The 72,089-nt window shown below is 39.8% G+C and overlaps 3 protein-coding genes and 1 long non-coding RNA gene across 8 annotated transcripts in view; 3 read left to right on the top strand and 1 right to left on the bottom strand.

Annotated features, from left to right (window-relative positions):
* Positions 1–7,229: 7,229 nt before the first annotated feature.
* Positions 7,230–10,331, top strand: LOC308687952 (B-cell receptor CD22-like; the record flags this gene model as incomplete). Its single annotated transcript, XM_081360770.1, has 10 exons — positions 7,230–7,272; positions 7,377–7,730; positions 7,820–8,068; positions 8,157–8,411; positions 8,515–8,763; positions 8,846–8,927; positions 9,398–9,443; positions 9,584–9,664; positions 9,824–9,883; positions 10,012–10,331. 10 exons carry the CDS (start codon positions 7,230–7,232, stop codon positions 10,030–10,032), a joined length of 1,440 nt encoding a protein of 479 aa, XP_081216896.1. The 3' UTR covers positions 10,033–10,331.
* Positions 10,332–13,185: 2,854 nt separating this feature from the next.
* Positions 13,186–33,953, top strand: LOC308688268 (B-cell receptor CD22-like). 4 transcript variants are annotated; one of them, XM_081361229.1, is made up of 11 exons: positions 13,186–13,491; positions 16,711–16,779; positions 16,983–17,220; positions 17,319–17,567; positions 17,655–17,909; positions 18,023–18,271; positions 18,361–18,430; positions 31,987–32,032; positions 32,191–32,271; positions 33,184–33,243; positions 33,373–33,953. In XM_081361229.1, exons 3-11 carry the CDS (start codon positions 16,986–16,988, stop codon positions 33,391–33,393), a joined length of 1,266 nt encoding a protein of 421 aa, XP_081217355.1. In that variant the 5' UTR covers positions 13,186–13,491; positions 16,711–16,779; positions 16,983–16,985; the 3' UTR covers positions 33,394–33,953. The 4 variants fall into 4 exon arrangements, with proteins under 4 accessions (XP_081217355.1, XP_081217352.1, XP_081217353.1 ...); XM_081361226.1 differs by having other exon boundaries at positions 16,873–17,220; XM_081361227.1 differs by having other exon boundaries at positions 13,217–13,413; positions 16,873–17,220.
* Positions 33,954–49,101: 15,148 nt separating this feature from the next.
* LOC308687432 lies at positions 49,102–50,186 on the bottom strand. Its single transcript, XR_014029746.1, has 3 exons — positions 50,116–50,186; positions 49,392–49,447; positions 49,102–49,234 (listed from the first exon to the last, which is right to left on the bottom strand). It is a non-coding gene; the product is annotated as an uncharacterized lncRNA (long non-coding RNA).
* A 6,087-nt stretch (positions 50,187–56,273) lies between these two features.
* The window catches only part of LOC308688172 (B-cell receptor CD22-like), a 23,088-nt gene continuing 7,272 nt past the window's right edge, over positions 56,274–72,089 (top strand). Inside the window, exons 1-11 of one of the 2 annotated variants that reach the window (XM_081361093.1) lie at positions 56,274–56,461; positions 59,795–59,863; positions 59,957–60,304; positions 60,403–60,651; positions 60,739–60,993; positions 61,107–61,355; positions 61,445–61,514; positions 64,931–64,976; positions 65,118–65,207; positions 71,077–71,136; positions 71,266–71,299. In XM_081361093.1, coding sequence (XP_081217219.1) covers positions 59,803–59,863; positions 59,957–60,304; positions 60,403–60,651; positions 60,739–60,993; positions 61,107–61,355; positions 61,445–61,514; positions 64,931–64,976; positions 65,118–65,207; positions 71,077–71,136; positions 71,266–71,286 — 1,449 coding nt within the window. In that variant the 5' untranslated portion in view covers positions 56,274–56,461; positions 59,795–59,802 and the 3' untranslated portion in view covers positions 71,287–71,299. Of the gene's footprint in view, positions 56,540–59,794; positions 59,864–59,956; positions 60,305–60,402; positions 60,652–60,738; positions 60,994–61,106; positions 61,356–61,444; positions 61,515–64,930; positions 64,977–65,117; positions 65,208–71,076; positions 71,137–71,265; positions 71,300–72,089 lie in introns of both variants that reach the window. The other variant, XM_081361092.1, reaches the window with a different exon arrangement.

Raw genomic sequence — 72,089 nt, 5'->3', positions numbered from 1 at the left:
TCAAGTATTTTACACCTCTGGTGCCGACTTTAGTTACTGGACCTTCACCTTTTGGTGATACAACATAATCAAAGTCCCTTTCAAGGAAAGTTAGTTTATTTGCAACCCTTTCAGGCAGGAGCCCTTTGTTGCTTATGCAAGACCAACTCCTATGTGCTTGAAGGGCAAAATATCCTGAAAAACTGTTGGCCAAAGTCACATTTTAATAACATATTTCAATTTCACATGATCCATAAAGATCCATGTTGTTTCTGATGCTCAAAAAAAGTGTTTATTTCAGGTTTGTCCAGAAAATTCCCAATTTGGATCTTTTATTTAGAAGCCAGGACTTCCATTACTAGAGCTGAAATATTTGGTATGTGAAAAGGCCTCAAGCGTTACTCTGACAGGATTTCCTGACTGATTTCCTCTTCCTCTTCCTCTTAAGTGTGACGTCCCTCAACATCTCTCCATCGCTTAATGAAGGTCACGTGATCAACACTGTGATGCTGATGTCAAAGGTTGATGCATTTGGTTTTCTCACCTACAAAAGAGGAAACAGTATTTTTGACCATGTTTAGAGACATGCGTTTCATTTAAGAAGGACAAGGCAACTGACAAAAAATGTAATAGTTATCATGATAAAAAACATTCAGATGAATCAATTCTGCTTCATCAGCGTGTTTAAAGTTCTTTATTTAACTTCCAGACTGCTATTAATCAGTAAATTGGAGGTTTATCAAGTGCCCATTTGGCAATGCTAGCGATGAAATGTGTGTTTTGACGTCACTGCTACTGCAATACCTTCCAGTGTTTTACAAGCTAGGATAGTTGGTCTGCATAATTAAAGAAAAGTTGTTAAAGCAATTATTTTCTCTGTTTCTTAAGAACAGGTTCCTTGTCATTACTATCTATATGCAACTTATTGAAAATAGATGTTCCCAAGTTTGAAAACATTATTACATGAGCATCTTTATTGACCGACGTAAAGTTTCTCTCGGCTTAACTTTTATGCCTTTAGTCTAATGTTGTTAAAATGTAAAACTCTTCCTCTGCTCGATCTGCACTAGTTGAGGTGTCATAAGTCTTAATCACGTGTCATTCAGAGTGTGAAAACGCCTAAACTGGTTTCATCCTGATCATTTGTAGTGCTGTCACTGGTCACTGGTGTTGGTGAAACGGGTAAGAGCATGATTTTATAACTGTTCTGTTAAATATCTTAAGTGTGGGTGATTTATGGGAGACTGGTTGGGGCTAGTTGTCACAGGGCTGTGTCTCAGTAACTATATGGTTTAAATTTCAAAAGTCTAATTGCACAAATATGTTTTCTCTAGCAGTTTTTTGTATGTTGGTGACAAACACCTTGATAGAAATCAACTTTAATCTTTTAACAACAGATAACTGTATAATACAGGCTGACTATATAATGAAAGCTGCTGTCAATCAAAAGGTGGCAGGGACAGACGCTGGACAGTCCGTACTCACGCAGTGCGAAAATGACTGTTGCGCAGCTATAGTCAAGATACTGGGGGTTTATGTTGAGCTAGTGTCTTCATCTGTGTTCTCTGCGCTTCCATATATTTCTCAGTTGATCAAAATATTTTTAATATTTTGGGTGCTGGGTCATATCACTATACACCATGATACGATACAACTATACAGTTTGCAGAAGAGAAAGCTGAAAACCATCAGAAGAGCAAAAACAAAAAGAATGATTAGATGGAGATGGATGAGATGTATAGCAGCATGTGGTAAATAACATTCTTCTGTTTATGATATATCCTACAGCTAGACCTATAATAACGACAATACATTTCCAAGCAATCGCCTATTGACATCATATCCGGGAGATAAGTCAGTAAATTCAAGTAAAATCACAGGCTTCGCTTATCCCGTGCGAATGCGCCACACAAAATTAATCAGCGCACGAGTCCTCAGTCCGCTCTCTCTCAGAATCTCCCAGTTTCCCAGTGGCTTTTATCCGGTCTCTCCATGCCAATTACTGCAACAAGACACAGGTGTTTGTAGTTTTGCACTTGACCTGCTTACTCACCGCTCATCTCCAGTCTCTCTATCCCGCTGCAGACTTCACTGAACCACACCGCCCTCGCCACAGACATATATACTGTATTATATATTTGATGAAACATCTAATGCAATGAGAATATGAAAAACTTAATGTGTAACAATGAGACAGAAACGACAAGACTCGCATAAGTCAAGTCAAGTCAAGTCAAGTCAAGTTTATTTATATAGCGCTTTTCACAACACAGGTTGTATCAAAGCAGCTTCACAGTAATAAATTAGAACAATACATCAATGTTTGTTTCTAGTGGAATGTCTACGTTTGGTAATGCTGATCAATAGTATCGTTGATTGATTAATTCAATTAAATATCCCCAAATATCCCCAACTGAGCAAGCCAAAGGCAACAGTGGCAAGGAACCGAAAAACTCCATCAGGTGATCTAATGGAGAAAAAAAAAAAAAAAAAAAAAAAAAACCTTGGGAGAACCCGGGCTCAGTCGGGGGCCAGTTCTCCTCTGGCGTTTATGAACTAGAGGTCGGATTTAACTGTAGGATTAAAAGTATTATATGAATGCCTGGCTGAAGAGATGCGTCTTTAATCTAGTTTTAAACTGGGAGAGCGAGTCTGAGCAACGAACAGTATCCGGAAGAATATTCCAGAGTTTTGGTGCTAAATGTGAAAATGCTCTCCCTCCTTTGGTGGACCTAGATATCCTAGGTATGACCAAAAGCCTCGAATTTAGTGATCTTAAAGAGCGCGATGGATTATAGGGCGAAAGAAGATCCGTTAAATAGACTGGAGCAAAGCCGTTTAGGGCTTTATAAGTCAGTAGCAATACCTTGTAATTAATACGGGACTTTATAGGTAACCAATGTAGAGATGATAAAATCGGTGTTATATGATCATATTTTCTTGATCTAGTTAGAACTCTAGCGGCGGCATTTTGGACTAACTGTAGCTTGTTTATTGAGGATGCAGGACAACCGGCTAATAACGCATTACAGTAATATAGTCTCGAGGTCATGAATGCATGAACTAACTTTTCTGCATCAGAAACAGATAGCATATTACGTAGCTTAGCAATGTTTCTAAGGTGGAAAAAGGCTGTTCTTGTAACATATGAAATATGATTTTCAAAAGACAGGTTGCAATCTAATATAACACCCAGGTCTTTTACTGTAGAGGATGAAGTAACAGGACATCCTACTATGTTAAAGTTGTATTGTGAGAGGTTTTGTGGGTGTTTTTTTGAACCGATAAGTAGTACCTCTGTCTTGTCTGGATTTAATAAAAGAAAATTATGCGTCATCCAATCTTTTATATCTTTAACACACTCTGTCAATTTGGATAATTTAGCGTTTTCATCTGGCCGTGATGAAATATAGATTTGAGTGTCATCAGCATAACAATGGAAACTAATTCCATGTTTCCTTATAATATTTCCAAGTGGCAGCATATATATTGAGAATAATAGAGGGCCTAAGACAGATCCCTGCGGCACTCCATAGTTTACTGGAGTTATGAGGGCCTAACACAGATCCCTGCGGCACTCCATAGTTTACTGGAGTTATGATAGATTTTTCTCCATTTAAATAAACAAAATGGTAGCGGTCAGATAAATACGATCTAAACCAGCTTAATGCTTGTCCTTGAACACCAGTATAATTTTGTAGTCAATCTAAGAGTATTGTATGATCTATAGTATCGAACGCAGCATTAAGATCAAGTAAAACTAATATTGAGATACAGCCTTGGTCAGAAGCTAAGAGTAAATCATTTGTGATTTTAACGAGCGCAGTTTCAGTGCTATGATGCGGCCTGAACCCAGACTGAAACTTTTCATAGGTGTCATTTTCTTGTAAGAAAGAGCCCAGTTGAGCGGACACAACTTTTTCTAGTATTTTAGACATAAAAGGTAGATTTGAAATGGGTCTATAATTTACTAGATTATTCGGATCTAATTGTGGTTTCTTAATGAGAGGTTTTATAACTGCCAGTTTAAATGTTTTTGGAACATAACCTAAAGATAAAGACGAGCTAATAATATTGAGGAGAGGCTCTTCCACTACATGTAACACTTCTTTCAATAGTTTAGTTGGTATAGGATCTAGTAAACATGTTGTTGTTTTAGATGAAGTAAAAAGTTTATTTAACTCTTTTTGTTCTATAGTTGTAAAGCACTGTAATTGTTCTTGCGGGGTGATAATTGAGGCTGAATTATAAGGGGCGATTGAGGATTGAACGTTTACAATTGTGGTTCTGATGTTTTCTATTTTCTCAGTGAAGAACTTCATGAAATCATTACTACTAAACTGTAATGGAATATTTTGTTCAGGAGACATCTGTTTATTTGTTAGTCTCGCCACGGTGTTAAATAAGAACTTAGGATTGTTATGGTTGTTTTCTATTAGTTTGCGTAGATGCTCAGCCCTGGCCGCTTTTAGGGCCTTTTTATAACGTGACATACTGTCTTTCCATGCGATTCTAAAGACCTCTAAGTTGGTTTGTTTCCATTTACGCTCTAAATTACGGGTTTCTCTCTTTAGAACACGCGTAGTATTGTTGTACCATGGTGCTTTACTTTTCTCTCTGACCTTTTTTAATCTAATGGGCGCAACAATATCCAATGATCCAGAGAGAATGGTGCTCATAGTGCTAGTTAATTCCTCAAGTTCATCTGTTTGTTTGGGTTCACTGAGCAGCTGAGACAGATCCGATAAGCTGTTTGAAAAATTATCTATGGTGGATGGAAGGATTGTTCTGCCTAATCGATAACGCGGCGCAGCATGATATATTACAGGAGTACGTAATATGCAAGTTACCATGTAATGGTCAGTGACATCGTCACTTTGTGGAATGATATCTATATCGGTTGGATCGGTTCCATGTGATATAATTAAATCGAGTGTATGATTAAATCGATGAGTCGGTCCGGTAATGTTTTGCTTGACCCCAAAGGAGTTTAATAAATCAGTAAACGCAGCCCCTAACGCATCATTTTGATTATCTACATGGATATTAAAGTCTCCAACAATTAATGCTTTATCGAAGTTAACTAATAGGTCTGAGAGAAAATCTGCAAACTCTTTTAGGAAATCAGCGTAAGGCCCAGGCGGTCTATATACGGTAGCCAAGGCTAGAGATAATAGGGATGTTTTTCAAACATCTAAGAGCGTAACATTTAGTACAAGTACTTCAAATGAAATAAACTTATAACCCGTTTTCTGAGTAACATTGAGAAAATCTCTATAGATTGTTGCAACACCGCCGCCACGACCATTCAGACGGGGCTCGTGCTTATAGGAGTATCCTGCTGGAGTAGACTCATTTAGACCGAAATAATCATTTGGTTTAAGCCAGGTTTCAGTAAGGCAAAGTACATCGAAGCTATTATCTGTGACTATTTCATTTACAATAACTGCCTTAGGTGTGAGAGATCTAATGTTTAGAAGACCTAGCTTTAAAAATTGTTTTTGATTACCAATAGCAACATTTTCTGGTTTAATAACAATTAGATTTTTTCTAGATCCTGCAGTAGATTTATGATTTGATCTCACTAAACGAGGAATAGACACAGTTTCTATGCAATGTTCTACACTATTTATATCAGTTAAATTGGTGCAGCAGAGACTATGATTTGGACTTTTGGTTACTAGTCAAAAGGTATTTAACATTTTGGAGATGTTATCTGACAGAAGATCCGATCCGAATCTGCTTGGGTGTAAGCCATCAGCACGGTAAAGCCTAGGACGCTCCCAAAACAGATTCCAATTATTTACAAAGAGAAGTTTCTGCTCATTGCACCATGACATTAACCATTCATTAAGCGCAAATAATCTACTAAACTTTTCATGACCTAGTCGGTACGTGGGAAGCGGTCCTGACACAATAATCGTTATATCAGGCGATGTGCTGCGTACCGTATCGATCAGATTCCTGAAGTCTTTCTTCAGAACCTCCGTCTGGCGCAGTCTGATGTCGGCCCCTCCCGCGTGCAGGACCACAGTTCCGACGCGCTCGTTCAGAATCTCGGGAACGTGAGCAGCGATTTCAGAAACACGAGCACCAGGAAAGCAGTGACTATGCACCTTACTTTTATTTAACGTAACGTGTACGTGTCGAATGATGGAATCGCGGATGATCACAGCATCGCGTTCTGTTTCGCGAAGAGGGGAGAAGCGGTTTTGTGTGGATATCTCGAAAACCGGGAGGGACGGAGAGAGTTTTCTTGGTCTAGACCTGACTCGCGACTTCCGCTGCGGAAAAATCCAGGCTTCGTGATGGCATGTTGGAGCCGGAGTGAACGAGACCATGGCTGATCGCGACCTCGACGCTCGGGATCGATGTTGAGGAACGCACGGAGTAGACGAGGTCGGAGTCAGCGGGTTAGTAACGTTAATCTCTGATTTGTGTGCCTCGGCACGTGATGTTTCAAGAGCTAACCGCCGGTCTATCAGCTCGGCTTTTCTTACTAAAAGGTCGTGGATCTGTTTCTCAACAGCTTCCAGCTCAGACTGTACCGCGTGCAGCTCAAATGTGTCCTCACCTGCACCAAAAGGTAGACTACTTAACGTTACATTTGATATATTCGCCATTTTAACAGATGGACAGTAAGTTAAGTTAGCAACGACGCTACCAGTGGTGCTATCAATATTAATACTAATTTATGGCTTAAGTCTTGGAAATAATCCGTCTTTTTAGTGGTACGGGTGTAGAGTAGACGCACGATAGGCGAAAAAATGTTTGTTTGTAAATGAGTGCGGAGAAGACGCGTTCAGCCGTGATCCACGGACGTAACCTATAAGAGTATCCAGCGTTGGATCACTAGGCTTGAGACGCGTCGGCTCAACAATCCGCGTTATAACTATGAGGTGAGGAAAAGTAGAAAATGTTCGTTGTAAGTGAGTTTAAAGAGAAATCAAGAATTATAAATCAATCGATGGAGCTCCAAAGACAACAACGCGCTCAGACGCCTGGACTAGTCTTACAAGTTAGTCATCACGTTTTCTTCTTTAAAACTGTTCATAACTTTACATCAGTTACATAAAAACATACATTGGACTAATCTGATACCGAAAAGTAAGACTGACTGATCTGATCTATCATACTAGATCTTAAGACACTGTCTTATCATAATGGCTATATTTATGTAACTGGCCTTTAAAGCTGAAAAATAAGCCACTGTACATTTGTTGTAGGTGTTGAGAGTGACATCACTCAGAATGGCTCCTCCTCTTCCTCTGATCGTTCTTCTCATGATTCATGGTTAGTCAATGCAACACTTCAGAAACACTCAAGATAAATTTGATACTGCAATTTTTTATGCACAAGCTGCTGCTAAATTGTTCGAGATTAATTCTGTGTTTCAGGGGTTTCTAGTGATGATTGGGGTGTGAGTTACAGTCCTTCACACATCTGTGCACTAAAGGACTCAACAGTGATAATGAGCTGCACTTATAAATACCCTACTGGACATCAGATCATGAAAGTGTTCTGGACAAAAGAGTCTATACAGGGTGTCGAGCCTCCAGATCTGTCTAATGACCCTGAATACAGTCAGAGGCTTCAGTATCTGGGAGATAAACAGCAGAACTGCACCGTCAGACTGAGTCATGTGACACTGAAGGATTCACACATGTACTATTTCAGATTCATCACTGATAAACCTGATGGAAAATATACTGGTGATCCTGGTGTAACTCTTAATGTCACAGATTACTTTGGTGAGGTTCATCTCTTCTTCTGTGCATTATGTTGAATAATAATCAGTGTATGACAGCAGCACTAGATATAATGTGTGTGTTGTGTTCAGATCTTCAGGTGGAGTCTCCTGAGAGAGTGACAGAGGGAGATTCAGTCACTCTGAGATGTAAAAGCAGCTGCGCTCTGACTGACAGAGCAACATTCATCTGGTCCAGAAACTCACAGCCATTAACTGAGAGAAGAGACAGAAACAATGAACTCCTGCTGCAGTCAGTCAGAAGAGAGGATTCAGGCAGATATAGCTGTGCTGTAGACGGACACACTCACATCTCTCCTGAGGTTCAGCTCAATGTCACGTGTGAGTACAGATTCATGTGTATTTTTTGAAATTAGGAGATTGTGTTTGAATTAGAAGATTTAAGGTTTTATTTTTTGTCCTGTGTTAGATCCTCCAAAGATTGTCTCAGTGTCCATCAGTCCATCTGGTGTAATAGTGGAGGGAGATTCAGTGACTCTGAACTGCATCAGTGACTCAAACCCTCCTGCAGAAATTAACTGGTTTAAAGGAAGAACGTTTGTAAGATCAGGAAGAATCTACAACATCTCAAAGATCAGCTCTGATGACAGTGGAGAATACAAGTGCAAGTCCAGAAATGAACATGGAGAGAAATACTCTAATGCCGTGATGTTAAATGTCATGTGTGAGTTAATGATGGTTCAGTGTCTGTGACATTAAATCCTCTAAACATCTTTAATTCAAAGTTTAATATGATTGTTAATGACATCAATGTTTCTCTGTTTTAGATCCTCCCAGGAGCGTCTCAGTGTTGATGAGTGGATCTGGTGTAATAGTGGAGGGAGATTCAGTGACTCTGAACTGCACCAGTGACTCAAACCCTCCTGCTCTGAACTTCAGCTGGTTCAAGGAGAATGAAACCTCAGCTGTTGGATCTGAACAGAGTTTCAGTGCACTACAGAGTGGACGCTTCTACTGTCAGGCTCACAATCAACATGGATCTCAGAGATCAGCCGCTGTAACTGTCACTGTTAAAGGTAGAGCGGCTCATATACTTACATTACTCTTTCTAAAGTGACTCAAATGAATCTGTTCAGATGTTTTACTCTTTTGTCTCAGTTGCAGGACGTCTGGTGATATTATACATATCCATTGGAGGGGTTTGTGGAGCTGCAGTGATCATTACGATGTTAGTGATTTGGTAAGATGTGTGTTTGTGGTACTCTCTCGTGTGTGTGTGTGTGTGTGTGTGTGCGTGTGTGTGTGTGTGTGTGTGTGTGTGTGTGTGTGTGTTTGTGTGTGTGTGTGTGTGTGTGTGTGTGTGTGTGTGTGTGTGTGTGTGTGTGTGTGTGTGTGTGTGTGTGAATGAATGAATGACTGAATAAGAAAGTTGTGAATTCAGTGAGACGTCATGATGAACGTGAACTAAGGCAACATTTCCCATCCTATCTCTCTACACACTGACAGCTACTCAGTTAGTTTTTGAATAATGAAATCTGAAGCTCATTACTGCAGTAAATCCTGAAGATAGACCAGATTTCATCACATTCAAAACGGCAGTGCCACGTCCTATAGAGAAATACCTTTAGTTCAAATCATATCTGTGTATTAAACATCAAATAATTTCTGAATCTGATTGGTTGTAATTGTGTAAAATCACTGTCTTTAAAGGGGAATCAGGAGGATGAAAAAGAGAAATGACACTCAGGAGTCTCAGGTGAGAAAAAATAATTTGGTTTTCAGTAGTTTACTAAATTAGTAAAGTCTGTGAAAGTTAAAGTTAGTGACTTTAGCTAGCGAGTCATTTATAGACATTATTTATTTTCTCTTTATTCTGTTTTTTCTTTAATGGCAAAGATGAATCATTCCAGACCCGATCATGACAGACCCAACGCTAATCATATTGAATTGAGTGAGCCTGTGTATGAGAATGTAACGGTAAGTGTTGTAAGTGTTTCCTACAGAAGACTAAACTCTCTTCACCTTTAGCCAAAAGGAATTAAACGCTCAATGTCAGTGTGAACATATCTATATTGACTAAGTATATGGAAATTTAAATAACACACTCCTGTTTTTACTTTGTCTTCATTCATAAAGGCTGCTCAACTTGATGATTGTAAACCCGAACTGGACTCGTCTCTGTATGAAAATCTTCCAGTAAGTAAAAATACCCACTAGATAGAGACAAAACCCAATCTATTAGCCTTTCCTCTTGACACATGTTGTTGATGCTTTTATTTAAATATTTCAGTATTAAAGTTTTTATTTCTTTCTTTCTTATTCAGCCTAACAAGAAGAGGATGTAGTGTTTTGGACACAGGAAATATTACAGCCTTTATTCATCTCTTTGTGGGAGGAGCCCTGAATGATTGACAGGAGTGTCATGATGACGTGTGACTGAAGTAAACAGGCGATCATTTTATAGATGGATGTGCGATAATGAAAGTAAACTTAATGAAGCTTAATGAATTTAAGTAAAACTGTGTAATCACTATAGTGTATTTCTCATTATGCTTTTTTATCATGTATAAATCTTACTTCATTTAGATTATTAATGTTTTTGACCGTGAGTATCAGTATTGTTCATGTTTCCAATAAAAGGCAGAAAAAATAAGACTCTAGTGTAAAACTCCACACTTTTCTGTAATTCAATAAATCAAGAATAACAGCATAAGAAATATTAAAGACCATTACACTTAGATATTGCTAGAGAAAAAAATAATAGATCAAACTAAATTATTAATGTAAGGATTACTGCACAAAATTACACTTGCAATCTTGTTGTGTGAACAACATTTCTATAAAAAAAAGTCCTTAACACACAGCAACTTATGTTTCAACTTATTCCTTCTACAACGATGAAAACAGTTCAAACTGAAACAAGTTGTGAGTGACTAACCGAAACACAGACCACTCGAGCTCTACTTCGGGTTTTCAGTCTCCAGCTCGGAGCGATACTGCAGCCAGCCAGAGAAAACACGGCTGATAATAACAATAACTTTTGTTTTCTATTGTGCCTTTAAAGGGCACCTATTATGCAAAATATTTGTTGGCAGTGTGTGTACACAACCACCCTATAATGATAAAAATCCACCCAGTGCTTTTTAAAAAATCCCCATAAATCATAAGCACTGTCTCAGAATGAGCTGTTCTCAGATTTGGGGCAATGTGACATCACTTTGCACAGGCCCCTCCCACGACTGTTGATTGACACTGCAGTTTTAAACCCACCCTGAGTGAGCTGGACACAGTCCGCCATTGTTTCCACGCCGGAGCAGCTGTAGACAAGAATGTCTTCTAAGCGATTGAGTATTTGAGTCTTAACAACGTTTTGTACATGAGGGTCAAATGTCAATGGGGAATCAAAGATAACTCCTAGATTCCTTAATTTCTTCTGAAACTCAAATACAGAACCATCAGAACCACAGAGCCAACCAAGCAGGCGGCTATAAAAGTCATGTCATAAAAGTCATAACATTTATGAGTCATAAAAATGTTCAAAATCCAGATTGAAGTTGCTCAAAAAGATTACTAACAGAAAGACGGTTATGCAACTGTAAAGCTACAACTCATTGTAAAATTTTAGCCAGGAAAGGAAGATTTGACATAGGTCGATTAGTTATTTAAAGGCACTGTTACGCCCCGTCTAGGGGTAAAGGACACAACATGAAATGAAAGAGTGGAAGCGAGGAATCTTTTGAGAGTTTAATGAAACCAAACAAAAATACAAGAATCAAAATAAATAAATAGGGAACTTTTCTTCGGGAGTTGACCTGGCCAAAATAACAAACAAAATTTCTTACTTTAACTTCTTTCCTAAAACCTAACCAAAATAAAATAAAATAAAAGTAACCTAACTGCCTAGCCAAAACAGAGATTTAAAAGGTTTACAATAAACAATAATGGCGTCAAACTCCTTACTTTCCCAAACCCTCAAGATTTACAATGATAGACAAACTATTTACAAGCTCAAGCAAACAGTGTTAAAAGGGAAATCCAAATCAGTGTCAGTAACAGTCAATAGGGTCGAAATACCAAACAGTTTCCTACTTACAACCTGTAATTCTTTTCTGAGAACAAACAATGATCACTCTTAACAGTCAAAATTCATCTAATCATGCATACAGAGCCACGAAAACCAACAATTCTGTCCTCACAACAACACAATGTTCCCTCCCAAAGGAAGTGACATCAGGACTTTTAAGGTGTGCCTGGAATCAAATGCACCAATTAAGATGAGCCAGTCATTAGCCTGCAGGAGCCAATCAGCTCCGTACCTGGACACAAACACTTCCAAAACAAAAGAGAGAAAGAAACAAGAGACTACAAAACAATTGGTTGTAGTTTACATTTTTCTCAAACAGCGAGTCGCTGTAGAGTACTTGTATTTAACGTTACTGTCGTAAACACCACTCACGCAGAGCCATTGGTTTCTTTTCCTTGACTTTTCTGACCGCGCTTTCTTCGTTTTCTTCGTCGACTCTGCCATGATTCACGTCTGAAATGTGTGCTAGTGTCTTCCATAGAGGCTGCTTCATATGTTGTTGATGTATGAGACGTCGTGCCATAAAGCAAGTCATGATTCTCGCGAGATTTGTCGGTGCGCCACCTCTTAAACCTGCATTGCTGGTTTTGCCAGCGGCGTCCCCTGCTTTGCTATCGGGATGATTCACCCTACTAGTTTGTTTACCATCGAAATGATTTTGAAGCTGTTATATTAAGGTACAAATCTTGCATAGTGTGCCTTTAAATCATCCAAATCTAAATTTTGCTTATTGAGTACAGGACTAACAGCAGCATTTTTTTATGCATCTGTGACAACAGCAGTACTTAAGGATTCATTAATTATGTTAAGCACTGCAGGACACAAATTTCTGAAAACAGGGCACCCGAAAAACTTGCCGCACTCGCATTATAACTAAAGGAGAGGAAGGTTGTTGTTATACCAAGGAGCAGAGCGAGTATACTTGATTTCACGGACCTAGCGAAGAGCGCAATAGCCAGTGCATTATTTAGCTGTGAGATATCATCATCCATCATACAATTCAGTAAGAGATGAGACAACAACAGTTGCAAATACTGTCTGATCAGTTGATTTCCACATTTAAAAAAGCGCTTACAGCAGCAAACTATGGGATCCAGAATTTATTTGTGACATGGCCTTCTTCACAGATATGACTGTGCATCTGAATTATCTGAACACAAGGTCAGTCTCAGACTGTTTCAGACCTCTATGCACATATGAACGCTTTGCAACGTAAACTTAACCTTTTTCACAGTGGATTTGAGATGAGATGAGCAAAGATGTTCCCAAATGCAAGATGTGTTTCGCCAAGTACAGAAAAGAAATTGAAAGTCTACTAGAGCAGTTCAGAATTCACTTCCAGGTCTTTCACATCATCCAGCCTTGCATATGTTAGGGTATTGTAAAAGTTGTTGTTCTATCCAGCCCACCAGGGGGACTCAAGGAGTACTGAATGCACAAGTTACACACGAGTAAGTGTGTTCCTGATATAAACAAGCTGAATACAGTGTTGTTCCATGCAGCTCTTCAAAAAACCTCAAGAGTGATTTAATGCCTCTTGTCAATGCATACTAGAAAGCATAGACCTCTTCGCGGACCCTCTAAATGCAGCTGTCAGTGCGGAGCCTGAAGAGATGACGCTACAACACTGGTCACACCGGTTGTAAGTTTGTAGCTAGAACTCTACAAACTTATATTGCGAGCCTTCGATCCCTCCATTACTATTACTCCAAGTTTAGAGGCGAGTATTATTGCTAGTTTTAATTTAACACGTATGCAGTGCAGTTGGCCTTCAGTCTAGATTACTGCCATATGTGCAGTGGAATGACAAATCCCTTTCCTAGTTGCAACCAATCTCCTCCTTGTTTTCCTGAATTATAAAGTGGTAATTTGTGGTTCTCTTAAAGCATTATGGAACAAGAAAAAGCAAATGTCTGTGTTGTACAGGATACAGCTTCTGTCAGGTCAGGATTTGTATAAAGGTTTAAAGCAGTTCGCAGGCCTCTTATCAACACACAAAAGAGGAAGCGAGACTAAGGGTTTTAGTGAAGATGATCTTATAGAGTCCCATCAAACTCAATAAATTAATTTCAAGAAAAAAGAATCACGGTTAGGGCTGGCCGATATATCGCATGACATTGTTATGCGCATCTCGTCAGTAAAGCCGGTTCCTTGATTAGTAGTAAATCGCCATCACCTGCTTTCAGATGAAGCGGCATTTACTACACAGAGCCGTAGTTCACTGACAAGCTGAGCCATATCGCATTAATTATCGCGGACGTATCGCCCAGCCCTACTGCCTCTTTGGCTGCTCTGAGTTTGGCCATGTTCTTGACACACAAGAGAAGGGTTGCATTTTGCTTGACACCATCCACCTCGACTCTTACGGTCTTCCTTTCCAGGAGTTCCACGACATCCTGGTCCAGTCTGGATCCGATGCAAATCCTTTAATTGTACGTACGTCTGCCATTATTTCTCCACTTACTTAACTGCTGCCTGACTGTTCGAAACAGAAGGTCTTCAGGTTGACCTTTGAGGCCCAACTGCTGAGCTGCACTGTGGAGGAGGATAGTTCTGTCAGATCCATCGTCCTGGATTGCATATGCATTCATTTCCCTCTTTCCATTTCTGAGAATCACTTTGCTGATTTTAAGCTGATTTCCTCTTCCTCCTGGGTGTGATGTCCCTCAGCGTCTCTCATTGGCGTATGAAGGTCACGTGATCACACTGTGATGAGGCTGTCAGAGATTCACAAGTTTGGTTTTCTCACCCACAAAAGAGGAAACTGTATTTTTGACCATGTTTAGAGACATGATCATTCAAGAAGAACAAGGCCACTGACTGAATAAAAATCTTAGTAGTTTTAATCAATTCTGCTTTATCTGCGTGTTTTAAGTTCTTTATTTAACTTCCAGATTACTATTAATAAATCAGTAAATTGGAGGTTTGTCAAATGCACATTTGCCGATGCTGGAGATGAAATGTGTTTTTGTCGTCACTGCCACTGCAATTCCTTCCAGTGTTTTACAATCCCGGATCCAGCAGTTTCCAAACCAGGATAGTTGGTCACCATTCCCTATATGTAGCCTTGTGTTTGCTGTGTTCATTGTCAGATCGTTCTGGTGTTCATGTCTTGCCGTCTTGCTTTCATCAGCACTTCTCTAGTCTACTATTCCTCCTCGTATCTGGATTACTTACTGCCTGACTGTGTCTGTATTGCGTCAAGATCAATGATACTTCCTCTGCTCGATCTGCACTAGTTGAGGTGTCATAAGCTCATATTAAAATATAAGGTGTTAATCACATGTCATTCAGAGTGTGAAAACAACAATACTGGTTTCATCCTGATCATTTGTAGTGCTGTCACTGGTCACGGGTGTTGGTGAAACGGGTAAGAGCATGATTTTATAACTGTTCTGTTAAATATCTTAAGTGAGAGGGATTAGTTGGGGCTAGTTGTCACAGGGCTGTCTCCGTAACTATATGGTTTAAAATCAAAAGTCCAATTGCACAAATTTGTTTTCTCAAGAAGTGATTTGTTGGCGAAAAACAAATTGATAAAAAAATCATTTTTAATATTTTACATAACAGATATCTATATAATGAAGATAGATTATAAGGATTTATACCCAAGACTTATATATTTAAAAAAAGTCTTAGGCTATATATTGGATTTTAAAAATAAAGCACCCTACTCACCGGGACGAATATCGGCGGGTGTTATTCGCCAGCATTTTTCAACGCTTTTTTTGTGTTGACACCCAAGCGATTTTCGCTGACGATGAGCCGAGTGAACATGCAAATTCATTCCCTGACATTAGATGGCGCTTAATGTAAAACAGAAATACCCCGGTACACATACCACTCCATAACAGTTCTCTTTTATCAAGATTTTTGTAGTCGCTGTCGCGTTTGTCATATAGTTCTTTATGTTCCGACACCAACGAGACCAGCAGCTCTACATTCATCTTGCCTTGCATCTTCCTCGTCTTATTTCTTCCCGGCAGTGTAGACGCTACTTGGCGTATATCTTCTTCGCTGTTATGTATGTGTGCTTGGCAAGATCGTTTTGTGTTTGAGCGCCCCCAAGTTGTGTTTTACTGTAACTTCACAAGCTCCAGACACGTGAGCAAAAGCGGCAATCTCATTGGTCGTATAGTTTTTGACACGGCGCGTCAAACCAAAAAAACGAGCCCGAGGCGTTTTTTAAAAAATGACGCTTTTACGTGTTTTTCACGTCGGTGTGCACACTCACATTGGCGCCCTTTGTTTAGTCACGAGGCGTTAAACGTCTGCGAATATCGCAGGTCTTAATCCTGCAAATTCACCAGAGTGACAACAAGCTCCAGAGTATGTTGTGTAAACATTAGCAATGCACTGATACAAAAGTCAACTAAGGTGCTTTATAATAGTTTCTCAGTATGAAATGTGGAATATCAAATTTAATTTACTCTTTAATGCAAGTCAGCTTTAAGTCAGCTGTCTAAACATTGTAATAGTCAGGGGTTTTGTTAGTCTTTGATCTTCCAACTAAGAGTTGAACTGTGTGTGTGAATGTTACATAGTCTTAGTTCTCGTGACCATTTGTGTTTATACCATTTGGGGAAGTCACTGAAATGCCTGTAAGAAAACCATGTAAAGTTAAGTTAGTCAGACTGTTTGGAAGAACTGCAGAAACGTCCTCAATAAAGAATAACTTCTTGAACGTGATCCCAAACGTCTCCTGGTTTTGCTGAAAAAGTTTACAACAGAAATTAAAGGCCATCGTTCTGGCAGGGTCCTACTGTCTATGATGGGCTGTCAGTCAAAACGGGGAAGTGAAAGACGTTGGACAGTTACAAACTCATGCAGTGCAAAAATGACTGTTGCTGTCATGTTCTTTGATAAATAAAGTAGTATATGTTGTTATGTTTCAAGCTGACATTAAAGTTGAAAATAAGCCACTGTAAATTTGTTGCAGATGTTGCTATGGTGACGTCAGTCAGAATGGCTCCTCCTCTTGCTCTGATCTTTCTGCTCATGATTCACGGTGAGTCTCTGCAACCCTTGCTCAGGAATTTTTGCATTCTGCAGTTTTTCTGCACAAACTTCTGCTAATTTGTTCAGGATTAACTTTTTTTAGGGGTTTGTAGTCAGAAAGAGGGTGTGATTTACAGTCCTTCACACATCTGTGCAGTAAATGACTCAACAGTGATAATGAGATGCACTTATACATACCCTACTGGACGTCAGATCATGAAAGTGTTCTGGACCAAAACACTGGAAAAAGTTAATGGAGAGCATCCAGATCTGTCTAATGACCCTGAATACAGTCAGAGGCTTCAGTATCTGGGAGATAAACAGCAGAACTGCACCGTCAGACTGAGTCATGTGACACTGAAGGATTCACACATGTACTATTTCAGATTCCTCACTGATAAATCTAATGTGAAATGGATTGGTGCTCCAGGAGTGACTCTTACTGTCACAGGTAAGTTTGATGAGGTTTATCTCTTCTTCTGTGCATTATGTTGAATAATAATCAGTGTATGACAGCAGCACTAGATATAATGTGTGTGTTGTGTTCAGATCTTCAGGTGGAGTCTCCTGAGAGAGTGACAGAGGGAGATTCAGTCACTCTGAGATGTAAAAGCAGCTGCGCTCTGACTGACAGAGCAACATTCATCTGGTCCAGAAACTCACAGCCATTAACTGAGAGAAGAGACAGAAACAATGAACTCCTGCTGCAGTCAGTCAGAAGAGAGGATTCAGGCAGATATAGCTGTGCTGTAGACGGACACACTCACATCTCTCCTGAGGTTCAGCTCAATGTCATGTGTGAGTACAGATTCATTTGTATCTTTTAAAATTTGAAGATTGTGTCTGAATGAATTTATTCAAGGTTTTAATTTTTGTCCCTTTTAGACCCTCCAAAGAACGTCTCAGTGTTGATAAGTCCATCTGGTGTAATAGTGGAGGGAGATTCAGTGACTCTGAACTGCATCAGTGACTCAAACCCTCCTGCAGAAATCAGCTGGATTAAAGGAGGAACGATTGTAGGATCTGGAAGAATCTACAACATCTCAAAGATCAGCTCTGATGACAGTAAAGCATACAAGTGCAAGTCCATCAATGAACATGGAGAGAAATACTCTGATGCTGTGACTTTAAACGTCATGTGTGAGTTTATTATAAAATATAAGATGCTAATTCTCTGTTTTGATTAATTTGGTTCATATTTGTCATTTTAAAAATGTGTAAGAGGTCTTAAATAATTTGGTGATTGTTATTAGACCCACCCAGGAACGCCTCAGTGTTGATGAGTGGATCTGGTGTAATAGTGGAGGGAGATTCAGTGACTCTGAACTGCATCAGTGACTCAAACCCTCCTGCTCTGAACTTCAGCTGGTTTAAGGAGAATGAAACCTCAGCTGTTGGATCTGGACAGAGTTTCAGTGCACTACAGAGTGGACGCTTCTACTGTCAGGCTCACAATCAACATGGATCTCAGAGATCAGACGCTGTAACTGTCACTGTTAAAGGTAGAGCGGCTCATATACTTACATTACTCTTTCTAAAGTGAAGCAAATTATTATTATTTTTTTGATGTTTTATACATTTGTGCTATTAGGAAGTCTGGTGATATACATATCCATAGGAGTTATTTGTGGAGCTGCAGTGATCATCATGATGCTGATTTGGTAAAACGTGTGTCTGTGGTCTTGTGTGTGTGAATGAGTCAGAAGGTTGTGAATTCATGCTAACAATTAATCAACAATAGCTTAATTGTCAATTATTTAGTTATTTAATCTGTAAAAAAAAAAAACGTATCAATGGTTGAATAAGCAAGGTCTTCATTAGAGGTAAACATGAAGCGAGCCTGCAGTAGTTACGTTTTCTAAATGTATTAATGTATTCAAGCCATTAAATGGGTTAGGTAGGCTAGGCGTTTATTTCAAAACATATTTAACCAGGGATCAAAAAACTCTTCAAACAAGTGATTTTACTGAACATAAGATGTTTCTAATGTGTTTCACTGTGTGCTCCTATTCTATGATGCATATTAAATAAAGACCCATCAATCTGAGCCACAAACCAATCTTAGCATGCTCCTGCTGTAAAACAGTGTCTAATTGGTCTCTACTAGGCTTGCTGTGATTGTCGGTGTTACCGTTGTTTAGCCGCAACAGTCACATCACTTGCCCATAGCAGCACCGCCCCCCCACGTCATTTTGATGTTTTATAGTAAAAATCATTTAGTTCAGTTAGAGAACAGACACTACAATTAAAAACTGAACGTGTCTTCTCAATGCAGCGTGAGCCGAACGAGAATCTCAGCACAGATCAGCAGCAGGAGTCATTTATCACGAGAGTGAGGAGCTGACTGACAAGACGATGGCGGAAGATTTGGTTTCAAAGCGAAATGTAAAAGCACCTATTTGGCAATATTTAGGATTTAAAGGAACACGCCGACTTTTTGGGACTTTAGCTTATTCACCGTATCCCCCAGCGTTAGATAAGTCCATGCATCCCCTTCTCATCTCCGTGTGTGCCCTAACTCTGCCTGACCACCGCTAGCCTAGCTTAGCACAAAGACTGGAGGTAAACGGCTCCAGCTAGCATACTAATTCCAATAAGTGACAAAATAACGCCAACATTTTCCTATTTACATGTTGTGATTTGTATAGTCACAGTGTGTACGAATAACAAGGTCACGTTAATATCACGAGGGTGTGGGACGTTGGAGTTTTTCCCTCTTTTGCTCCTCGCTTTTAAATAGTTAATTATTATCCTTAATGAAAAACGCAACTAATCCTTTGCAGGTTCCCTATTAGCATTAGGTTTAAAGGAAATTTGGGAAGCACTGCTACTTGGGCCTCAACTCCGCCCAAGTAGCAGTGCTTCGCCTTCTGAGAATATAGTTCCCAGTATGTATACGGTTAGAGGATGGTTGTGTCTCATGGTGTTGTAACACGTCGATTAACTGGTGGAAAAAGTGTTCTCACAGTCACATTCCTAGTCTTTACACATCATCTGTGTCCACTATACCCACCCACTACACCCAAGATCCAGTTTCCATTAGCCGAACTTTCAAATGCGTTGGAAAACACTGCGTCATGATCGTGACTCGATCGGATCCCGGAAGTCCTATAGCTTTAGCCAAGCTGCATGTCAATCAATGTAACTCTGTGATCTACGCATTGTCTTATGTTGTGTTTGAGTTGTTAGAGATCACATGCTCTAAATATAGATGTGTGATCTACTATGGTTTACTAATGTTTCATGAAGTTACAAACCAAAACGTGGCCCAAAAGAATCCCGTGTATTCTGTTTACATGTGCATCTGCTGTGCTTTTTCATACAAATACTTTTGGACTCTAACTTAAACAAATATGCTTGTTGTATTCTGCTATCTGTCTTTCAAGGATAAAATTTTCATGTAAAGCAATTATTTTTTGTTAAGTGATAGTCATATTCCCTATATTCATTGTAAAGCCAAGCTTAAAGCCAAGCCAAGTTTTAGGTGCCTGCAAACGCAAACTTTTGAAAACGGGTTGAAAACAACAAAAACACGAATTTGTGAAGACAATACTGATACGTATTACATGTTTAGTCTACAGTGTTTCATCGCCATCTAATGGCCTGGCAGCAGAATACAGCGTTTTTAGTCGTTTTCGCGGATCCGTGTGAATGGGGACCGTTTTGACAATGGTGCTGTCTGTACGTGGAAAACTCAAAGGAAAAACTTCTCCATTTTAAGTATATCGTTGTCGTGTAAACATACCCATAGTAGCACCCCCAGCTTCGGAATTAAGAGGTCAACGATTAATCGATTAAATGATCATTGCTTTAAAGCTACAATATGTAATTTGTTTTCGCCACTAGGGGTCGCTAACCTCTTACAATAACAAAGGCGTTGGTTGATGACGCAGTGATAAGCGGAATAATGGGACTTGCTGTCATGCTGATAGATCTAATAATGTTTATGGATGAGTGAATGCATTCATGTTTTTAACATGACTGTGGTATGAAGCAGGGCTCGATTTCTAATGAGAGACAGATATCAGCTCCACACGCGAGTCCTGTGGATAAAAAGGAATAAGGACTTTTAATTATATCGAACTAACTTACCCGCAAGTGCAGAATTACTACTCACACAGGTCAGTTTATTTGATGAATTAAACTTGTGAGGTAATGCAGCGCTGTTTCACTTGGTCTAACGTTACACTATCATACTAAACAGCATTTGAGTGTGTTGAAAATTATAATATTATTCTATCTGTCAGTTTGTTTGCTAAATGAGACTAGCAGTGAGCTAGATCAACATTAGAATAACATACTAATCATATTCTAACATTTCATCATGTTGGGCTATATAACATTGATTAGTTTTATGTACATTTGCTCACCTGTCTAATAAAGTACGTGCAAGTGCGGTGTCTCTGTCAAGTCGAAGTTCGTCGCGGACGTGGAGCTCTCGGGATCTTGTAAACGCCACGCTGATATTGATCCTCGTTTTAGTTCTCCTTTTGTCCCAAAGTCTGCTTGCCATAGTTCATAATATTTGAACGAAACAACAAAAGTGTGAGCATTGCCCACATCTGTCGCCATGGCTACTATGGCAGTACAAGCGGAAACCAGGGATAACGCGGATATTACGTCATTGACAGACGACAAGTGAACAGGGACGGGCACTTTATAAAATTGTGAATTTCTCCGAATTTACAAATTCTTGGACACATTTAGGATAATGGAAGTACACAATTTAAATGTATAACACTGTAAAAAAGCTTTATGTTGTTGAACATAAGAGAACATTAACATATAATAAATAAAAATAACTAAATAGAACCTGTGCTTTTTGCTCCAATTGGCACAGAATGTACGTAGTACTTACTGTGTTTACGGGAATACTCGACTTAGCATTTTGAAATTGTAGTATGACCCTCGGGATGCCCCGTACCTGGGGCCGTAGAAATGTATCTCTGTGTTGTCATGGGAACAGTTCAGTAAATATGCCAGCAGGCTAAAGATATGCCGTTGTCTGTGTTCATCTATAGTACAAATTACCACATGGTGTCAGAAGTGTTTAATGTTAAAAACCAACTCAGCTTTCGACGTGACAGTATAGTCGACAGTTTAATTAACTTTTCAGGGAAAATCACCGCTATTTGGAGGTAAATCAACGCGCCAGCTTAAGTAAGATGTCCAGAGAAGAGAGAGAACGCGCGGGACCACCCTCTGCAGCTTACGCCGTTGGAGATGCATTTCGCATTAGCCCTCCAGAGAAGTTTGACTGCAGAGACATCCAAAATTGGCCCAAATGGATTAGACGATTCGAAAGGTACAGAGTAGCGTCGGGTTTGGATAAAAAGGATGAGGCATTCCAGGTGAACACATTGATATATTCCATGGGAGATGAAGCAGAGGATATCTTACATGCGTCGGCGATACAAGAAGAGGACAAGGTAATCTACGAGAAAGTAAAAGACTGTTTCGATAAACATTTCATTGGAGAACACAACGTCATTTTCGAGAGGGCCAGGTTTAACATGCGGAAACAAGAGCCGGGGGAAACGGCTGAGTGCTTTGTTACTGCAGTTCACAAATTGGCGGAATATTGCAAGTTCGGGACTCTCAAAGATGAACTGATACGTGATCGCATAGTAGTGGGCATAAGAGACATCAGACTTTCCGAAAAGCTACAGTTAGATTCAAATCTGACTCTGTCTAAAGCTACGAACTTAGTAAGACAAAGTGAAACTGTAAAACAGCAGCAAGTGGTGCTGCGCGGCGCGGGAAATCACGCACACAGCGCGCCCAGTGATGAAGTGCACGCGCTTTCGCCTGCTCGAAGGAAAGAGTGGAATTCCGAACGAAGAGCAAAACATAATGCTACTGGAACATCAGGGATGTGCCATAAATGTGGGAGAGTGCCATTTCATAGTTGGAAAGATTGCCCGGCCAAGGAGGCTGAATGCAGGAAATGTCACAGAAGAGGACACTTTGCTGCTGTCTGCAAATCCAAGCAGCCTGTGCATGAGATGGCAGATGAGGAGGAGCAACTCTACCAGGACAGCCTTTTCCTGGGTGAGGTGAAGGCAGACTGTGCTGGTTGGTACTCAGACATCAAAATTAATGGGGAAGTTGTTTCTTTTAAATTAGACACAGGAGCAGCAGTGACCGCGATACCCACACAATTATATAAGTATAGTAGAGATGGTCCTCTACTTCACACCTCAAAAAGACTGTATGGTCCAAATAACAAGATACTGCCTGTGGTGGGACAGATACAGAGTAGACTAGAAAGTAAAGACAAAAAGGCCACTCAGTCTGTATTTGTCATTGATAACCTAGCCAGGCCACTGCTGGGCTTACCAGCACTTACAGAACTGCACCTCATTGAGCGATTGGATGCAGTTGAAGAACAGGGAGAGAAAGCAGATTCAGGGGAGGTCTTCAAAAAGAGGTTTCCAAAGGTGTGCAGTGGATTAGGGAGACTTGAAGGTGATTACCAAATCCGCCTGAATGAGAACGCCATCCCTTATGCTCTGACCACCCCTCGCCGCGTACCAATCCCCTTAACTGACAAAGTCAAGGAAGAGCTGGAAAGAATGGAGGAGATGGGGGTCATCTCAAAGATAGAGAAACCCACTGATTGGTGTGCAGGAATAGTAGTGGTCCCAAAACCCAATGGTAAGATAAGAATCTGCGTTGACCTGACCAAACTCAATGAGGGAGTGTAAAAACAATGGGTAATACATTAATATTAATATTAATATTAATATTAATATTAGCTCAAATGATCTAAAGGTTTTTTATAATAATTAATCATGAATATGATTAATATTTTGTATGTTACAGTTACATTAATTTATCGCAGCTGAACTAGATTGATATATGAACGATTACCATAACGGGTTATGGTTCGTCATTAATACATCAATTGTTCTTATTTCAGCTCGAAGTTATGGGATAACTTTAATGGAATTAATTTAGTTATCAAACAATCTGTTTGTCCAGCGAACAGATTGTACGTAAGATTAAATTAACTCTCAAGGAAAATTATCCTTCTTACAAACACGAGAAAGAGTATCTTTTCCAGGCCTTGAAAAGACACTCTCGGTGTTTGTAGACTAAATTAGGTTACTTAAATCGTAGTCTACCAAGATAAAGCATATAGCTAAGATCGAACATTTCAGGGACTAAGTAACATGGGCAATTAAATCAGAGTCAGTCAAGGGCATATGGAATTTAATAATTGGACCAATACATCGAACTAAGGAATATATCAAACTACACAATACACACGGATTATATGTCTATGTACATATAATACAGTTAAACAATACAAGATAACGAATAACAGTGGGAGAGAATCAAATGATCAGAGTTAGAAAAAGATAGAATGCCAGAAAAGGGTTAAGAGAGAGTGGATGAGAGAGAGAGAAGGATGGGGGACGAGATCGGAAGTGAAAGCAAAAATCTGCGATCAGAGATCGCAGTTGGCTATGGCAAAATCACAGACAGTAACCCTTAAGACACAACAAAGAAATCACATCATAAGTTCAATTCAATAATCGATACTTGCATGGCATATGGTTCTCTTTGTATGAGGTATGTAGGACCGCAGGGTTCTGCGTGTCTTTAAAAGCAGCGCGAGTCGTCTGAGGGGAGGCGTGCGCGTGCTGTCTTCCGGCGCGCGTGCGAGCGCGGGAGCTTCAAATAGTCTCTTTCTTTGTGGTGAAGTTGCCGGGAATGATTCAGGCTAAGTTCATTCAGCTCGTGAATGAACAGAGGCGAAGAGGAAAAACGAAACTAGACTATAGAAAAACATAAAAGAAATAAATAAAAAGAAAAGAGAAGCAGGCCGAAGCCGGTCCGGACTTGGGTTTTTGAGGAGGAAGAAGAGAGAGAGGAGTTTCTGAGTCGGTCTTTTATGGACAATATGGGTTGACGCCTCTGTTCGCGCGAACAACCAATGAACGTCCAAAGGTCTGAAGCGGGAAAAATGTCTTTGTCTCTGGGGCCACGCCCACTCGGATGAGTCATGAGGAGATGAGCTTTGAGCTGTTCGGCTCCCGAAATATGAAAAAGTGTAAAATAATGCACATTACTTCATTCTGCTATCGAAATTCGACTCTGTTAGATTGAGAGAATTTCAACGATATCACACACGTCATATGAAGATTAAGAAAATCAAGTTACATAAGATATGCATATTTACAAGCATTTTAAAGTTCGTTACATGTCTAGAAATAAGATTTACCCAAAATGTGTTGTACCCTATAGGGTACAAATGGATATGAAGCTTGAGGAACTAAACACGGTACACACCTGATTTGTCTAACCTTATTACCAAAGTTTACCAGAATACACAAACTACACCACGTAAAAGAAAAATTATGAGATGGGAAATTACATCCATGTTTACATTTCTTCGGTGGTTATGCATATAGAAAATTTAGGATTTAAGTAGAAAATGTAGGATTTAAGTAGGAGTAAAGATTACCACGTTAATTCTGCTCCACTCCTAAAAACCCAGTTGACATTCCATTAGGCAATAAAACAGCAAAGTGGGGGGAAGGCAATTGCCAGAGAATATTGTTGAACATTCTCTAACTAAAACACTATTGATTAAAGAATACATTTCAAAACCACACCTCTATTATAAAGCAAACCTAAACAGACAGGCATAATGGCATTGTACTTATATGAAAATTATATTTCTAAGTTCTAATACCAAGGTGTGTGTGTGTGTGTTTCGTTATCTCTTTTGTGGGTCCTTTTGAAGCTCCCCACAGGGAATAAGGAATGTTGTTTCCAGGATTCTGGAGTATCTCTGATGTGAAATTAGTGTCGTAAAAGTCAATTGGTCACCGACTAGCTGGAGCCAAAGCCTGATTTGCACTCACGAGTTCAAAGTGCACCAGCTTTTGTATTCAGGAAGAAATGTTTTTAGCAACACAGAGTATTTGAATTTGTTAATTCAAACCAACGACGAATGATTCGATAGCCAATGTTGTTACAGGAGTGTGCAGAGAAAGACACATATTACCCTCAGTGGACCAATCATTAGCCCAGCTGAATGGTACACTGGTGTTCACAAAGCTGGATGCTCGTTGTGGGTTTTGGCAGATACCCTTAGCACAGGAGAGCAGGGAGCTCACAACATTTATCACCCCCTTTGGCCGATTTTGTTTTAATGTTCTGCTTTTTGGAATTAACTCAGGGCCAGAACACTTCCAGAGACGCATGTCCCAGCTCTTAGAAGGGCTAAGTGGAGTAATATGCCATGCAGATGATATCCTCATATGTGGAGAGAATAGGGCCCAACACGACGAACGGCTCACAGCTGTTTTGACACGTCTCCAGGAGGCGGGTCTAACACTAAATGAAAAGTGCACCTTTGCACAGCCTGAAGTCCTGTTTGTGGGGCACAAAATCAGGGCAGGAGCTATTGAACCTGACCCCGGGAAAATCAGAGCCATCACAGATATGCCCATCCCACAGAATACAGCAGATGTTAGGCGTTTTTTGGGGATGGTCACATACATAGCAAAGTTTATCCCTCAGTTTGCAGACACCACCAAACCACTCAGAGATTTGCTGTCAAAGAACAATGAGTGGTCTTGGGGCCACATGCAACAGACATCATTTGAAAACCTCAAAAAGGAGCTGGCATCACAGAGAGTGTTGGCTCAGTACAGACCACAAGCCAAAACAAAAGTGTCTGCAGACGCATCATCCTTTGGCCTGGGGGCTGTCCTTATGCAGAGACAGGATAACATGGAGTGGCGCCCAATCGCTTACATCTCTCGAAGCCTTTCTGAAACAGAGCAACGTTATGCCCAGGTTGAAAAGGAGGCGTTGGCCATCACCTGGGCATGTGAAAGGTTGAGTTCATACCTCATAGGCCTACCATTCACGATAGAGACAGACCATAAACCACTACTGGCCTTGTTGGGGACAAAAGCGTTGGATGACTTACCTCCCAGAGTTCAGCGATTCCGTCTCAGACTGCTGAGGTTCACGTACAAGATAATTTACGTGCCAGGGAAGGCTCTCATCACAGCAGACACACTCTCCAGGGCCCCGGTGAGACGGCCACTGACCGAAGAAGAGGCACAACTGGAAGGGGAAGTGCAGGTCTTCATTAATATGATACGTGAAAACTTACCTGCATCCCAGTCTAAACTTCAACAGATAGCTGAGCACCAACAGAGGGATTCTATCTGTAGCCAGCTGATGTCACAGTGCAAGAGAGGGTGGCCACGGCAGGAAGAGCTGTCCCAGCAACTGAAACCCTATTGGGTCCACCACAGTGAGCTACACATGAATGGTGACCTTCTGATGAAAGGGCAACGGATTGTTATACCAGAGACATTACAGAAGGAAATGCTGTGCAGACTACACGAGGGACATATGGGGACAACCAAATGCAGGCTGAGGGCCCAGCAGTCAGTGTGGTGGCTGGGACTGGGTGCTCAAATCACAAGAATGGTGGCCCAGTGTGAGGTGTGTGCTAAAAACCAACCATTTCACCCAGAACCAATGATACCCTCAGAGCTGCCACAGCGGCCCTGGCAGAAAGTAGGAGCGGATATGTTTTATTGGGAAAATGACTCTTACTTATTGTTAGTGGACTACTATTCTCGATACATTGAAGTAATTAAAACCCCAATAACCACATCAGCAGGAGTTATCAATGGCTTTAAATCCATTTTTGCTAGACATGGGGTTCCTGAAGTACTAATAACTGATAATGGCCCTCAGTTTTCTTCAGGCACTTTCTCCTCATTTGCCATGGACTATGATTTCAGACATGTGACCAGCAGCCCATATTTTGCACAGAGCAATGGAGAGGCAGAGAGGGCGGTGAAGACTGTCAAGGGGCTATTGAAGAAAAATGCTGACCCATACAGGGCTCTGTTGGCCTACAGGGTCACACCGCTGCATCACGGACCATCGCCAGCAGAACTCCTGATGGGCAGGAGACTGCGCTCACCATTGCCAGTCTCACCTGTTCAACTCAAACCTCAATGGCCAAACAGGAAGGCCTTTGCAGACAAGGACAAACAACTGAAACACACACAGACAGTTGACTTTAATCACAGACACAAAGCTACGGTGAGACCGGAGCTAAAAGCAGGTCAGCGAGTCTGGATCACAAATACAAAAGAATCGGCCACAGTGATTAGAAAAGCAGACACGCCCCGCTCATATGTAGTGGAAACGGACTCAGAAGAGGTGAGGAGAAACAAAGCACACCTCAGACCCCTCCCAGAGATACAAGCCCCACCACCAGCCGTGGAGGACATGGAACAGGCAGCAGGGCCAGAAGAAGGGCAAGGGGAGGGGGGGAGGATACAGAGAGTCCACCCAAGGAGAGAGGTGAAAGCCCCAGGGTGGCTTAAAGACTTTGTAACATAGTATTCAGCACCTATAATTAAGCATTATAGACAGTGCTATGTTTATGTTTATTCTGTCTGATATCTTTGGTCCAGGTTTAACTTTCCAACAGACTAGGTGACCTACGGTTAAGGCAGTTCTGCCAGTGTGAACATTTATTTAAGGTTTTATCACTACTTTGGGAGAAGGGGAGATGTAGTATGACCCTCGGGATGCCCCGTACCTGGGGCCGTAGAAATGTATCTCTGTGTTGTCATGGGAACAGTTCAGTAAATATGCCAGCAGGCTAAAGATATGCCGTTGTCTGTGTTCATCTATAGTACAAATTACCACAGAAATATTTCTGTTTATTTGGCCGTTTAGACACGCAACCGGAGACAAAGACTGCTTGTCCGTGTTGCGCTCGGAGCGCGTGCACAATATCCTGTCAGTAGAATTCAGTTCTCTTTCGCGACTTATCGCGCTTTTAATATTTCTTTTGAATATAAAGCACATTCTGCTCTTTTCTTTCTCCTTCATTCATGATTTGTTATTAATAACTTTAAACAGAATCTTCAACTGAAATCTGCGCAGATTATCAAAAATACGACACATTTATAGGCCGGTCATAAACCGGTCTCTGCGCAAAAGTTTAAGTAAAAGGACAGCAAAGCACCCGTTTCAATAAAAGGCAGTCCCTCCAGAAAAACGCAGAGTTTTTTTGTGATCGTTGCGGGCAAAAATCCTTGATTATGCGGCACGTTTTCTTAAAAAATGCGATGGAATATGCAGGATATTTATGCAATTTTATGCGATGAAATTGCGGGAACTTGCAAAAATTGCGGGATCTTGCAAAAGCTGCGGTTTGATGAAAGAGAAAAAAAAGTGATTGCCCCAACAAATATATTAAAAAAGACCTATATTTTTGTGAATTGGTGAATATTCAGGTGAATATTGTTTCGTGGTCACGAATTAATAATACCTCAGCAGGTTATACTAATTTGTTCCCTCGTTTTACTATATTGTGGCCATGTAATTCGTTAAATCAAAATGAGGGAGGGAATTAGTTCAACGTGTCCACGATTTATTAAAACGAGGGAACAAATAAGTCGTCATAACAACTAATTATTTAGATCAGTGGACACAAGGCGCATTAAAAGAACAAGCAGATTTAGTAGTTTGTTCATATAAAGTGTTTGATTAGCAAGTACATGTTCAGGAAATGCATAATACAAATTGTATGGGTTAATGTAACGGAAACGGACTGTTTTATCGTTGTTTTGCCTCGGAGAATACAACACAGGCATAGCGACAATTTTGCATATAAATTACTATTTATAAGGCTTGAATTACAACCTGAAACTGCGCATGCGCGGGGTAAAACTGCTGGGGTGAAACTGCTGGGGTAAAACTGTGGCTCTGCGGTTCTGCAGACAGATATTATTGGAGATATTATTGGTTTCATCGGCATCGCGGGTTTTGCAGCTTTTCAATGATGTCGCGTAATTACGTCACTTCATAACGTTCCCATCGCAACAGGGGAAATGCATGGGGAAATGGCTGCGCTTGTGTGAAGTAAACGCAACATTTTTCAACTTTCTGCTAAGATATATGTGACTTTTTGCAACTAAAATGCAGGGATTATGAAATCATGCAAGCCCACATATTTTTACGCGCGGAAATCTGCAATTTATGCGGCGAAAGTGCGGCGTATTTGAAAAAATGCGTCCCTTGCATAAATATGCGGACTTCGGCTGATTATGCATTGAATCATGCGATCGCATAATCGCGTTTTTCTGGAGGGACTGAAAAGGATATATTAAAGTTTATATAGCCAACATTTACATTTTCGCTGTTGTTCTAAAATGGTTTTCGTCATTAAGTTACCTTAAACAAGCTGCAGCTGCTTGAATCCAGGTTACAATTTACCACAGAAACGTAAGTGGTTAGTGGATTGCTGGGGTGACTCATGAGTTGTGACACTCGCGAACAGCACTGAACACGCACTTTTGCCGGTACAACTTCATACACTTTTTATTAACTTTGGTAGGCTGTACAACAAGGGAATTGTAATTGGCTGCTTTTTCTGCAGAGAGCCGATCTCTGTTGATGTGTCTTCATTTTTTAATTGCTTGTTGGTTAAAGCTACACTGTGTAACTTTTTTAGTTGATTCTTAGCAAAAAACACTTAGTTCTTTCAAAAATATATGTGCTCATTAATGTATATTTACTTCTTTCAAGTAATAAAGTATTCTCTTAAGTTTATAATCTGCCACTGAATGTACATACGGGTGAGGGGTTCGAATGCCGGTCGCCATGTTGCCCCTCCATCTTGAAACTACATTAGCCAAAGAGGGACATGCCTGTAAATTCAAGCTTCGCCTTTTGTGTTTTTCACTCAGTGACACCGTGACGAATGCGAGGGGGAGATTACTCGCGAGCTCGCGAGTGCCGGCAGATTTGAAAGATAGTGCGGTGTGTGTGTGTGTGTGTGTGTGTGTGTGTGTGTGTACTCACATTTGAAAGAGAGAATTAAAACGTCAACGCGACAGACAAATCAGCAAGACCATAGTCAATATTGGAGTAGCTTTTCCCAGATGGAAAGAGCTCATGAGGAGAAAAGATTTTAAAACGGACGCCGAGGTTGCCTGCTTTCTTCTCGACAGGTAATTCAGCCTGTTGTAATTCATTTGTGTAAATTCGAAGTTTTATAGTTGCTTGTCTAACCATAGCATGGTTGTGCATAACGCCAGAACGACCTCTAGTATAACTTCATCCTCGCGTCAATGGTGAAAAAGTATTGTTTACCTTGTAACATAAATCTGTGCTGCGACGGATCACAGGTAATGAATAGTTTTAAAGGCGCAATTTTTTAAGTTATATTAAAAAAAGGACACTGTAAATTTTAGTTATTTTTAATTGCTTTTACTTTGTACACAATGTAACGTTAGCCTAATCTGATTATGCTGGGATAGCCGATTCCAAGGGTGACGTTTACCTCCTGACATCTGTCCTGTAGTTTTATTCATTTTAGACGTATTGTTTATTATTGTCATGGACGAAGTCGATAACTGGAAGCCATGTTAATCTTGGAATAATACGGCCACCGTAGGAGTTAAAACGCCCTCGGAATTGAGAGGAACGGAAACTAATATTCACTGGGTAGTCATATACAATTTCACTGCTAGATGGGGGTAAAAATCACGCAGTGTAGCTTTAAGGGTGAGAGACCTTGCGCTTGCGAGCCACATGATTTTTGCCAAAGAGCCAGATGTGCCTCTCGAGCCATAGGTTCCGTTCCCAACCACTAGTGTACACGAATCAATAGATATAACTTACGTGACCTTTCACGAACTGCCGTGAGACTGGGCTGGTCTGACAGGGTGGGGGTCGTGGCATCACGATGGTGGCTATCGTGATGTCGGTCAGCCATCACAACCCTATATTTTGTTATTGTGTGAGTGTGACCAATAACGCGTGAATACAGCATGATCTGAATGCAGGGAAATACACGGAAGTGAATCGCCATCTTTAAGAAATGAGATCGCATTTATGTTTGAATCGAGATCGTGATTTTTTTTCGATTAATCGTGCAGCCCTATATTGTACCTTTAGACAACAATCAATTATGGGAACATAATTTATTATAAAACATATCTAACATGAGCCACGGCAAACTTTCCAAATTATTGAATAAGGAAATCTGAAGTTCACATCATTACTGCAGCAAATCCTGAAGATACACCACATTTCATCACATTCAAAACAGCCCATCCTATAGATACATCTCTTTACTCATAGCTGTGTATTAAACATCAAATAAATTATGATTGGTTGTAATTGTGTCAAATCACTGTCTTTAAAGGGGAATCAGGAGGATGAAAAAGAGAAATGACACACAGGAATCTCAGGTATAATTATCAGAATAATTATCAGAAGTTTATTAATCAGGGAAATGAATTGGTATCTAAATGATTGAAAGTCTGAATGTAGCAGTGACTTTTTCTCGTGAGTTGTTTATAGACGTTATTTATTTTGTCTTTATTCTGTTTTTTCTTTAATGGCAAAGATGAATCATTCCAGACCACGTCATGACAGACGTAACGCTTATGATGTTGAATTGAGTGATCTTGTGTATGAGAATGTAATGGTAAGTGTTTCCTACAGAAGACTAAACTCTCTTCACCTTTAGCCAAAAGGAATTAAACACTCAAACACTCAATGTCAATCAGTGTTAATTCGTTCAGTCGTTTTTTTATTTAATATTGAAAGCAGAAAAATGAGAAAAGAGTTCCTTTTTCATTTTATAATTTTTTCCAAAAAAACGAAAAACAAGAATTCATTGTATTATTTTGTATTTTAATATCTCTGTTCTCCTGTAGTTAGATAGTAAGTCTGAATGACAGTTCATGCGTGAACGTTAGGCCTATTATATAGGCTAGTCAATGCATTATTCTTTCCTTTTTGTATTAGTGTTTAAAATATTTAATTTACAATTAACTATGTTATTTTTTTAAACTTACTGGGCGAGAGGGAGACCATGCTAACAGCCGTCATTTACCCTGCCATACCAAGCTGATGCAAAGCGTAGGTGAATTTATATCTGAAGAAAGCCCAGTCTAGGCTCTTCCTCGGTACTTTTTTGATGAAAAAAAGATGAAATGTAGTTGCAATAAAACGAGATAAGAATCCGCACATCAGCAGCAGCAGCGGAGGACTCTTATTCTGCAGTGCAGAACTGAGGAAGAACTGATGACGGATCAGTTTGATCTTCGGCTGACAAATCAGAGGAAAGGGGCGTTTCATTCCCGCACACGTGTAGAAATCGAATATTCAAGCTGTTTATAATTCATTTTTCTACCTCAGAACGAAAAATCAAGCTGAATTCTTGTTTTTCGTCCTTTTGGAAAAAACTAAAAAGCTTTTCTCATTTTTCTACTTTCAATATTAAATCAAAAAACGACTGAACGAATGATACATGGATTAATGTCACTGTGAAAATGTCTATATATGGGAATATAAATAACACACTCCTGTTTTTACTTTGTCTTCATTCATAAAGGCTACTCAACTTGATGATTGTAAACCCGAACTGGACTCGTCTCTGTATGGAAATCTTCCAGTAAGTAAGAATACCCACTAGATAGAGGCAAAACCCAATCTATTAGCCTTTCCTATTGACACATGTTGTTGATGCTTTTATTTAAATATTTCAGTATTAAAGTTTTTACTTTCTTTCTTTCTTATTCAGACTAACAAGAAGAGGCTGTAGTGTTTTGAACACAGTAAATATTACAGCCTTAATGCATCTCTTTGTGGGAGGAGCCCTGAATGATTGACAGGAGTGTCATGACGTATAACTGAAGTATATTAAGGATAATTTTATAGATGGATGCCTTGGCGAAAATGGAAGAAAAAGGTTAATGAATTGATGCAAAGTTTGTAATCACTGAAGTGTGTATTTACTTTATGCTTTTTTATCACGTATGAAGCTTACTTCATTTAGAATGTTTTCAATCTTAATCATCAGTATTGTTGTTTATGTTTCAAATGAAAGGCAGAAAAAAATAGGCTCTTGTACAAAGTACATGTCTTCCACACTTTTCTGTCATTCAATACAGCAGATTAACAGCATAATAAATATTAAAGTGCATTACATGCTAGAGAAAAAAAATATCTAGTCAGATTCAGCAAACTCTGAATCAACATGCACCAATGCTATATTTTCTTAATGTCATAATCATTTCTTTAGTAGTATTTATTACTTCAATGAACTCATTGTATCTGCATTAAATGCTCTACATTGTTTAAATAAATAACACAAATTAAGCTAACTGTGGTTTTGTATAGGCTACATTTCTGAAATACATAACATAGACAGTTAGGGGAAAGTGGGATGAGTTGTGCCAGGTTTTACTCAGTGACTTTAAAGTGAGGCCATGGCAGTAATGCCTTCAACTTAAGGATGTACATATATTTCAGGATGTGGTGCATCCCTGAGAACAATAACTTTGGATCTGAAATAAATTGTTTCAGAAATATAGCTCTTGGGAAAAAAGTGGTCTCATGGCACAACTTGCCCCTGGTGCGGGGGAAGTTGTGCCTTTAGGGGAATACATTGGGGGTAAATTGTGCCAGTGCTTTCTGAAGTAAAACAGAACATTTTAATGTTATGAACTGTAATGCTATATGAAAGCAAGATAAATTCAATACAAAATTACTCATTTAAGGTTTATTTAGATATTGTCACCCTGGAATACCATAGCATGCGTTTTTCCTACTATGGTCAATTGCATAGGGATTTTGTATTGAACATAACTCTGGATCACAGTGTCATAGAGACAAGGGGCGGGCTCATTTTACTCAGACGACCAATCAGTCTCTCAGGATCATTGTGAAGCTATCAAGCTACGCCCTAGCAACCATTTAGAGCACCATAGCAACACAATATATATGATATTTGTGAATCATTTCAGGCAAAAAGGCTTTGGCAATAGATGCCTGTTGGCATAGCGCTGTCTGTCAGTTATGTAACATATAAGAATAAAGTGACTAGGCTAATTTCTAAACATCCTATTGTGACATAGGCCACTTATAAACAGAATAAAACTTCTCTTTAATAACATAGTGCAAACTCAAAACTGAAATCAGTGTTAGCTAAATTAAACTAATAGCAGGCAGGCCTAAGTCAAACAATGATGAGGCATGCCCATCTCCTCACTTCTCAAGATTATCCCCTGTGAGTATGTAGGTCTCTAGGTGGTCTGGATCTGGCACAACTTAACCCAGGCCCTTTGGCACAAATCACCCCAGACCCACAAGTTTGAATAACTAGCATGATCCAGCAGTTAAGAGCTAACATCATGCTAACTGTATAGACTCATTTTTTAGACTACTAAAGCAGTAAAACATGTGTGAAATGTTTTCAAACTTGTCTATAATTGTTCAGACACTACAATCAAAAAACCTTAATCATAGAAATTTTACTTTGAAAGGGAAAAAACATTTTTTTGCACTAAAATGTGCTTAACTCTCATGCCATGTGTCTCTCTTCTTTGGAGGACGAGTAAAAGTGTTTGCTTTTCAAAATTATGTGGTCACATGACCAATTTCTTCTATGGTTTTCCAGAAACAAGGGTGGAACTACTTCCCCCCCTGGCACAAATCACCCCACTCTCCCCTACGTGATAACAGAACACTCTAAATTGTAATATGGACTCATCCACTTTCTGTGAAGCTGCTTGAAATTCTGTGAAGCTGCTTTCCACCGCTCGCGCTCCACTTCGGGTTTTCAATCTCCCGCTCGGATCGAGACTGCAGCCCACCAGAGAAAACACGGGGGCGAAATTACTTTAAAAACACTCTTCCTACAAATACGAGTTGATTATTATCATATTTGCGGCGTTCGCGGGAGGAGGAAGAGGAGCACAGCTATGCAGGACGTATTATGAACGGTCAGTCATACAGTGTTGTTAATGTGCAATGGTCGTTATTCAGAAATATTATGGGTGAATATTACATTTTGCCAATCACAATCAAGTAAGGTATTCCAGCGACCCCTGTCATGATAAAAGACAAGATGCTGAGCTGGCCATTTTTGAAATTGAATACAAAACTTTTCAATAAGTACTTAAAAGTCTAACTGAAATCAAAATTGAGCCTATTTTATATATCTATATTACTAGTCTTGTGGTGAACAATTAATCCATGCAAGTTAATACACAGAAAAAAATTGTTTGCCATCGTAATCTTTAATCAAAGTCTGAAAAGTTACTTCCAGTCTGGAATGGCTGATGATGTAGGTTTGACGGCTTGGTTTGGGAAACGCTTAACCACTCCCCTCAAACCGTTAGTCTGCTATGAGCGAGAGATGGAGAGGAGGAGCGCTAGAGTTAAACCCTGCCCTCTGTTCAATATTCCGGGAATACACTGGGAAATACGTCACAACACTGGAGAAAAGTCGTTTGCAACATCTGGTTCACGCGGACTTTAAAATCCACAACATACTTGACACTTCAATAATTTAGAAGACAAACTCTATCCAGATTCTAGAGATTTTACTTTATTCTGTAAATAAATTGCCCAATAAAAATGAAAATTGCAAGAACAGCTAACTAGTGGTATATCATTTACCATGATAATTGACCGTTCTCAAAGACCCGCCCCCCTTAGTTACTGTCGCTATGTCCGACAAGCTACGCCGTTCTCACGCCACACCATGTTCTCACGCAGTGAAAAATACATCGCGGAGCAAAGAGGAGACTGACAGCACGCTGACACACAGGACAGACCAGGTTACTTTTCGGTTACGTTTGATATTAAACATATTAAACAAAGTCTCACCTTTCAAATTTGGTCATTTTTTAAAAGAAATTTAAACAATAAATACCGTTTTGTGGCTCTTAAATGTGTCTGACAGATCGCTGTAGAGCATCAGTTAAAGCTGCTCGTGAACCGATCATCTCTTCCTTCTAGTTCATTTATAGCCTCAAATAAACATGAACAAACATAAGAAGGAATGTTGTTTTAACCACGGAAAGACGTCAGTACACTCCGTTTTTCAAGTTCAAATCCTCCCATGTTAATCTACTAACTCTCCTGACTGCTTTGTCGGACAAAATGGCGGATGGCGAAGTATGATTGGTCAGATCACCTGTCAATCAAGCTCCCTGCGAAGGGTCAATTGTGTACAAAAAAGTATACATTTAGTAAGCTGCAAAAATGTAAAAATTTATATAGTTTTTTTTATATAAAGTTAAGTAGTTTTAATATGTTACGTGAATCAGTGATTTTGTTCTGTGTGTCTTTGCACCACCTGCTGGTGACACTTGTTTGCACTTCTTTAGTTATTCTTCATCTAATGAGAGAGTGTATATGTGTTCACATGAGATTATGCATCGTCTGCAGAGCTAACGTTAACGTTACTTACACAAAATAACATCTAAAGCGCATGTGACGAAGACAATATCTTTATGAACTTCAGAAAAAAATATATAATAGATTTAGGTAGGTATTAACTAACAGACAGTCAGACAATTATATTCAAAACAACCCCAAATCTCACTAACTTACAGACTTACACAGGGCCGGTGCTAGCCATTTGGGTGCCCTAGGCACCAATGCTTGGTGGTACCCCCCCTCCCCCCTCCCCCCCTCCCCCCCTCCCCCCCTCAATCCCAACGCAACGGAATGAAGCGCGCGTCGAGTGAAAACAACTTGCGAATACTCTCTATTCATTCTGTTGAAATCACAAAACATAATGCAAACGTTTGCTTGTCCCTGCTACAACCACTGATGAACATAATCGTTTTGATGAGAGAAAAAAAACTATACGAGAAAAAAAAAACCCATATAAGGTCGGATTTGAACCCACACCTTCTGACACGGCTGGCGAAAGCTCTACCACTGGACCATTGACATACACATTAATTTAGTTGGCGGATCTATATATTGGGACTGACAATATGTATTAGGCTACATCTCATTAAACGTCAAATTAAACCCCATGTAACCTACTATTTAAATCGATTGCTGGACATCGTAATGTTATTTGCGTCCATCGTCACTGAATTTTGAAATCAGATAGAGCCGGCCAGAGCGCTGCATAATAAGTAGCCATGCCGGCTTATTCAGTGGAAATACACACCGACAATGACACGCCCCTACTGCGTGCTAGAATCTCCGAAAAACAAGCCGATTTCAAAATCAAAATGTACGCTTTTAAATATACCAATACTGCTATCTCAAACATGCAGAGGCTTCTTCGTGATCTCAACTAACAGATTCTGCAAAAAAACGAAAATCACCAAAAAAAAAAACGCTTCTTTTTTTTCACGACCCAGATTTTTTGGTGCCCCCCCAAGCACTTGGTGCCCTACGCGCAGCGCGTGATGTGCGTGTGCGGAGCGCCGGCCCTGGACTTACAGATCCAACAATAAAATGAAGACAAAACATTATCTGTCGACATCTGTCTATAATGTCGGCCACTGAGAGTATAGGATGGAAATATAATTAACCACAAACCAACATGAGACTTCAAGTCTTTTAAATAAATTATTCTCTCTTCTCTCTTCTTTTGGTATAGAATAAAATACCAGTTCAGGGTTCCCTCTTTCGGCTGTTGTTGCAGCCAACTGCACAACATATTGCAGGCATTACTGAGACCGCCGCGGTCGCAAAGATGGCGGCGCAAAGCTACAGTGACGTCATGTGAATCGAATGAATACTCTAACCATCCTGCTAGTGATAACGACCTCCTCGTCCTTGTCCCCTTTCTCCAGAGTACTAGGGCAGCTGTTCACAGGAGATGTTCCTGGGTCCGTCTTCGCGCACTGCACCGCGTATTGTAGTGGTAAACTGCACCTCACAATATTGATTGAATCACTTGCTTGTAGTGGTTGTGCCTATGTGTGCGTGGTGTGTGTGTGTGTATGCATTTGACTGTAGGCACCAGAGTTCAGAGCACGGTTGGTGAACTTCACGCTTATCCCGGACAGGTAACCTACCTTGACAGTGAATCAGTATTGTCCTGTTACATTGCTAATTATATTGTCCCTGGTAGCAGCCAATACCAGTCCTGGTCTCTCCCTTTAGGCCAAGCCTTTTCGTTTGCACCTACTGTGCCTCTATCATGACGGTGTGGCTCTTTTAATTATACTATTGACTAATAAAGTACTGTTATTTTTCTACTGAAAGCACGTCTCTGTCTAGTTCATCTTTGGTGTATTTCTATGAACCTGCTTGCCTTAGATTAGGTATTCAGCAGTTAATGTGCAAAGTATATCTTGGTGTGGCGTAGTCAAGAACCTTTAAGCCTAGATCTGGTCAAAGTTTCATAAGGTCACAATACTGTGACTTTAAATGTCATGTGTGAGTTAATGATCATCTGCACATTGTTTAAAATTTCCAAAAACATACAGTACATCCATCCATCCATCCATCTTCTACCGCTTATCCGGGGCCGGGTCGCGGGGGCAGCAGTCTAAGCAGGGATGCCCAGACTTCCCTCTCCCTAGACACTTCCTCCAGCTCTTCCGGTGGGACACCGAGGCGTTCCCAGGCCAGCCGGGAGACATAGTCTCTCCAGCGTGTCCTAGGTCTTCCCCGGGGTCTCCTCCCGGTGGGACATGCCCGGAACACCTTCCCGGGAAGGCGTCCAGGAGGCATCCGGAAAAGATGCCCGAGCCACCTCAACTGACCCCTCTCGATGTGGAGGAGCAGCGGCTCTACTCTGAGCTCCTCCCGAGTGACCGAGCTTCTCACCCTATCTCTAAGGGATCGCCCAGCCACCCTGCGGAGAAAGCTCATTTCGGCCGCTTGTATGCGGGATCTTGTCCTTTCGGTCATGACCCACAGCTCATGACCATAGGTGAGAGCAGGAACGTAGATTGACTGGTAAATCGAGAGCTTCGCCTTGCGGCTCAGCTCCTTCTTTACCACGACAGACCGGTACAGGGACCGCATTACTGCCGAAGCTGCACCGATCCGCCTGTCAATCTCCCGTTCCATCCTTCCCTCACTCGTGAACAAGACCCCAAGATACTTGAACTCCTCCACTTGAGGCAGGAGCTCTCCACCAACCTGAAGCGAGCAAGCCACCCTTTTCCGACTGAGAACCATGGCCTCGGACTTGGAGGTGCTGATTTTCATCCCAGCCGCTTCACACTCGGCTGCAAACCGTCCCAGTGCATGCTGGAGGTCCTGGTCTGATGAGGCCAACACGACAACATCATCCGCAAAGAGCAGAGATGAAATCGTGTGGTCCCCAAACCCGACCCCCTCCGGCCCCTGGCTGCGCCTAGAAATTCTGTCCATAAAAATTATGAACAGAACCGGCGACAAAGGGCAGCCCTGCCGGAGTCCAACACGCACCGGGAACAAGTTTGACTTACTGCTGGCAATACGAACCAATCTCCTGCTCCGGTCATACAGGGACCGGATAGCCCTTAGCAAAGGGCCCCAGACCCCATACTCCCGGAGCACCCTCCACAGGCCGCCGCGAGGGACACAGTCGAATGCCTTCTCCAAATCCACAAAGCACATGTAGATTGGTTGGGCAAACTCCCATGAGCCCTCCAGCACCCTGTAGAGGGTATAGAGCTGGTCCAGTGTTCCACGACCGGGACGAAAACCACACTGTTCCTCCTGAATCCGAGGTTCTGGCTGGCTTGTGGGACTCCTGAGGCAGCTGATGGGTACCGACGGGCCAAGCGGACTGCAGCCCGGGTGGTTGTGGAGGCAAAAACTCGGGCCTGGGAGGAGTTCGGTGAGGCCATACAGTACATCTTTCAAGAAAATAAACATAGATAAACTCAGCAGTTTCACAGTTTAAACACTCACTTCAGATTCAGAGGAGCTTCACAATCGGCTAACATCCGCGATTAAATCAGCAATCATCATTCTAAAATGATTTATCATCATCAACCATAAAGTATTATAAAGTTGCTTATAACAATTTTAAATTTATTTTAACAATGTAAATCTTTTTAATCTCCGTCTGCATCACTCTCATCTCGTGTTCAGCGCACATCTCGCACATCCGTGAGTCATCCGCTTACGTCATTCACACCTAGTGTACGTGTAATACATCACATGGTCTGCGCTCAATTATCATACTTACTTATTATTATTTATGGATAGTTAATTCACAATGTTTATTAATAGGTCGTTTCAACTTTTTAATGAAAACTATAACTATTAGAATATACAATTACATTATTTATTTATCTTATTTACCACATTTAACATGGGTTACACTACACTTTTTGGTAACACTTTAAAATATGGATCCTTCGTTAATGAATAACTACACAGGAACAAATGAGTAACACAATATTAACAATCTAGTAACTACAATTAACTAACAAGTAACTCTGATTAACGAATTAGTAAGTAATAGCACACAGATTGAAGTGGTAGTTCACTATTAACTAATCAATAACTACTATTTTTTAATACTTCCCAGAGAACTACTGAATTTTTTTACAGATTTAAGTGGTAGTTCACTAATGACTAATCAATAATACTTTCAATACTTCCCAGAGAAATAATGAAAAAAATTCACAATTCATGCAAAACTTAATAACTAATGCAGGAAAAATTACTAGCACTAGATTAACATTACTGCTAGATACTGTACACTAATTATCAATATGTAGTAGCGTAGCAGACTTATGATTTGGGAAAGCTGTCAATAATTAGCCTATGCACTGCTGTCTTTTAGAGAACTATTCATAAACTAAATCATTTTTAAGAATTGTTTTTATAAATGCACTAGTCTGGAACACTTACCCTGTGGCCGATTTTCCGGCATTCCTCTGGACTGGCTTTGAATAACTAGACTCATCATGGTGAGTACTGGAACATACTGAGTCATCAGCCATCCAAATACCAGTTATTTTATTATTTAACCTACCTCTCAAATTTGTTTTTATGTATGTCTCTTTGTTCATATGTATATATATATATATATATATATATATATATATATATATATATATATATATATATATATATATATATATATATATATATATATATATATATGTGTGTGTATATATATCCTGTGAATGATTAGATGATTCTACCCTTTCGGGTTGGCTCTTCATTAGTAACTACAGCATGGAATCATGATAACTAGTAATGACTCAAGTGTTAATGCATACTTTTATAGGACTTACAAATTATTTGGATCCGTATTCTAAAGTGAAGATCATGTTAACTAACTAGTAATGACTCAAGTGTTACTACATACCCCTATAGGAACTACTAATTATTTGGATCCGTATTCTAAAGTGAAGATCATGTTAACTAACTAGTAATGACTCAAGTGTCTCAAATGACTCAAGCTATAATAAAATAACTGGTATTTGGATGGCTGATGACTCAGTATGTTCCAGTACTCACCATGATGAGTCTAGTTATTCAAAGCCAGTCCAGAGGAATGCCGGAAAATCGGCCACAGGGTAAGTGTTCCAGACAAGTGCATTTATAAGAAACAATTCTTAAAAATTATTTAGTTTATGAATAGTTCTCTAAAAGACAGCAGTGCATAGGCTAATTATTGACAGCTTTCCCAAATCATAAGTCTGCTACGCTACTACATATTGATAATTAGTGTACAGTTAATTGTACAGTGTACAATGTTAATCTAGTGCTAGTAATTTTTCCTGCATTAGTTATTAAGTTTTGCATGAATTGTGAATTTTTTTCATTATTTCTCTGGGAAGTATTAAAAAATAGTAGTTATTGATTAGTTAATAGTGAACTACCACTTAAATCTGTGTGCTATTACTTACTAATTCGTTAATCAGAGTTACTTGTTAGTTAACTGTAGTTACTAGATTGTTAACATTGTGTTACTCATTTGTTCCTGTGTAGTTATTCATTAACGAAGGATCCGTATTTTAAAGTTTTACCCACTTTTTCATGTCAATAATACACCCACAACAACAGGGAGCGCCAAATATGTGTAAAACGAGTGTTCTCGCCAGGAATGATAAACACAGCGGAGTCATCAAACAACTCCCATTTAGGAGCCATGCAATATGGTGTGTCAAAGTGTAATGTTAGAAGATGGCGAGCCCAAAAGGACGAGTCAAAGAAAATCGTACTGCGGTCCTAAAGGCGGCCACTTCGGGAAGGATGGCGGGCGAGTGTGTCGGTGCGTGACCGAGGGGAGAAATGAGGGTCTTCCTATTACCAGAGCCGTCATCCACTGGATATTGCCAAAGAGCTGAACCATACCCATGAGCGAGGCCCCTCATTTCTTATTTTGGCTACTGTACATAATGACAGACTTACATGCCCTGTGCATGCCCTCTGACTTCAGGGAGAAGCTGCTGTCTTTTCAGCGCTATAAATAAAATCATATCGCCTGGATCAGATAGGTAATGCAGATCAAACACCTGTGTTTTATGACCTTTAGAAAAATATGCAATATGAAAATTATTTTCAAAGTAAATTACTTTCTTTATAAAAGACATGATTTGGCCCTCAAAAAGCTTTTTTCCAAAAGGTACATCTTGATAGTGGGGTCTTAATATAAATACAGTAAATGTCCTACTCTGTCGGCCTTCTCTCGACACCAGTGCAGGATGATTATGAGTGTGCAGTTTAAACATTTCACAACTTGATAAATGGATCTCATTTTTTGTCTCAGACTAACAGGAATATGCTGTGGTGGATGATGGCACACACCAAAACATTACAGTCTTCATGTAACTGTGTGGGTGGAGCCTGACAGGAGTGTTTTGAAAAGAATCAGGAAAATATGACAATGGATTCAAGTGGAAATCAAGCGGCAACATTCTGATCTGAAAAATGAAGCCTACCCGGAAGTGCGAAAAACTGCAATACATCGAAAATCCGCTAGAGGGAGGTCCCAAAAGGGAGCAAATGTCCATAGCCCCCATGTTAAAATGTCGGTTTACACAGCATAAATTCATGTTTTTACAGGTTGGTCCCATGGACTTTTATTGTATTTTTCGATAGGTTCCGAGTGCCTGACAACTGAGGGGGGTGAATTTTTTCCGAACTTGTTAGTTTAGATTGTATTTAGATATAAAATGTATGACAAATAAGGGCGTGGTTAACTTTGATTGACAGCTTGATTGACAGCTGATAATGAGCATAGGCTGCGCCAAGGAGAATGACAACATAAGAAGCGCCATTTATTAACACAGTTGAAATATAATACTACTGTTTTTGTATCATGAAATGTAGTTTTAAGAGTTTTTCAGGCGAGAATGTAGTTGTTTAAAGCTCAAATCTGTGGTTTATTTATAAAGATTTATGAAAATTTTATCCAGGTTGTGAGATCCAGCGATGACCGGGCGCTCGCCGTTCATGTACCCCGCCTGGAACAGCCTTTCCTCGGCTAGTCGTTCTGAGGTTTGCCGCTAACTCTGGCGTCTCTGTAGTAGTTAAACATGAGATATAATTCGTCTTGTGTATATCTAATGGGCGATTTTTGGTCTCGTGAATCTATAATTTGGTCCCTGGCCAATCGTTTTGGCTGAGGGGAAGTTTCATAACTTTATAAGCTAAGAACTTTATAACTTTACCGTTGTATGGTTAGACTAGAGCACTGAATTTGACTGAATTGTTTGCTTTATTTGTATAGCTTCTTGTACCTTTTACTTATACTTTTATAATAGCTAATATTGATAAAACTGAAGTTTAACAAAAAGAGACTGGGTTGAGTTTTGTCATTTTAAATTTTAATACAACAAAGATGATCTGTAATGTTGTTTACTGCAAAATCTGTTGTTTAGTACAAATGCACATATTGCCTGGAACATATTAAAATGTTTAATATTTTTATATTATATTTAAACGAAAAGAGGCAGGTTTGTGTTTTTATTTCGTTTTGTTATAAATAGGCAAATATGCAGTGAATATAATCAATACACGTTGCTTGAACCACATTTGTGTGGCTATAATGTTTAAGATTTCTTTAAATGAAAACGAAAAGAGTTAGTATGGTGTTTTATAACATATTTCATTGCCTAAAATATACAGAGATAACTGGAGTAGCAGAGCGAGCTGAGTGACGTGCGCTGCGTCCTTTACCCATATATGGATTGGCCAGAAGGTGGGCGGGGTTAGGATTTCCCAAGATTTTCCAAGATGGCGCCGCCCATATCCCCCATAAACGGCTTCAAAACCGTTCGTAAGAAAGTCTATGGGTGACGTCAGGCGCTTTGTCCATATTTTTTACAGTCTATGATGGAAATCAAAGGCTTGTGGCCGGCAAATAATGTCATCATGGAAATATATTGTTGTTTTATGCGTTGTGACTTGTTTGATTATACTTGCTTATAGGTAAATCTAATTGTTTATTAGCTAATTGTTTATTAGTTTATTAGTTATATTGTTTAGTCACTTAAACATTTTTAAGCTCTGTGTAGAAATACAACTGTTTAAATATTAAATTCACTTTAAATACTTAACATTTGGAATTCATCTTTATTCAATAAATTACTAGTGTCAACACTAGTACCCATGGATCCTTGCAATGCCAACTTTTCACAATCCAATCAACAAGTCCCACTCATTTTTTTCACTTGTTTGATAATCCACTTCACAAAATGCTTCACAATATGGAGTTGAAGTTAGTCTTAAATTCTCTTTAAGTGCCGACTTTAGTTACTGGACCTTCACCTTTTGGTGATACAACATAATCAAAGTCACTTTAAAGGAAAGTTAGTTTATTTGCAACCCTTTCAGGCAGGAGCCCTTTGTCGCTCATGCAAGACCAACTCCTATATGCTTGAAGGGCGAAATATCCTGAAAAACTGTTGGCCAAAGTCACATTTTAATAACATATTTCAAATCAACATTCACATTTTACATGATCCATAAAGATCCATACATGTTGTTTCTGATGCTCAAAAAAAGTGTTTTTTTCAGGTTTGTCCAGAAAATTCCCAATTTGGATCTTTTATTTAGAAGGCAGGACTTCCATTACTTGAGCTGAAATATTTAGTATGTGAAAAGGCCTCAAGCGTTACTCTGACAGGATTTCCTGACTGATTTCCTCTTCCTCTTCCTCTTCAGTGTGACGGGCCTTAGCGTCTCTCTATCGCTTAATGAAGGTCACGTGATCAACACTGTGATGCTGAAGTTCATGCATTTGGTTTTCTCACCTACAAAAGAGGAAACAGTATTTAACCATGTTTAGAGACATGATGCATTCAAGAAGGACAAGGAAACTGACACTTTTCTGTTTTGACGTCACTGCTACTGCAATACTTTCCAGTGTTTTACAAGTTAGGATAGTTGGTCTGCATATGCAAATTAAAGTAAAGTTATTAAAGCAATTATTATCTCTGTTTCTTAAGGACAGGTTACTTGTCATTACAATATATTTGCAACTGATTAAATAGATATTCCCAAGTTTAAAAACATTATTACATGAGCATCTTCATGGACTGATGTAAAGTTGCTCTCAACTTAATGTTTATGCCTTAGTCTAATGTTGTCTGATAAACTCTTCCTCTGCTCGATCTGCACTAGGTGAGGTGTCATAAGCTCATATTAAAGTATAAGGTGTTAATCACGTGTCATTCAGAGTGTGAAAACAACAATACTGGTTTCATCCTGATCATTTGTAGTGCTGTCACTGGTCATGGGTGTTGGTGAAACGGGTAAGAGCATGATTTTATAACTGTTCTGTTAAATATCTTAAGTGTGGGGGATTTATGGGAGATTGGTTGGGGCTAGTTGTCACAGGGCTGTGTCTCAGTAACTATATGGTTTAAAATCAAAAGTTCAATAGCACAATGTTTTCTCTAGCAGTGTTTTGTATGTTGGTGAAAAACACCTTAAAACTTTAATATTTTAACAACAGATAACTGTATAATACAGGCTGACTATTTAATGAAAGCTGCTGTCAATCAAAGGGGACGGGGAAAGGCTTTAGACAGTTCCGTACTCAAGCAGTGCAAAAATGATGGTTGCTGTCATTTTCTTGCATAAATAAAAGTATTTCGTTGATTTCTGCACTGTAAAAAATATCTACTTGGTTCTACTTAAAATCATAAGTTAAGCAGCTGGCTCAAAATTTCAAGTAAAAACAAAATGGATTAATGAATTGTTTTAACTCATTATTTTGAGTCTTGTTAAGCTGTGAATTGACTTCTGCGAGTCAACATGACTATACAATTATTGTTGTTTCAACTTTGCTATGCAAGTTCAAATTAAAGTGAACTCATAAATGAGCATTCTGTTCACTTATCCCCATTAGTGGGTTCAATTTAGTAATTTCTATTAAGTAATGTCTTTGAATTAGGGTATCAAGTTAAGATGATCTAAAATAATGTCTTGTTTTAACTTAATTAATTATAAAAACACACAAATTTGAGTACAAAACTTTTTTTTATTAATACCAATATTAAGCCAATACAAGCTAGACATAAACACTTCAATCATGCAATCATCTCAAACTTGTAATCAATACAGTCCAAAAAAAGTACATGTTTCAAGTCCAAAAAAAAAAAAAAAATCAGGCCTCCTCTCCTGTTTGCTTAAGTGCTTTTGCCTATAACTTTGGTATGCATGTCAACAGAAACAAATGAAAAAAATAATAATTTCAAATCCTATTCTCGGTTTGGGTATGGTTTACAAATTATACCTCAGGAGCTTGTTTCGGATGCCGTGGACTCTGGCAGAGGCTTGATCTGGTCTGATCTTCATCACTACCCTCTGAAGGAACTCAAAGAAATACTTCATGGCTCGTGTATACTCAAGGTTAACGCAGTAGATGATCTCCAACAGCATGGCAAAGCTGGATGGCACATCCTTGAAGTTGTGAAGCACAACAGTCTCCTCAACCACAAATGCCACATTGAAGACCTCACGTGGAAAGGCATCCTGGTTGTCACCTTCATAGCCTATCAACAGGCCAAGTTGCATCCCCTCCATGGCTGCAGCCAGAGTCTCACCATGGGCCTTGAAAAACAGAAAATAAATAAAAAATAGTGTGAATGTTTGGGTCAAGAAGTACATGCTCTGCAAAGCTACTTAAAGGGATAGTTCACCCAAAAATGAAAATGCTGTCCTCATTTACTCTCCCTCAAGATGTTCCAAACCTGTATGACTTTCTTTCTTCTGCTGAACACAAAAGAAGATATTTTGAAGAAGGTTGGTAACTAAACAGTTGCTGGTCCCCATTAACTTCCGTAGTATATATTTTTTCCTACAATGGAAGTCAGTGGTGTCCATTAGTCGTTTGGTTACCGACTTTCTTCAAAATATCTTCTTTTGTGTTCAGCAGAAGAAAGGAAATCATACAGGTTTGGAACAACATGAGGGTGAGTAAATGAGGACAGCATTTTCATTTTTGGGTGAACTATCCTTTTAAGTCTCAGTGATCATAAAACTTGTTTTCAGGCTAATAAAATAGTCTTCTTGGGCTTTCAGTTGTGAGTGTGCATGTTTGTAGGTGCAATGTTGGAAGGTTACTGCAAGGGTGAAAACTTCAGTGTCCTCTCAGATCTGGGGAAGTGTATGTTGCACTGGGTCCTCTCTCCACATCACTATTCTACCCCTCCTTTCTCCTCCCATCACCACTATTCCACCCAACCCTTGTCCTCCCCATCACTATTCTGCCCCTCATTATTTTGCTGCCACAGGACTTTATCAACACCCATGAGTGTATCTAATCCAATATCTGTGTTAAAGGTTTGTGTGTGTGTGTGTGTGTGTGTTTGTGTGTGTGTGTGTGTGTGTGTGTGTGTGTGTGCGCGCGCGAGTGTATATGTTGGTGGGTGCGTTCGTATATGGGCTGTTATGCATGACAGAAAAAGGTCTTACGTCACACATCCTGATGATGTCTGATGGCTCTTCTCTTAGGTGGTGTGGCAGACCCAGCAGAGCAGCAGTCCTTCTCCGTTCGTTTGTGTCCTACAAGACAAAAATAAGCAGTGTTGATATTTTATTGCAAACATCTGGAGTCCAATTTTAGCACTCTCAGTTCGTCTACTCACGTCTTTCTTCAGACAGTCCAAAATGGCTTTCAGTGCAGGCTTCTTTGCCGACTTGGTCGCAGCTTCGTACACTTCCAGCAGTTTTGGTGCCAGGTCATCAAGTCCATCGAGGAACGACTCGAGAAGGTCTGTGCTTACGACTCTTTTGAACTATGCCCGAACCTGAGGAGACAAAAAAGACAAAAAGGTTAATAAATTAGAGAAAAGATTTTCAAAGCATAGAGTCACAATTTAGTAAGCTAAGGTTGTCTGTTGTCAAAGGCTTTCATCCACTCAGTAATACTAAACACAATCCTCTCACTTATCTGTATGCACATTCACGCCACCATTCGGACAAAAAAAAAACATTTCTGAACGGACCACAGTACAGTATCAGACATCTCTCTAGTACTTCCTGGAGGGAAGCTCATACGTTGATATCCAGTCATTGGATTAAGTGATTAATCTAAGGCTGAATGTTGTCTATTGTGATACCTGTCTCTCACGGAACATGGCCGGCCATCTAGCGATGACATCCCCAATGAGAGGTTAATCCCCTACGATCTCCTTTCTGCGCTTGGAGAACGTGGCAGACATCAGCTCATCTATCTGCTGGTGATCTGGGTCTTTTTTCAGCACTTCCACCTGAATTGGATTGCACAAGCACAAATGACAAAATAGTAGGCTTCACAGACACAAAAGCAAAGTGTAGGTAGTAAGTATAATATAGGCAGGTATGTATGCAATAATATTAGACAGGTACGATGTGTATGTGTGATGTGCATGTGTGTTTATGATGTACCTCCATCATCCTCCGCTTTTCTTCCATGTCTTCATCACTCAGTCCTTCAGGGGGATCTGGACAATAGTTTTAAAAAATAAAAAATAAAAATAAAATAAAAATTGTACACAACTGTTTTCAACATTGATAATAATAATGAATGTTTCTTGAGCATCAAATCATCATATTAGAATGATTTCTGAAGGATCATGTGACACTGAAGACTGGAGTAATGATGCTGAAAATTCAGCTTTGATCACAGGAATAAATTACTTTTTAAAATATATTAAAATAGAAAACAGCTGTTTTAAATTGGAATAATATTTCGCAATATTACTGTTTTTGTTTGTATTTTTAATCAAATAAATGCAGTCTTGGTGAGCAGGAGATACTTCTTTTAAAAACATAAAAAATCTGACTGACCCCAAACTTTTGAACAGTAATGTTAGTGTATTTGGCCTTGACATACGGTCTATCAGAAATGGTGTTTTCTACAACAGTTTACAATGAAAACTGGTAGCTGCTATCGTCTCAGATAAAGCTTTATCAACCGTCTCTGACTGAACTAGAAGACTGAACTGCTAGCAAACGTGTTCTAGCTAACGTTAACGGTCGCTGAAATGTGCCTCGCTTAAAATGACATCACAGTTGTTGCACATATCAAAAGGTAACGATAGCTAACGTTAATCACGTTATTGGCTTCATCAACGCACATTCTTAATATCTACAAAACACGAACACTTACCAATAGCGAACTTGTTCACGCCAACCCGACTCGTCTTGTCTGGAAAAATGAGGCACCCGGCCGATTGAAGTTTGATTGTTTGCTGGCGCGTAAACTTGTTCGTCTCGAGGCTTGGCTTCGTAGTCCCCCGCACATGCGCAAAGAGCTGTCCTCCACTCAATCTGCAACACGCCAAAAACTTGTACCCCACTCAATTTAAAATGTCAAGTTCATTCAAGCACCTGGAATTTGTGATTCATTGAAGTAACTTATGAACCTAAATTGGAAGATTGAAAACTCAAACAATTGAGTTGAAATTTCATAACACATTATTTTATATCAGAGTTAATGATATATACACTCAAAAAAAAATTGTGTCTAAACATAAGATTTATGTATTTGAATTGCATGTAAAATTTCCATGCATTTGGATTACATAGTTGTAACATAAACCAATCAATAATCTGAATGTGATTCATATTTTTAAGTCATATCTAAATGAAACAGATAAGATTTATGTAATTGTATTAATAAACTAAATGTGATTTATATTTGTCAGTCATATGTAAATGAAACAGGTACGATTTATGTAATAGTACACAGAAAAACGCCCATGTTAAATTAACACTGCTCAGTGTTCATATGTGTGCACACTACAGAGTTAAAGCGGTGTTGAAGTTAATGAGATAATTAAGTGATGATTGAGCATTAATTATGAACACCTGCTGTTAACAAGCAGAATCACTGCAGGAAAGAGAAACACAAGAACTACAACTGACTTCAGCCACAGCCTTAGATGAAATCAACTGAAGAGAAAAGAAGACATTAAATCTGTGAAGATCTCAGCAGAGGAGGATTAAACAACTCCACAAACAGCATTACCAGCTTCACTTATTACTAACCAGACTGACTTTATTTCATTTCCGTTTGAATGAAATCAATAGTTGTATTTTAAAGTCACCATGGTGGTGGTTAGCGTTTGCTTTAGTTGGGCTCTTGACCCTTGACTCTTTAATATAACATTTTCTCTGGCTGCTATAATTATGTGTTTATAAAACACGTTTGTTGCAGCGAAAAAGCCATGAGAAAAAGAGATCAGGTGATGATTCTGCTTGTTAACAGCAGGTGTTCATAATTAATGCTCAATCATCACTTAATTATCTCATTAACTTCAACACCACTTTAACTCTGTAGTGTGCACACATATGAACACTGAGCAGTGTTAATTTAACATGGGCGTTTTTCTGTGTACTATTACATAAATCTTACCTGTTTCATTTACATATGATGACAAATATAAATCACATTCAGTTTATTAATACAATTACATAAATCTTATCTGTTTCATTTATGTATGACTTAAAAATATGAATCACATTCAGGAGTATTGATTGGTTTATGTTACAACTATGTAATCCAAATGCATGGGAATTTTACATGCAATTCAAATACATAAATCTTATGTTTAGACACAATTTTTTTTTTTTGAGTGTATAAGTTATCATAACTTTTTGATCAGATCATTTTTTAGTGTGTTTGACTTTAAGCTAAGAACTAGAGCGTATTTCTCTTTTGGTTTCTGTTCAATCTCAAAACAGATGGTGCTCAGTTTTCATAAGAAAAGGAAGATGAGGTCACTGATGCTACATTAGGTGACCCACACACTTGTACGTGTGCATGCACAGCTATAGTCAAGATACAGGGGGTTTATGTTGAGCTAGTGTATCTGTATCTGTATCTGTAGGTCCAAGAATAGGCTGAGGCTAGTGCTATTATTAGTTTAAAATTAATTGGCAAAAATCTTACCTTTCATTGAAGTAAAATAATTCAAATTGGGGGGGAAATCACAGTATGAAATAAATGTTTTTCTCCAAAACACGTTGGCCACAATTATTCATATCACTAGAATGTTTTATGAATAAAATATCTCTGAAGTATATTCCTATTAATATTTACCTTTTTTTTTAGCACACCAGGGTGACTAGGAACATGAAATTGTCCAGCTATGACTTCTTGTTTCACAGGATTTTAAATATGAGGAAACACAAAGGCCAAATCCCCTTAATCATCCATCACAATGAGTAAAACCAAAGAATATAGTTCTGATTTGCAGCAAAAGATTGTTGAGCTTCACAAAATAGAAAGTGGCTGTAAGAAAATATCTAAATAATTGAAAATCCCCATTTTGACCATCAGGGCAATAATTAAAAAGTTATAATCAAGTAAAAATGTTACGAATCTGCCAGGAAGAGGACGTGTGTCTATATTGTCTTAATGGACGGTGAGGAGGATAGTTTGAGTGGCCAAAGACTCTCCAAGGATCACAGATGGAGAATTGCAGAGATTAGTTGAGTCTTGAGGGTCAGAAAGCCTAAAAAAAAAAAACATCAAACAACCCCTACATCACCACATGTTGTTTGGGAGGGTTTCAAGAAAAATGCTCCTCGCTCATCCAAAAACAAACTCCAGCAAATTCAGTTGTCAGACACGACTGGAACTTCAAACAACACAGGGTTCTGTGGTCAGATGAAACTAAAAAAAGAGCTTTTTGGCAGCAAACATGCTAGATGGGTTTGGTGCACACAAGGATAAAAAGTACTCCATGAAAGATCAAATTTCTGAATGAAAGATTTATTTTTTACAGCCATTTTTGATCATATTTACCGGCGGTATGAATACTTTCCGTACCCACTGTATGTAACTGTCCCTTAAAGTTCAAAAATAAGCCACTGTACATTTGTTGTAGGTGTTGATAGTGACATCACTCAGAATGGCTCCTCCTCTTCCTCTGATCGTTCTTCTCATGATTCATGGTTAGTCAATGCAACACTTCAGAAACACTCAAGATAAATTTGATACTGCAATTTTATATGCACAAGCTGCTGCTAAATTGTTCGAGATGAATTCTGTGTTTCAGGGGTTTCTAGTGATGATTGGGGTGTGAGTTACAGTCCTTCACACATCTGTGCACTAAAGGACTCAACAGTGATAATGAGATGCACTTATAAATACCCTACTGGACATCATATCATGAAAGCGTTCTGGACCAAAAAGTCTATAAAGGGTGTTGAGCCCTTGAGTGTTGAGGACCCTGAATACAGTCAGAGGCTTCACTATCTGGGAGATAAACAGCAGAACTGCACCGTCAGACTGAGTCATGTGACACTGAAGGATTCACACATGTACTATTTCAGATTCATCACTGATAAAGATGGAAAATATATGGGTTATCCAGGAGTGACTCTTTCTGTCACAGGTGAGTTTGATGAGGTTTATCTCTTCTTCTGTGCATTATGTTGAATAATAATCAGTGTATGACAGCAGCACTAGATATAATGTGTGTGTTGTGTTCAGATCTTCAGGTGGAGTCTCCTGAGAGAGTGACAGAGGGAGATTCAGTCACTCTGAGATGTAAAAGCAGCTGCGCTCTGACTGACAGAGCAACATTCATCTGGTACAGAAACTCACAGCCATTAACTGAGAGAAGAGACAGAAACAATGAACTCCTGCTGCAGTCAGTCAGAAGAGAGGATTCAGGCAGATATAGCTGTGCTGTAGACGGACACACTCACATCTCTCCTGCTGTTCAGATCAATGTCACGTGTGAGTACAGATTAATTTATTCTTTGTAAAATTAGGAGATTGTGTTTGAATTAGATGATTTATGGTTTTCATTTTTGTCCTTTTTAGACCCTCCCAGGAACGTCTCAGTGTTGATGAATGGATCTGGTGTAATAGTGGAGGGAGATTCAGTGACTCTGAACTGCATCAGTGACTCAAACCCTCCTGCTCTGAACTTCAGCTGGTTTAAGGAGAATGAAACCTCAGCTGTTGGATCTGAACAGAGTTTCAGTGCACTACAGAGTGGACGCTTCTACTGTCAGGCTCACAATCAACATGGATCTCAGAGATCAGACACTGTAACTGTCACTGTTAAAGGTAGAGCGGCTCATATACTTACATTACTCTTTCTATAGTGACTCAAATGAATCTGTTCAGATGTTTTACTCTTTTGTCTCAGTTGCAGGACGTCTGGTGATATTATACATATCCATTGGAGGGGTTTGTGGAGCTGCAGTGATCATTACGATGTTAGTGATTTGGTAAGATGTGTGTTTGTGGTACTTTCTTGTGTGTGTGAATGAATGACTGAATAAGAAAGTTGTTAATTCAGTGAGACGTCATGATGAACGTGAACTAAGGCAAAATTTCCCATCCTACATTTCCACACTGACAGCTACTAAGATAGACCAGATTTCATCACATTCAAAGTGGCAGTGCCATGTCCCAGACAAATACCATTAGTTAAAATCATAACTGTGCATTAATCATCAAATAGGTTCTGATTGGGTGTAATTGTTTCAAATCATTGTCTTTAAAGGGGAACCAGGAGGATGAAACAGAGAAATGACACACAGGAATCTCAGGTGAGAAAGAAATAATTTGGTGTTCAGTAGTTTACTAAATTTATTTGTAACTAAAAGTGAAAGTCTGAATTAGTGACTTTTTCTAGTGAGTTGTTTATAGACATTATTTATTTTCTCTTTATTCTGTTTTTTCTTTAATGGCAAAGATGAATCATTCCAGACCTGATCATGACAGACACAACGCTTATGATATTGAATTGAGTGAGCCTGTGTATGAGAATGTAACGGTAAGTGTTGTAAGTGTTTCCTACAGAAGACTAAACTCTCTTCACCTTTAGCCAGTGTGGAAATATCTATATTGACTAATAATATGGGAATTTAAATAACACACTCCTGTTTTTACTTTGTCTTCATTCATAAAGACTGCTCAACTTGATGATTGTAAACCCCAACTGGACTCGTCTCTGTATGAAAATCTTCCAGTAAGTAAAAATACCCACTAGATAGAGACAAAACCCAATCTATTAGCCTTTCCTCTTGACACATGTTGTTGATGCTTTTATTTAAATATTTCAATATTAATGTTTTCACTTTCTTTCTTTCTTATTTAGACTAACAAGAAGAGGCTGTAGTGTTTTGGACACAGTAAATATTACAGCCTTTATACATCTCTTTGTGGGAGGAGCCCTGAATGATTGACAGGAGTGCCATGATGACGCGTGACTGAAGTAATTAAGGGATCGTTTTATAGATGGATGTGTGATAATGAAAGTAAACGGTTAATGATTTATGTAAAACTGTGTAATCACTAGGTTGTGTTTCTCTTTATGCTTTTTTATCATGTATGAATTTTACTTCATTGAGATTATTAATGTTTTTGACCGTGAGTATCGGTATTGTACATGTTTCCAATAAAAGGCAGAAAAAAATAGGCTCTAGTGTAAAACTCCACACTTTTCTGTCATTCAATAAATCAAGAATAACAGCATAACAAATGTTAAAGACCATTACACTTAGATATTGCTAGAGAGAAAAAAATAGATCAAACTAAGATTATTAATATAAGGATTACTGCACAAAATTACACTCGCAATCTTGTTGTTGTTCGAAACAACAACATTTCTATAAAAAAAGTCCTTAATATACAGCAATTTATGTTTCAACTTATTCCTTCTACGACAATGAAAACAGTTCAAACAGAATTAGTAAGGCAAGTATACTTGATTTCACGGACCTTGCAAGGAGCAAATAAATCCAGGTTAATAGCCAGCGCATTATTTAGCTGTGAGATATCATCATCCAAGGGTGTTGAGCCCAATTCAGTAAGAGATGAGACAACAACAGTTGCAAATACTGTCTGATCAGTTGATTTCCACATTTAAACAAGCGCTTACAGCAGCAAACTATGGGATCCAGAATGTATTTGTGACATGGCCTTCCTCACAGATTATATGACTGCGCATCTGAATTATCTGAACACACAGTTACAAGGTCGGTCTCAGACTGTTTCAGACCTCTATGCACATATGAACGCTTTCCAACATAACCCTAACCTTTTTCACAGCAGATTTTCGTCCAATCCGGCAAAAACTGCCTGCGAGGAGATGTGCAAAGATGCTCCCAAATGCAAGATGTGTTTCGCCAAGTACAGAAAAGAAATTGAAAGTCTACAAGAGCAGTTCAGAATTCACTTCCAGGTCTTTCACATCATCCAGCCTTGCATCTGTTAGGGTATTGTAAAAGTTGTGTTGTTCTATCCAGCCCACCAGGGGGACTCAAGGAGTACTGAATGCACAAGTTACACACGAGTAAGTGTGTTCCTGATATAAACAAGCTGAATACAGTGTTGTTCCATGCAGCTCTTCAAAAAACCTCAAGAGTGATTTAATGCCTCCTTGTCAATGCATCCTAGAAAGCATAGACCTCTTCGCAGACCCTCTAAATGCAGCTGTCAGTGCGGAGCCTGAAGAGATGACGCTAGAACACTGGTCACACCGGTTGTAAGTTTGCAGCTAGAACTCTACAAACTTATATTGCGAGCCTTCGATCCCTCCATTACCATTACTCCAAGTTTAGAGGCGAGTATTATTGCTAGTTTTAATTTAACACGTATGCAGTGCAGTTGGCCTTCAATCTAGATTATTGCCATATGTGCAGTGGAATGACAAATCCCTTTCCCAGTTGCAACCAATCTCCTCCTTGGTTTTCCTGAATTATAAAGTGGTAATTTGTGGTTCTCTTAAAGCATTATGGAACAAGAAAAAGCAAATGTCTGTGTTGTACAGGATACAGCTTCTGTCAGGTCAGGATTTGTATAAAGGTTTAAAGCAGTTCGCAGGCCTCTTATCAACACACAAAAGAGGAAGTGAGACTAAGAGTTTTAGTGAAGATGATCTTATAGAGTCCCATCAAACTCAATAAATTAATTTCAAGAAAAAAGAATCACGGTTAGGGCTGGCCGATATATCGCATGACATTGTTATGCGCATCTCGTCAGTAAAGCCGGTTCCTTGATTAGTAGTAAATCGTCATCACCTGCTTTCAAATGGAGCGGCATTTACTACACAGAGCTGTAGTTCACTGACAAGCTGAGCCATATCGCATTAATTATCGCGGACGTATCGCCCAGCCCTACTGCCTCTTTGGCTGCTCTGAGTTTGGCCATGTTCTTGACACGCAAGAGAAGGGTTGCATATCGCTTTACACCATCCACCTCGACTCTTACGGTCTTCCTTTCCAGGAGTTCCACGACATCCTGGTCCAGTCTGGATCCGATGCAAATCCTTTAATTGTACGTACGTCTGCCATTATTTCTCCACTTACTTAACTGCTGCCTGACTGTTCGAAACAGAAGGTCTTCAGGTTGACCTTTGAGGCCCAACTGCTGAGCTGCACTGTGGAGGAGGATAGCTCTGTCAGATCCATCGTCCTGGATTGCATATGCATTCATTTCCCTCTTTCCATTTCTGAGAATCACTTTGCTGATTTTAAGCTGATTTCCTCTTCCTCCTGGGTGTGATGTCCCTCAGCGTCTCTTATTGGCGTATGAAGGTCATGTGATCACACTGTGATGAGGCTGTCAGAGATTCACAAGTTTGGTTTTCTTACCCACCAAAGAGGAAACTGTATTTTTGACCATGTTTAGAGACGTGATCATCCAAGAAGAACAAGGCCACTGACTGAATAAAAATCTTAGTAGTTTTAATCAATTCTGCTTTATTGGCGTGTTTTAAGTTCTTTATTTAACTTCCAGATTGCTATTAATAAATCAGTAAATTGGAGGTTTGTCAAATGCACATTTGCCGATGCTGGAGATGAAATGTGTTTTTGTCGTCACTGCCACTGCAATTCCTCCCAGTGTTTTACAATCCCGGATCCAGCAGTTTCAATAACAGGATAGTTGGTCACCGTTCCCTATATGTAGCCTTGTGTTTGCTGTGTTCATTGTCAGATCGTTCTGGTGTTCACGTCTTGCCGTCTTGCTTTCATCAGCATTTCTCTAGTCTACTATTCCTGCTCGTGTCTGGATTACTTACTGCCTGACTGTGTCTGGATTGCGTCGAGATCTATGATACTTCCTCTGCTCGATCTGCACTAGTTGGTGTGTCATAAGCTCATATTAAAATATAGTGTGTTAATCACGTGTCATTCAGTGTGTGAAAACAACAATACTGGTTTCATCCTGATCATTCGTAGTGCTGTCACTGGTCACTGGTGTTGGTGAAACGGGTAAGAGCATGATTTTATAACTGTTCTGTTAAATATCTTAAGTGTGGGGGATTTATGGGAGACTGGTTGGGGCTAGTTGTCACAGGGCTGTGTCTCAGTAACTATATGGTTTAAAATCAAAAGTCCAATAGCACAAATTTGTTTTCTCAAGAAGTGATTTGTTGGCGAAAAACAAATTGATAAAAAAATCCTTTTTAATATTTTACATAACAGATGTCTATATAATGAAGATAGATTATAAAGATTTATACCCAAGACTTATATATTTTAAAAAAGACTTATATATTGGATTTTAAAAATAAAGCACCCTACACACCGGGACGAATATCGGCGCGTGTTATTCGCCAGCGTTTTTCAACGCGTTTTTTGTGTTGACACCCAATCGATTTTCGCTGACGATGAGCCGAGTGAACATGCAAATTCATTCCCTGACATTAGATGGCGCTTAATGTAAAACAGAAATACCCCGGTACACATACCACTCCATAACAGTTCTCTTTTATCAAGATTTTTGTAGTCGCTGTCGTGTTTGTCATATAGTTCTTTATGTTCCGACACCAGCGAGACCAGCAGCTCTACATTCATCTTGCCTTGCATCTTCCTCGTCTTATTTCTTCCCGGCAGTGTAGACGCTACTTGACGTATATCTTCTTCACTGTTATGTATGTGTGCTTGGCAAGATCGTTTTGTGTTTGAGCGCCCCCAAGTTGTGTTTTACTGTAACTTCACAAGCTCCAGACACGTGAGCAAAAGCGGCAATCTCATTGGTCGTATAGTTTTTGAAACGGCGCGTCAAACCAAAAAAACGAGCCCGAGGCGTTTTTTAAAAAATGACGCTTTTACGCGTTTTTCACGTCGGTGTGCACACTCACATTGGCGCCCTTTGTTTAGTCACGAGGCGTTAAACGTCTGCGAATATCGCGCGCGAAATTCGTCCCGGTGTGAACAGGTCTTAATCCTGCATATTCACCAGAGTGACAACAAGCTCCAGAGTATGTTTTGTAAACATTAGCAATGCACTGATACAAAAGTCAACTAAGGTGCTTTATAATAGTTTCTCAGTAGGAAATGTGGAATATCAAATTTAATTTACTCTTTAATGCAAGTCAGCTTTAAGTCAGCTGTCTAAACATTGTAATAGTCAGGGGTTTTGTTAGTCTTTGATCTTCCAACTAAGAGTTGAACTGTGTGTGTGAATGTTACATATAGTCTTAGTTCTCGTGACCATTTGTGTTTATACCATTTGGGGAAGTCACTGAAATGCCTGTAAGAAAACCATGTAAAGTTAAGTTAGTCAGACTGTTTGGAAGAACTGCAGAAACGTCCTCAATAAAGAATAACTTCTTGAACGTGATCCCAAACGTCTCCTGGTTTTGCTGAAAAAGTTTACAACAGAAATTAAAGGCCATCGTTCTGGCAGGGTCCTACTGTCTATGATGGGCTGTCAGTCAAAACGGGGAAGTGAAAGACGTTGGACAGTTACAAACTCATGCAGTGCAAAAATTACTGTTGCTGTCATGTTCTTTGATAAATAAAGTAGTATTTGTTGTTATGTTTCAAGCTGACATTAAAGTTGAAAATAAGCCACTGTATATTTGTTGCAGATGTTGCTATGGTGACGTCAGTCAGAATGGCTCCTCCTCTTCCTCTGATCTTTCTCCTCATGATTCACGGTGAGTCTCTGCAACCCTTGCTCAGGAATTTTTGCATTCTGCAGTTTTTCTGCACAAACTTCTGCTAATTTGTTCAGGATTAACTTTTTTTAGGGGTTTGTAGTCAGAAAGAGGGTGTGATTTACAGTCCTTCACACATCTGTGCAGTAAATGACTCAACAGTGATAATGAACTGCACTTATACATACCCTACTGGACGTCAGATCATGAAAGTGTTCTGGACCAAAACACTGGAAAAAGTTAATGGAGAGCATCCAGATCTGTCTAATGACCCTGAATACAGTCAGAGGCTTCAGTATCTGGGAGATAAACAGCAGAACTGCACCGTCAGACTGAGTCATGTGACACTGAAGGATTCACACAAGTACTATTTCAGATTCATCACTGATAAATCTAATGTGAAATGGATTGGTGCTCCAGGAGTGACTCTTACTGTCACAGGTGAGTTTGATGAGGTTTATCTCTTCTTCTGTGCATTATGTTGAATAATAATCAGTGTATGACAGCAGCACTAGATATAATGTGTGTGTTGTGTTCAGATCTTCAGGTGGAGTCTCCTGAGAGAGTGACAGAGGGAGATTCAGTCACTCTGAGATGTAAAAGCAGCTGCGCTCTGACTGACAGAGCAACATTCATCTGGTACAGAAACTCACAGCCATTAACTGAGAGAAGAGACAGAAACAATGAACTCCTGCTGCAGTCAGTCAGAAGAGAGGATTCAGGCAGATATAGCTGTGCTGTAGACGGACACACTCACATCTCTCCTGATGTTCAGCTCAATGTCATGTGTGAGTACAGATTCATTTGTATCTTTTAAAATTTGAAGATTGTGTCTGAATGAATTTATTCAAGGTTTTAATTTTTGTCCCTTTTAGACCCTCCAAAGAACGTCTCAGTGTTGATAAGTCCATCTGGTGTAATAGTTGAGGGAGATTCAGTGACTCTGAACTGCATCAGTGACTCAAACCCTCCTGCAGAAATCAGCTGGATTAAAGGAAGAACAATTGTAGGATCTGGAAGAATCTACAACATCTCAAAGATCAGCTCTGATGACAGTAAAACATACAAGTGCAAGTCCATCAATGAACATGGAGAGAAATACTCTAATGCTGTGACTTTAAACGTCATGTGTGAGTTTATTATAAAATATAAGATGCTAATTCTCTGTTTTGATTAATTTGGTTCATATTTGTCATTTTAAAAATGTGTAAGAGGTCTTAAATAATTTGGTGATTGTTATTAGACCCACCCAGGAACGCCTCAGTGTTGATGAGTGGATCTGGTGTAATAGTGGAGGGAGATTCAGTGACTCTGAACTGCATCAGTGACTCAAACCCTCCTGCTCTGAACTTCAGCTGGTTTAAGGAGAATGAAACCTCAGCTGTTGGATCTGGACAGAGTTTCAGTGCACTACAGAGTGGACGCTTCTACTGTCAGGCTCACAATCAACATGGATCTCAGAGATCAGACGCTGTAACTGTCACTGTTAAAGGTAGAGCGGCTCATACACTTACATTACTCTTTCTAAAGTGAAGCAAATTATTTATTTTTTTTTGATGTTTTATACATTTGTGCTATTAGGAAGTCTGGTGATATACATATCCATAGGAGTTATTTGTGGAGCTGCAGTGATCATCATGATGCTGATTTGGTAAAACGTGTGTCTGTGGTCTTGTGTGTGTGAATGAGTCAGAAGGTTGTGAATTCATGCTAACAATTAATCAACAATAGCTTAATTGTCAATTATTTAGTTATTTAATCTGTAAAAAAAAAAAAAACGTATCGATGGTTGAATAAGCAAGGTCTTCATTAGAGGTAAACATGAAGCGAGCCTGCAGTAGTTATGTTTTCTAAATGTATTAATGTATTCAAGCCATTAAATGGGTTAGGTAGGCTAGGCGTTTATTTCAGAACATATTTAACCAGGGATTAACAAACTCTTCAAACAAGTGATTTTACTGAACATAAGATGTTTCTAATGTGTTTCACTGTGTGCTCCTATTCTATAATGCATATTAAATAAAGACCCATCAATCTGAGCGACAAACCAATCTTAGCGTGCTCCTGCTGTAAAACAGTGTCTAATTGGTCTCTAACTAGGCTTGCTGTGATTGTCGGTGTTACCGTTGTTTAGCCGCAACAGTCACATCACTTGCCCATAGCAGCACCACCCCCCCCCCAACGTCATTTTGATGTTTTATAGTAAAAATCATTTAGTTCAGTTAGAGAACAGACACTACAATTAAAAACTGAACGTGTCTTCTCAATGCAGCGTGAGCCGAACGAGAATCTCAGCACAGATCAGCAGCAGGAGTCATTTATCACGAGAGTGAGGAGCTGACTGACAAGACGATGGCGGAAGATTTGGTTTCAAAGCGAAATGTAAAAGCACCTATTTGGCAATATTTAGGATTTAAAGGAACACGCCGACTTTTTGGGACTTTAGCTTATTCACCGTATCCCCCAGCGTTAGATAAGTCCATGCATACCCTTCTCATCTCCGTGTGTGCCCTAACTCTGCCTGACCACCGCTAGCCTACCTTAGCACAAAGACTGAAGGTAAACGGCTCCAGCTAGCATACTAATTCCAATAAGTGACAAAATAACGCCAACATTTTCCTATTTACATGTTGTGATTTGTATAGTCACAGTGTGTACGAATAACAAGGTCACGTTAATATCACGAGGGTGTGGGACGTTGGAGTTTTTCCCTCTTTTGCTCCTCGCTTTTAAATAGTTAATTATTATCCTTAATGAAAAACGCAACTAATCCTTTGCAGGTTCCCTATTAGCATTAGGTTTAAAAGAACTTTGGGAAGCACTGCTACTTGGGCCTCAACTCCGCCCAAGTAGCAGTGCTTCGCCTTCTGAGAATATAGTTCCCAGTATGTATACGGTTAGAGGATGGTTGTGTCTCATGGTGTTGTAACACGTCGATTAACTGGTGGAAAAATGTCCTCACAGTCACATTCCTAGTCTTTACACATCATCTGTGTCCACTATACCCACCCACTACACCCAAGATCCAGTTTCCATTAGCCGAACTTTCAAATGCGTTGGAAAACACTACGTCATGATCGTGACTCGATCGGATCCCGGAAGTCCTATAGCTTTAGCCAAGCTGCATGTCAATCAATGTAACTCTGTGATCTACGCATTGTCTTATGTTGTGTTTGAGTTGTTAGAGATCACATGCTCTAAATATAGATGTGTGATCTACTATGGTTTACTAATGTTTCATGAAGTTACAAACCAAAACGTGGCCCAAAAGAATCACGTGTATTCTGTTTACATGTGCATCTGCTGTGCTTTTTCATACAAATACTTTTGGACTCTAACTTAAACAAATATGCTTGTTGTATTCTGCTATCTGTCTTTCAAGGATAAAATTTTCATGTAAAGCAATTATTTTTTGTTAAGTGATAGTCATATTCCCTATATTCATTGTAAAGCCAAGCTTAAAGCCAAGCCAAGTTTTAGGTGCCTGCAAACGCAAACTTTTGAAAACGGGTTGAAAACAACAAAAACACGAATTTGTGAAGACGATACTGATACGTATTACATGTTTAGTCTACAGTGTTTCATCGCCATCTAATGGCCTGGCAGCAGAATACAGCGTTTTTAGTCGTTTTCGCGGATCCGTGTGAATGGGGACCGTTTTGACAATGGTGCTGTCTGTACGTGGAAAACTCAAAGGAAAAACTTCTCCATTTTAAGTATATCGTTGTCGTGTAAACATACCCATAGTAGCACCCCCAGCTTCGGAATTAAGAGGTCAACGATTAATCGATTAAATGATCATTGCTTTAAAGCTACAATATGTAATTTGTTTTCGCCACTAGGGGTCGCTAACCTCTTACAATAACAAAGGCGTTGGTTGATGACGCAGTGATAAGCGGAATAATGGGACTTGCTGTCATGCTGATAGATCTAATAATGTTTATGGATGAGTGAATGCATTCATGTTTTTAACATGACTGTGGTATGAAGCAGGGCTCGATTTCTAATGAGAGACAGATATCAGCTCCACACGCGAGTCCTGTGGATAAAAAGGAATAAGGACTTTTAATTATATCGAACTAACTTACCCGCAAGTGCAGAATTACTACTCACACAGGTCAGTTTATTTGATGAATTAAACTTGTGAGGTAATGCAGCGCTGTTTCACTTGGTCTAACGTTACACTATCATACTAAACAGCATTTGAGTGTGTTGAAAATCATAATATTATTCTGTCAGTTTGTTTGCTAAATGAGACTAGCAGTGAGCTAGATCAACATTAGAATAACATACTAATCATATTCTAACATTTCATCATGTTGAGCTATATAACATTGATTAGTTTTATGTACATTTGCTCACCTGTCTAATAAAGTACGTGCAAGTGCGGTGTCTCTGTCAAGTCGAAGTTCGTCGTGGACGTGGAGCTCTCGGGATCTTGTAAACGCCACACTGATATTGATCCTCGTTTTAGTTCTCCTTTTGTCCCAAAGTCTGCTTGCCATAGTCCATAAGGTTTGAATGAACCAACAACAGCGTGAGCATTGCCCACATCTGTTGCCATGGCTACTATGGCAGTACAAGCGGAAACCAGGGATAACGCGGATAATACGTCATTGACAGGCGACAAGTGAACAGGGACGGGCACTTTTTAAAATTGTGAATTTCTCTGAATTTACAAATTCTTGTACACATTTAGGATAATGGAAGTACACAATTGAAATATATAACATTGTGCAAGTGGTTTTTGGATATTTTGATCCAAAATTCTTTCATATTGTACCTTTAGACAACAATCAATTATGGGAACATAATTTATTATAAAACATATCTAACGTGAGCCACGGCAAACTTTCCAAATTATTGAATAACGAAGTCTGAAGCTCACATCATTACTGCAGCAAATCCTGAAGATACACCACATTTCATCACATTCAAAACACATATTTACACAGCTATGAGTAAAGAGATTTATCTATAGGATGGGCTATAGATAAATCTCTTTACTCATAGCTGTGTAAATAAATTCTGATTAGTTGTAATTGTGTCAAATCACTGTCTTTAAAGGGGAATCAGGAGGATGAAAAAGAGAAATGACACACAGGAGTCTCAGGTGAGAAACATTATCAGAAGTTTACTGATCAGGGAAATTAATTTGTATCTAAATGATTGAAAGTCTGAATGTAGCAGAGTCTTTTTCTAGTGAGTTGTTTATAGACGTTATTTATTTTCTCTTCATTCTGTTTTTTCAAAGATGGCAAAGATGAATCATTCCAGACCTCATCATGACAGACGTAACGCTTATGATGTTGAATTGAGTGATCTTGTGTATGAGAATGTAATGGTAAGTGTTTCCTACAGAAGACTAAACTCTCTTCACCTTTAGCCAAAAGGAATTAAACACTCAAACACTCAATGTCAATCAGTGTTAATTCGTTCAGTCATTTTTTAATTTAATATTGAAAGCAGAAAAATGAGAAAAGAGTTCCTTTTTCATTTTATAATGTTTTCCAAAAAAAAAAAAACGAAAAACAAGAATTCATTGTATTAGTATGTATTTTAATATCTCTGTTCTCCTGTAGTTAGATAGTAAGTCTGAATGACAGTTCATGCGTGAACGTTAGGCCTATTATATAGGCTAGTCAATGCATTATTCTTTCCTTTTTGTATTAGTGTTTAAAATATTTCATTTACAATTAATTATGTCTTTTTTTAAAACTTACTGGGCGAGGGAGACCATGCTAACAGCCGTCATTTACCCTGCCATACCAAACTGATGCAAAGCGTAGGTGAATTTATATCTACACAGAAGAAAGCCCAGTCTAGGCTCTTCCCCGGTACGGGTTGTGTCAAGCCATTTGTTAGTCTGGTTGTTTGATTAGAAAAAGATGAAATGTAGTTGCAATAAAACGAGATAAGAATCCGCACATCAGCAGCAGCAGCAGCGGAGGACTCTTATTCTGCAGTGCAGAACTGAGGAAGAACTGATGACGGATCAGTTTGATCTTCGGCTGACAAATCAGAGGAAAGGGGCGTTCCCCTTCGTTACGGGGAACTCCCACTGCGTCTAATATAAACGCTACGGGGAATGCCTTCGGCATGCGTTATCTGAAGTCACTATACAACTATTCCAATCTGGATTGGTGTGCGTCATCGTGCGTCATGACGTTGCATGTGACGGTGACCCGGACGCTATATAAGGGTCACAGGAACAAGGAAATGACAGCTTCTGTTCTTCAGCAGCGTTCTATGTCAAACTGTACGTCTTATTTGGTGTTGTCTGTCAAATCTACTATGGCGAAGGCAGTGTGCGTCTCCTTGATTTAAGAAAAATTAAAGAAGCAAGGATGGCGCACACTTGCTTTGTGGTGTTGGGTTGTGAGCGGAGCTTGCACGGACAGTTCTCGAGGGCACTGTCTATTTTGTGCAAACTGAAAGGATTCTGTGACTGGGATCTCGCATTTGCCGAGGCAGCGCGTAGGTTTATGTCTGCATTGCAATACAGAATCTATAGTGGCTCGGATCTCGCGTTTGCCGAGGCAGCGTGTAGATTACGGCTACTCTGCAATAAAGATTCTGTGACTAATCTCGCGTTTGCCGAGGCAGCGCGTAGATTAATGTCTGCATTGCAATACAGAATCTATAGTGGCTCGGATCTCGCGTTTGCCGAGGCAGCGCGTAGATTACAGGTCTGCAGGGTGTAGACTCTGAGTTTACTCTTCCGCTCCCGCCTGAGCCTGTTTAAAAAGAATAAAATAGGCTTGCGTTCCTAGTGCATCAGCTCGCGTCTGTCGAGGCAGCGCGTTGTCTGTTTGCATTGGGTTCGCACGTGGAGCAGTGTTTACAGGTCTCGCGCACGGTTCGGAAGCCCGCGTCACTGCGGCTTCTTCCGACCGTGTTAAAGACCCGGTGTTTGATTTATTTGATTCTGAGGAGTCAGATACTATCAACACTGAACCACGAATATTCACCACATTATGAGGAGTTGCTGGAGAAAGACTGGGGCTGTAATGAAATTAAATGTTTGGTAATTTAATAAGAAGGAAGCGTCTAAAAAGAGTGCTTCCTGCAAACCCAGTCAAAATCCTTGTGTCAGAGTCTTCCTTTTTCAAACGATCTCCATACTGAGGTACTGAGATTGTGGAATAATTGAAGAAGAAAATTAAAGGGGAATTTAATGATGCAGGGGGTAGAAGAATATTTCTCCCAGATATCGTATTACCTCTGATGACTCAGACACGTCCCTCCAAAATTAAAGTGGAGCTAATATAAATATTATCTCGAATTTGGTAGGGAAGGCTTATATGGCGGCATGTCAAAAAAAAAAAAAAAAATGCATACCTACATATGGTAGTCCAGGTCCCCCGGGGACAGTCACCAGCTCCTCATATTCTGGGAAGTCACCTCTTCCCCTCCCCTTCCCCCTGTACAGGGCTCGGGGTCAGAGGAGACGTTCTCATAAAAATAAAAAAAAAGCCCCGAAGTCAGGTCTGAGGACTGCCTTTCGGGCTAAGAAAAAATAAATAAATAAACTATGAGGTCCTGGCGTAAAAACGCGGACCCTTATGGGCACTTCATGTTATTTTCGGTTAGTTCCTGCTGATCTATCGCTTCAGGTCACCGAATCTCAAAACCTGAGGTCAGTCTCGAGGGACTGATCTCCTTATTAGATTATTCATCGGTTACGTCCTGCCAGTAAACTGCTTCAGACCACCGATAAGCACATTATATCACCTGAGACTAACCCAGAGAAATTGATTCCTCTTGTAGATTGTTTAGACGCCTGGTCAGGCCTTCCGAATATATCTAAATGGACCCTGGGTATAGTTAAAGGATATAGAATCCAGTTTAAAGTAAGACCACCCGATTTTAACGGGGTATTTCACACACTGGTTTTCTCACATCAGCGCCAGGTGATTGAAAATGAAGTTGAATCTCTTTTAGCAAAAGCAATAGAAATTGCCTCTAATCAGGAGAGGGATTCAGGTTTTTACAGCCGTTACTTCATTGTTCCGAAAAAGGATGGTGGACTTCATCCTATTGTAGATCTTAGAGTATTGAATAAATCTTTGAGGAGATTTAGTTTCAATATGTTCACTATACCCAGTATCATTCAGCAAATCAGATCTGAAGACTGGTTTGTGACAATAGATCTCATGGATGCTTATTTTTCATAACTTCATCATCCATTATCATAGGAAGTTCCTTAGGTTCGCTTTTGGGGGGAAAAGCTTACCAATATAGGGTTCTTCCTTTCGGCCTAACTCTATCCCCTTGCACTTTCTGTATGGATGCTGCCCTTGCTCCACTGAGACTTCAGGGGAACCGCATCCTAAATTATTAGATGACTGGCTTATTCTGGCAGAACCAGAGACGCTAGCAATCCAACATCGAGATGTTGTTTTGCGTCATCTTCAGTGCTTGGGGCTAAGGCTCAATGTCAAGAAAAGTTCTCTGTCTCCTCTTAAAAGAATAAAATTTCTTGGAGCTGAGTGGGACTCGCAATCTATGCAAGTTCACTTGACCCAGCCACGTATTTAAAGTATCGTGGCTGCAGTTAGAGCTATCAGGTTAGGCCAGGCCATCACTGTCAAACATTTTCAAGGAATTTTGGGCCTTATGGGGCCCTACAGTGGTGGCTCGGGACCAGGGGGTTTTCCCCAAGGGGCAACCCCTTCCGTATGATTAGAGTTACGTCCAGGTACCTTCGTTCTCTAGTCATATGGAAAGACATACGGTTCCTGTCCCAAGGCCAGGTGCTTGGAGCTTCGTGTCCCAGAAAAATTCTGACCACGGATGCTTCCCGCAGGGGCTGGGGTGCGGTCATGGAGGGCCGGTACACCCGCGGGGTCTGGAAGGACCATCACCTCTCATGGCACATCAGTTGCCTGGAGATGCTGGCAGTATTCTTTGCCCTCAGGCATTTCCCTCCAGACCTCAGAGGCCATCAGGTCCTTATTGGGTCTGATAATATATCGGTGGTTTTCTATATCAACCATCAGGGGGGCTTGAGGTCTCGTCCTCTGTGCAAATTGGCCCCTCATATTCTATTTTTGTCTAAGGACAAATTTCTCTCTGTGAGGGCTATGTATATACCTGGGGCCCAGGCCAGGGGAATGGAGGCTCCACCCCGAGGTGGTGGAGCTTATATGGGAGAAGTTCGGCCAGGCGGAGGTAGATTTATTCGCTTCTCATGAGAATTCTCATTGCCCGCTCTGGTTCTCTCTCTCGCATCCAGCCCCGTTGGGTCTGGAGGCCATGGTACAGACGTGGCCGAGGCAACGTCTGTACGCCTTTTCCCCCGGTCGCTCTACTCCCTGGAGTTCTGGAGAGGGTCAGAGGATTTTGAGTAGATATTATTCTCGAAAAACCACACTGGCCTTCTCGAATAGGGTGATCTGGTGGCCGAGGTCATCAGATCAGCTACCTCCAGAACTCCCCGGCTCAGGAAGTTTTAATTGAGTTAGCTGGACCCAGCCTTTTACTGCCCTATGGCTTCAGTACTGGGATTCTTCTATACTCTAATCGGGACCTCTCGTCCACGCTCAGAGCCGCTATGGCGCCTACGGCCTCCGTATGCTCTCAGGGTGGTCCACCCGGGTCGTCCCATGACCTCCATATTTCCCTGTAGCCTTCTAGGATGAATCCTGTTATCTTTGCAGGCTGACAGGTCTGTGGAAAGAAAAGCCCCTGTCGGTTCTGCGGGATACGTGTATATATGTTAGATTAAAAGAAAATCTACATATTTTGGAAATCTGTTAGCTTTCTAGTAGGAAATTTCCCCGGTCACCAATAAGGGTACCGGAGGCTATCTTATGATTTCCTCTGGCTCTTCATCCTTCGTTGCTATAAGTGTGACAGGAGAGCCTTCTAGGCTTTTAGGGTTATCCACTAATGGTGCCTTGGAGTCAGTGTCCTGCCTTTTTAGGCATATGTATATATTGGACCTCACTTCTGAGGCTGTTAACTCAGCCTTTTTCTTACACCAAAAAAGACAAGAATAAAATTCTTAGTATAGTGGGTTCTATAAATTCTCCCCTGTCCTTAGCAATGATCCTCACCTTCAGAGTGCTTTCTGCCTCTGTATGCTGCGTCAAAATCTGGATGAACCCTATCTCTGCAGGCTATCATATTAAATTGCTTAGAGCCTTTATTCGGCTCCGCAGAGTATATCTATATAGGGTATTAAATGGGAGTTTGTTAGCTTTCTTTGAGATATTTCTCCCCGGTAACCAAGGTACCAGAGGCTATTCTAAAAATTCCTCAGGCTCTTCATCCTTCGTTGCATGTGCGGTGTAAGCAAGAGAGCCTCTTAGGCTTCCAGAGATGATCCACTAAAAAGGTGTTAGGAGTTAAGTGTTCTGCCTGTCATTAATCAGGCCTATATACTTGGACCTTAATATCGAGGTTGTTGATGCAGCCTTCCCTTTGTACACCAAACAAGAAAGAATAAAATTCTTAGAACAGTTGGATCTTTCACTCTCCCTCGCTTTAGTGCTCTTGAGTGTGCCAGATGTTTCACACCAGGGGCGCCTGTTCTCGGTGGGGGCTAGCTGGTACTCGTTCCCCGTAGCGTTTATATTAGACGCAGCGGGAGTTCCCCGTAATGAAGGGGAACGTCTCGGGTTACTGGATGTAACCCTGGTTCCCCGAGAGAGGGGAACGAGACGCTGCGTCCCCTCTCCCCACCTTCGGGGCGCCCTGAGAACAGCTGCTTTGAACCTTTTTCGAAGCTGTCATTTCCTTGTTCCTGTGACCCTTATATAGCGTCCGGGTCACCGTCACATGCAACGTCATGACGCACGATGACGCACACCAATCCAGATTGGAATAGTTGTATAGTGACTTCAGATAACGCATGCCGAAGGCATTCCCCGTAGCGTTTATATTAGACGCAGCGTCTCGTTCCCCTCTCTCGGGGAACCAGGGTTACATCCAGTAACCCGAGACGTTTCATTCCCGCACACGTGTAGAATTCGAATATTCAAGCTGTTTATAATTAATTTTTCTACCTCAGAACGAAAAATCAAGCTGAATTCTTGTTTTTCGTCCTTTTGGAAAAAAATAAAAAGCTTTTCTCATTTTTCTACTTTCAATATTAAATCAAAAAACGACTGAACGAATGATACACGGATTAATGTCACTGTGAAAATGTCTATATATGGGAATATAAATAACACACTCCTGTTTTTACTTTGTCTTCATTCATAAAGGCTACTCAACTTGATGATTGTAAACCCGAACTGGACTCGTCTCTTTATGAAAATCTTCCAGTAAGTAAGAATACCCACTAGATAGAGACAAAACCCAATCTATTAGCCTTTCCTCTTGACACATGTTGTTGATGCTTTTATTTAAATAGTTCAGTATTAAAGTTTTTACTTTCTTTCTTTCTTATTCAGCCTAACAAGAAGAGGATGTAGTGTTTTGGACACAGTAAATATTACATCCTTAATGCATCTCTTTGTGGGAGGAGCCCTGAATGATTGACAGGAGTGTCATGACGTATAACTGAAGTATATTAAGGACAATTTTATAGATGGATGCCTTGGTGAAAATGGAAGTAAAAGGTTAATGAATTGATGCAAAGTTTGTAATCACTGAAGTGTGTATTTACTTTATGCTTTATCATGTATGAAGCTTACTTCATTTAGAATGTTTTCAATCTTAATCATCAGTATTGTTGTTTATGTTTCAAATGAAAGGCAGAAAAAAATAGGCTCTTGTACAAAGTACATGTCTTCCACACTTTTCTGTCATTCAATACAGCAGATTAACAGCATAATAAATATTAAAGTGCATTACATGCTAGAGAAAAATCTAGTCAGATTCAGCAAACTCTGAGTCAACATGCACCAATGCTATATTTTCTTAATGTCATAATCATTTCTTCAGTAGTATTCATTACTTCAATGAGCTCATTGTATCTGCATTAAATGCTCTACATTGTTTAAATAAAAAAATAGGCTACATTTCTGAAATACATAACTTAGACAGTTATGTGATAACGTACTCGGTTACTAACGTAACCTCGGTTCTCTCTAGAGAGAGGAACGAGTACTGCGTAGAATACGCTAGGGGAAAATCCTTTTCCACGAGAATACTGAAGCCAAAAAAATTATCCTTTAATTTTGTATTAATGTAAAACGCGTTGCGGCAGCATACAGACATAGGCGAGGCAGCTCGCGCGCCTATTGGCTGGTCTGCTGGCAACTGCTTAAGCCTA

This window comes from Scardinius erythrophthalmus (assembly GCF_964197995.2).
Source record: "Scardinius erythrophthalmus genome assembly, chromosome: 3".
Lineage (NCBI taxonomy): Eukaryota > Metazoa > Chordata > Actinopteri > Cypriniformes > Leuciscidae > Scardinius > Scardinius erythrophthalmus.
This window is presented reverse-complemented; position numbering and strand designations above follow the sequence as displayed.

Bases quoted from the DNA above. Each gene is read 5' to 3' on its own strand.
- LOC308688268 (XM_081361226.1), top strand. From the start codon at position 16,719: ATGGTGACGTCAGTCAGAATGGCTCCTCCTCTTGCTCTGATCTTTCTG. The intron at 32,033-32,190 runs GTATAATTATCA...TTAATGGCAAAG, and splicing joins ATGACACACAGGAATCTCAG to ATGAATCATTCCAGACCACG. The intron at 33,244-33,372 runs GTAAGTAAGAAT...TTTCTTATTCAG, and splicing joins CTCTGTATGGAAATCTTCCA to ACTAACAAGAAGAGGCTGTA.